At 32.9% G+C, this 72,089-nt stretch overlaps 3 protein-coding genes across 23 annotated transcripts; 1 reads left to right on the forward strand and 2 right to left on the reverse strand.

The window, feature by feature from the left end:
• The first annotated feature begins 8,303 nt into the window (after positions 1-8,303).
• LOC112757852 (uncharacterized) lies at positions 8,304-9,692 on the forward strand. The gene has a single exon (XM_025806403.1). The coding sequence runs from the start codon at positions 8,304-8,306 to the stop codon at positions 9,690-9,692; it is 1,389 nt and encodes a 462-aa protein (XP_025662188.1).
• A 12,377-nt stretch (positions 9,693-22,069) lies between these two features.
• On the reverse strand, positions 22,070-31,836 carry LOC112755881 (uncharacterized). Of its 21 annotated transcripts, none has more exons than XM_072197750.1 (10): positions 31,396-31,588; positions 28,088-28,203; positions 27,005-27,163; positions 26,849-26,881; positions 25,338-25,409; positions 24,790-24,977; positions 24,287-24,365; positions 23,418-23,808; positions 23,113-23,270; positions 22,070-22,549 (listed from the first exon to the last, which is right to left on the reverse strand). In XM_072197750.1, the coding sequence occupies exons 7-10, from the start codon at positions 24,356-24,358 to the stop codon at positions 22,253-22,255; spliced, it is 918 nt and encodes a 305-aa protein (XP_072053851.1). In that variant the 5' UTR covers positions 24,359-24,365; positions 24,790-24,977; positions 25,338-25,409; positions 26,849-26,881; positions 27,005-27,163; positions 28,088-28,203; positions 31,396-31,588; the 3' UTR covers positions 22,070-22,252. The 21 variants fall into 21 exon arrangements, with proteins under 21 accessions (XP_072053851.1, XP_072053842.1, XP_072053852.1 ...); XM_072197741.1 differs by lacking the exon at positions 31,396-31,588 and adding an exon at positions 30,270-30,985; XM_072197751.1 differs by lacking the exon at positions 31,396-31,588 and adding an exon at positions 30,270-30,807 and having other exon boundaries at positions 28,088-28,246.
• A 35,595-nt stretch (positions 31,837-67,431) lies between these two features.
• On the reverse strand, positions 67,432-68,891 carry LOC140173778 (uncharacterized). The gene is made up of 2 exons (XM_072198365.1): positions 68,275-68,891; positions 67,432-67,897 (listed from the first exon to the last, which is right to left on the reverse strand). The coding sequence occupies exons 1-2, from the start codon at positions 68,889-68,891 to the stop codon at positions 67,432-67,434; spliced, it is 1,083 nt and encodes a 360-aa protein (XP_072054466.1).
• Positions 68,892-72,089: the final 3,198 nt, after the last annotated feature.

The raw sequence follows: 72,089 nt of genomic DNA on the forward strand, positions 1-72,089 counted from the left end.
GAATGGTGCTGGTTGGTTTTCTCTTTTATGGTGGTGGCTACAAATATGCCATTGCCATTGGCAAAGCCTAGCTGGTAATCCATAATCATATTTATCCATTAACGTTAGACATTGATGTTGTTCTTGTTGTTATGCATGTGTGGACAAATTTAAACAACTTTTTGGGTGTCTGCTTGAACAATGAAGAAGTAGGAATCACCAATTAGCACGCGCGGAAAGTTGTTGGAGGTAGGAATATAATCAATGAAATTTAAAGGGGTTTTTGATCCAATTTTGGTGCATGCAATGGTGGTGCTGATTGTGGGTGGGACCCACAAAAGCATGCACACGAGGGCAACAAAAAGTGCCACGCGGATACACATGTTATTGTTTCATTGGATACAAAGGATAATTTGGTAGGCCCATCAACCATGTTGGATATTTTTATTTAATTATATGAGTGACCACCCATTCATTTTATATGGTGTGTTGTGGTCAAGCCAATCTTTGATAATACCACCCACAATGTGTTTCTGTGTATGTGTTACTAGTGGGGGTACTATTCATGTCAATCCTCCTCCCAATCTTAAATTCCCAATTTTTTTTATTTTATTTTTTCTCAGAGTCAATTATTATTTCAAAAATAACTTATATTAACCAACATCAACTAATTTTATTTTTAATATTTTTTATTTTTTAATATTTAAAAATTACTATAAAAAATAATGTAATTATCGACGCTAAAAATTGACGGTTAAATTTTTCGTCGATAAAATAAAATAAAAATATTAAAAATAAAATATTAAAATCGACAATCGTGTTGTCTATTATTTTAGTAATTTTCTAGCATTTTAATATTATCGTGATATTACTGACGAAATGTTGGGTGACATTTTTTTTGTAGTGAATGTTATTAGGATTTAATGTTTAAGGCTTTAAGTTGTAAAGTGACTATTGATAGTGAAGAATAAAGATATGACAATATTAAGAGTGGTGTTGAAAAGAAAATTAAAAAAATGTGAAAGAAGTTGTGAATATATATATATATATATATATATATATAAAAGATAATTTTAAAAAAGAATTGGCTAAATTTAGATGATGTTAGCTAATGCACTACAACAATTTTGGCAGATAGCGGCGGTTATGGGGCTATATTGTGGTGGTTTTTAACTGCCGCCAAACATATTGCGGCGGTTAAACCAAACGCTGGAAGATAAGTTGCGGGTAAACGGTTAGGGGCGGTTTTAGCTAACTACTGGAATAATCGCCGCTAAACGTCTATCAATTTTGTGGCGGTTTGCAACTGCCGCTAAATTTTAGTATTTTCGTTCATAGTTATTATAATCGAACCGGACCGTTCGGTGGTCCAACCGACTCAATCATTAAACCCGCGCTTCCACCAATAGACCTACAACGTGTGGATCACTGTAGAATATCAACTATGTAAAACCTTCCACAAACGAAGAAGGTAGGGCTCGAACCTTAGAATATCTACTATGTAAAACCTTCCACAAACGAAGAAGGTAGGGCTCGAATCTGGAACCTGGAAGAAGGAAAAGCTTTAATAATGTCATGTTACCACCAAGCAAAATATCTCTTCGATGTATATAGCGCTAATAATTATATATATCATATAAACACATTTGATTGCCACACAATTTTTTGTTGTATACTTTATATCTAATCATAGTTATTATATGCACCTTATATATTGGGTAAAATGAACAATTAAATCAAATGGAGGACCAAATTACATAATTCTACCAAATTGAAAAACATTACCAACATTACCTAAAAGCACATTCTTATGTAATTCGAATCAGTCTCATTCGAATTAGACAAACCAACACTAATTTGAATTAGTCCTATTCGAATTAGTAGTAATGCTTGTAATTTGAATTTGTCCAATTTGAATTATGCTTGCATGTAGTCTTAGGGTAGTTCGAATCAGGGTGATTCGAATTATGCACGCTAGGACGTCCTTAGTAATTCGAATGGGTCAGCTTCGAATTAATTTTTTACCATAGTAGATCGAATTAATTTACATCTATTTATATATGATCCAAGTGTATATAAAGAGTACAATAAAGAGTACATTTAATAATATCCATAATGAATTCAATAAAGAGGACATTCAATCATAAATAAAAAATAATAATTATAAATATTTTTTTATAAATTATTAAAAATCAAATATTTTCTAAAAATATTTATTAAGATTTAGAATTTAGTCTTTAATATTTAAAATTAGTGAAATATTTGCCAAAAACATTATATTTTGTTGGTCAGTTAGCATTATTGAATCTATTAACCACGATAATATGCAGATGATTGATTGATTTTCACATAAAAATATTTTTATTCTATTTAGTATTTAATTTTAATAAAATATTAATTAATTTTGAATTTAGTTATTATGAATTCTTATATCTAAGAATACAAGTTAAGATTGTTATTTAAAAAAATTTTAAATTTTTTATTTTAATAAATGATCAACAAACCATTAAAATAAAAAAATATAATTTAAAATTATAATTTTAGTAAAATTATAAAGTTTTGAATTTTTAATGACTTGTAGAAAATATTTTTAATTATTATTTTTAATATTTTATAGAAAATATTTATAATTATTATTTTTAGAAAATGTTTGATTTTTAATTAGTTCAGAGTATGATTTTATTTTCTTCTTTTACATCCATGTTTGAATGTAAATTTAATTGCCAATAAAGTAAACAAGAAAATCTTATTGGTAAATTTGTTCACATGAGTTAACATATATAGCTTATTTAACTTGTGAATTTTTTTTTACGTAAAACGAATGTAGAAAAAGTATTACGAGTTCAAGTAACAATGATTTAAACATATGCAGCTTAAAAAAGTAGTGTTTACTTAACTAGATTATACTCAGATGGTTATTACTAAAGAAACATTGCAATACGTGGTAATACGCATTTTGCGGCGGTTTAAACAAAAGCGCCGCAAAATGTAAAACAATAACTCACCCGACGGTACATATAGCGGCGGTTTTTGAAAAGACGCCGCAAAATGCAAGCCTGATTAAAATATAGCGACAGTTCAAGAAAAATCGCCGCTAAATGTAGTCCTGATTGCAACTCCAACCAATAACCGTCGCTATATGTGTTGCAGGTTGACGTTTTGCTTAAAACCGCTGCAAAATTTTCGTCGCTATCTGCCGAAATTGTTGTAGTGATGGTATATTGTTTCTCAGTGGAATTGCATTATTTATTGTCAATAGTAATGAGTTTCTATTTGCTAGCTAATATATAAGGGTTTTGAATTGTTAAATTAAATCTATTTTTTAACAAAATATTTTTATTACATAGTATCAAAAATCAAACACGTTATAATCAAATGCTTAATTAGACTCTACTAGTTGAATATGAAACAATAATTGAAAATATAGTATTATGGACTTCCAACTTAATCTAATGATAAAAAAATATACGAAAGTTTGAGAATTTAAATGAAAGTATACACAAAATGATAGAACTGATAAAAATAAATATTATTGTAACATCTCAACTTGTAAATATTATCCATTTTAATATTTTGGACCTTACGAATTTGTTTTTGATGGTAGAAATGATGGTAAGATTTTTCATACTCTTTTAAGACATATTTTATTCTCTCTTCAATTATGGTGGAATTTTACACTCCATTCCTTAGTTGAGTCCAATGTCCACGTTGATACATCGATTCGAATACTAATTTTAATACTATTTGAAATATTTCAGTTAACCCTCTTGTAGATATTATTTGTTTTGGCATTCTGAGTTTTACGATTTTATTCTTGATGGTAGAAATAATAACAAAATCCTCCTTATTCATCCATCAAAATGCGTCAAGAAGAGAGAGGTGTCCATAGCTTTTGAGAGGATGCTTCATTATTCTTTCCAATTTATATGGGACTTTACAAATACTATAAAATAGAATTTGATTGCAAAATAAATTTTTTTAGAAAAAAGAATGGCATTGGGCATTGGCATGAAAGTAGGGTGAAAAGGGTTGAAGATGGAAGTGTGTCATGTGTGGGACCCATGCAATTGTAGAAGTATTTGAAGAAGGGTGTTTTCTAGTTAAGTTGAGCGTGGCTTAATTCCACTAAGAATTTTGTGGAGAACCCACTCTTTTAGTTTTGCCATTGTCCTATGTATGAGTACCTCATTCACTATAGTGTCCTTATTCCTCATGATGTGCAACAATTCTTTCATGTGCCAAAAAGATAAAAGGCAAATTTTCCTTTTTCTACTTACCTCATTCTGTTAAATCATGATAAGTGACTCACTCCTTCTATTTTTTTTTTCATTTATTTTCTTAGTGGGTCTGAAATTTCAATTTAATTATACAAGGACTTCATTTCATGTTTGGAGAATCTTTCATGTACACGTTTTTGGGAAATTGGAAAAGCAATAGTGATGGAAATTAAAGGGTGTGTGTTGTGTGGAATCAATAGTGAACATTATATAGTAGCTATGAAAGCAACAACATATTTAGTTGCAATGGTGGTAGTGAAGGCTTTAATTATCAAAGAAAATAAGGATGATCACAATAGTGATAATGGTTGTGGAGAGTGGTAGGAATGGTGGTAATGGTAAGTTGGTAAATAGTGATGAGAATGACATTAGCTAGTAGCTTTTTTTTTTGTCCACGGTACTCGACAGGCCAATAATTAATTCGTCGCAGATTCAAACTTCATTTAAGGGTCTGCTGTTGGCCAATAAGTTACTGCATGCACAAGGCGGAATTCAAACCCCCAATACTTACTTAAGCGAATGAGGGAACTAACTATTTGACCAATCCAGTAACATAATAATGCAAATGAAAAAATTAGCTTAGTTTATTTAGATATTCATTATTTCTAGCAGGATCAAATAGTTTGTTATTAGTTACTAGGGTTTAGGATATATATACTATGAATGATGAAATTACATTGTATTGTACGCATGGTGATTGCATATATGATTCGTTACAAGGGTTCGTTTATGGTATGTTTTGTAATATAATCACAGTGAAATTTATCTCCTAATACTAAGTTTTTTTTTTTATTAGAGAATTTTCATGAGTCGGTGCTTATTATATGCATGCCAATTAAGTTTATGATATGTATCGGTGATCAACAAGGTTTGTTTGAACTCTAGTATAAAATATTTTAGGGATTAACGTTTTATATATGTTGGCAAAAAGTATTTCATGATATGTTTGAGATTTGCGATCGTTAAGTTACTTTGGATAAACATCAATTAAAACCTTAAAACTTTATGTATAATTCTCTTTTTTAGTAATAGTTATAATTCAACATTTAAATTTATAAATCAAAGAATTTAATTTTAATGTATTGGTTGTATAAAAAATTTTATCCGATTATCTAGTTAAATTTAAGCATTTAAATCACTTTTTGAGTAATAAATTCAAAAATTAATTATTCTTGCTAATGTAATAATACACGGTTGGTTATTTATATAAAATTTTTGTATACTAATTGTGTATTAAAATTAAAGAATCACAACCGCTTAAATTTATTATTTTAATCAATGCAAAAGAATAACTTAATTAGGTATGTGCCTATTATTTTTAGGTGGCTAAAAATGTGAGAATCATACAAATACAAATTAGTTGAGATGACAAGATAATGCAATGAAAAGAGAAAAGAAGTTAATTAATTTTGTCAAATATGTGAATGACAAGTGTCTACAGTACTTGTTGCTAGCTACATGCATGAAGAGCAATGAGTATTATCAACTTTCCCATGATAAATGTCGAGACAAAGGGTGAAAAATTAAAGCACCTTTATTTGAACACAATCCATCACAAGCATGAAGGTGCTATTTGGATTATTATTTGAAGCTTTGAACTTTGTATGATCATTTTCATGAACTTTATAGCAAAGTTCAATTCATGTGCAAAAACATACCTTTATGGAATGTCTCCATTATATTGGGTCAATGAGTTTAATCACTACAACAACAAAAACTAATTAAGGGCAGTGTTATCTCTCTAAATCTCTTCTCATTAAAGAAGTCAAACCTCCTATGTCTTTTTTGTTATGTACTTCATTTGTTTTAAAAATAATTATTTAAAAACACATATATTAAGAAAAGTAATAAATTTATTTTGACAAGGTTATAATTATATTAATAGACAAAATTATTCTTGAATAAAAATGAATATATAATTAATGATAATTCAATTATGGGTGATATTGAAAAAAATAATTAACTCCATCTTGATATTAAAGATATTTTAAAATAACAATTATTTTAATTTATAGATTTTTTTTTAAGAAAAAAGAGTAAATAATAATATTTATTACTTCAGAAATTGAAGATTAGTGCGGTCCTACTATGCACATGAATAATTTGCACGAAATGAGGAAATTCCATTTAAGCAGATAAGATCAATATTAACAAAGAGAGAAAAAAAAAAAATCATGGTTAGCTAATTTTGTGGGAAGAAATTCCATTTGAGCAGATAAGATCATTATCAACAAGAAAAAAATAATGGTTATCTAGTCTTGTGGGAAGATTTTATTTTTTGAATTCTTGTTAGTAATAGATCATGTTACATAGTATATATCTAGGATAATTAATTGAGCTATCACCATTAAAAAAAAAATCACTTTTAGGCTTTTAGCGGTTATTTATATTTTTATTAACAATAATAAAAATAACCACTAATATATTTATCGGGGCAAAAAACTAAAATAAGCCAAGGAAAATTGTAAATTACCTAAATAAGCCAAAGTGAAATTCGTTTCAGCAATGAGCCAAACCATATATTTATATAATTCGAACCAATGTGGTTCGAACTCGAATCATTAATAATTCGAACCAAGCCAGTTCGAATTATAGAAAGAGTAGTTGGTTCAAGTAATTCGAACCAAGCTGGTTCGAATTACTTAGGGAGAAGCTGCAACATATAATTCGAACCAGACTGGTTCGAATTATAGGGAGAGATGCTGCATCAAGTAATTCGAACCAAGCTGGTTCGAATTACACAACAACTAATTCGAACCAGTATGGTTCGATTTAGTGGTAGACAGAGCAGTATATATAGGGTTGTAAACGTGAGTTGCTCTCATTAGAGGGTGTAAGATGGCTAGTGAGGAGAGTTTTGTTGTTTTAATTCACCACAGAGGATCCATTAAGAGGAAAACTCGTTCCGGTGTGAAGTTCACAGATAAGGATCCTCTATGTATTGTCGTGAATCCAACGACGAGCTATGATGACCTTGTTAGATTTGTTCTGATAAAACTTGGTCTGGAAGGTGCGAAGCGGGTAAAGAAGTTTTTCTACCGCATTCCAATCACAGTCCTGCAGGATACCGTGAAGTATGATTGTTTCACCATTGGCAGTGATGAGGACCTGCAAGTCATGTTTCTTTGTCGGAGGCAGTTTCCGGAGGTGAGGACACCAAAATTGTTGGCAAAGCTGGTTGATGTGGTATCCAGCTCAGGGGGTTCGAACCGGAATACCACCACTGTAGCCACGGCGGCCGGTTCCAGTTCCAGGCCTGCCGTTGCTTCTTCCTCCGTCCCTGTGTATGAGCCAGCAGTCCAACCTGTCGCCTCCCCGTCTTTTGATGTTGATCTCAATGACGGCGTAGGCGACGAGGTAGGATCATTTGATATTCTGTCGAACGCTTTACAGGGCGTTCCACCGGTTGGCGTCGGAGACGGATTGTTGGGTGATGCAGAGGAGGACGACGTCGAGCAGGATATAATTGACGATGACAGCGGCGATGAGGTTGGAGCGACTGAGCCTGCATTGGCGGTCGGTGGTTCTAGTTCTGGCACACAGCAGTATCCACCACATTTTTCCTCTTTGGACCTGGATGCCATGAGGCAGGAGGGGGTTTCAGGGCACTCTGTTGGATTCGGAGCTAGAGATGCGGAAGGGACTGCTGGTCTGACAAAGTTCCAAGTTGGTCAGCAATTTCAGGATAAAGATGAGGCCCTGTTAAGTGTGAAGACTTACAGCATCTGGCGAGGGGTACAGTACAAGGTAGTGGAGTCTGATCATCGTCGGTATGTGGGCAAGTGTTCTGAGTTTGGGAATGTGTGCACATGGTTGATTCGACTGAGTCTCCGGCAGCGCAAGGGCATTTGGGAGGTCAAACGGTACAATGGACCTCACACTTGTCTGGCCACATCCATCTCGAGTGATCACGGGAGTTTGGATTATCATGTGATTTCGTCGTTCATTATGCCAATGGTTAGGGCTGATGCATCCGTCAGCATCAAGGTGCTCCTGAATGCCACGACAGCACACTTTGGGTTTAGGCCGACTTACAGGAGGGTCTGGATGGCGAAGCAGAAGGATGTTGCCCTCATCTACGGTGACTGGGATGAGTCATACAATGAGCTGCCTAGGTGGGTGTTGGGAGTCCAGCTGACGATGCCTGGTACTGTTGCAGTCCTAAGGACAAGCCCCGTTCGAGTTGGAGGACAGGTAGATGAGTCTCAAGCATATTTTCACAGAATTTTCTGGACTTTTCCACCGTGCATCGAGGCATTCCGTCATTGCAAGCCCCTAATCAGCATTGACGGCACACATCTGTATGGCAAGTACGGGGGAACGTTGCTGATCGCGATTGCACAGGATGGGAACTCCAACATTCTACCTGTTGCGTTCGCACTAGTCGAGGGTGAGAATGCGGAGTCGTGGACATTCTTTCTCTCCCACCTTCGACAGCACGTGACACCACAGCCGGGTCTGCTGGTAATATCGGACAGGCATAACGGCATCAAGGCTGCGCTTGAGGCTCCTGACGGAGGGTGGTTACCTCCATCTGCCTACCATGCATTCTGCATTCGACACGTAGCGGCTAACTTTGCCCTTACCTTCAAGGGGAAGGACGCACGGAGGCTTCTAGTGAATGCAGCGTATGCAAAGACCGAGGTTGAGTTTGATTACTGGTTTGATATTCTGCGGTCTGAGGACCCGACGATGTGTGAGTGGGCAAACCAGATTGATTATTCCTTGTGGACTCAGCATCGTGATGAGGGGCGGAGATTCGGTCACATGACGACGAATATCTCCGAGTGTGTGAACTCGATCCTCAAGGGTGTCAGAAATCTCCCTGTATCCTCCCTGGTGAAGGCAACATATGGTAGGCTTGTGGAACTCTTTGTTCGCAAGGGGAGAGAGGCAGAGGCCCAGATGGGAACCGGACAACAATTCAGTCAGCACTTGGTGAAGTCCATTGAGGCCAACTTGAAGATGGCCAGGTGCTTCACGATGACTTTGTATGACCGAGATAACTCCGAATTCACCGTAGCAGAGACCACTCCTACTGGTTCTTTCTCGTTGGGTAGCTACAGAGTATCGCTTGCCTCTCGGACCTGTGACTGCGGGTACTTCCAGGCGCTTCATTTCCCGTGCCAGCACGCACTTGCATGCTGCGCCTACTCACGGGTTACCTGGTCCTCTTATGTTCACAGCGTGTATCAGATTAGTTCAGTGTTCAGTGTGTACCGGATGGGATTCACACCATCGATACCGGAGGGCTTCTGGCCACCTTACGACGAGCCCACCGTGATTCCGGACCCTGCCAAGAGGCGTGCGAGAGAGGGTCGTCCGAGATCCACTAGGATACGGACGAATATGGACAAGGCAGATCCGAACCGGCCAAAGAGGTGTGGCCTCTGTCGCCAACCCGGACACACCCGTCGGAGGCCAATGGTCAGCTGAACGTCTCAAACCCTGCACCCTGCAGGCCTAAACCGAGGAAATCGCCAGAAAATCCATGACTGAAGTAACTGAAGTGGGCCCGCTAGCTTGATAACATTCCTGTTCGCCACTCGGCACATGCACCGGTACAACCATGCCAGTGCTGCAGAACCCCAGCTGTAGGTCCCCATATCCTCCAGCCTAGCTACAAACGGAAGCCATCTGATGTGAATGCGGTTGCCGGACTTGTCCGCAAACAGCTGCGTGCCCAACAACATCATGATGTACGCACGGGCATATCGGCGCACAGTCTCGTCATCGGCTCCCTCGGGGCACTCACCAAAAGTCTCCTGAAACCAGCTGCAGTTCGTTCACTGCGTACTTCTGAACCTGGCTAGGAGGAGGTATCACTCCAAGCAACTCTTGGAACCACTCCCAGGCTGGACGCCCACCCTGGATGTATATATGGAACTCTGATAGGCAGCCGCTAACGTAACGCCCGTCCACTGGCAAACCCAACTGGTATGCCACGTCCTGGAGTGTGATCGTGCACTCTCCGAAGGGCATATGAAACGTGTGCGTCTCTGGACGTCATCGCTCGACGAATGCACTGACAAGGGCCTCGTCTAACCGGAACCATCTATCGTTCAGCCTTGCAAGATGGTATAGACCGGCCATCTGCAAGTACGGAACGTATCTGTCATCCAGTCGCATGCCCTGCTGCCGGCGCATGCTCCTGATGCATCGCTGAGGCTGCGCATGAAATGCACGGCAATGTTAGAACCAGCTTAATAAACAACGCCAAAAACCATCAACACGATAAATCATCAACAAAACATTATACTAAGTAAAACCGCATCAAAATACATCAACAAGAACCACATGCAAAACAAACCAATAGACCGCACAACTAAACCGCTAACATAGAACAGCTTAAGTAGAACCACTGACATAAAACCACTAACATAAACCACTAACATAAACCACAAACATAAACCACTAACTTAAACCACTAACATAAACCACTAACATAAACCACTAACATAAACCACAAACATAAACCACTAACATAAACCACTAACCTAAATCTCCTACATAAACCACCATCTAACCCGCATGCAAAACCACTAAATCACATATAGCGCTAGCACGAAGTTAATTCTGTACTAACCTCCTCGTTGATGACCCCGGCTATATGAGCAACTCCGTCCAAGCGATATAACCGTGCCGGATCGTCCCCCATCAGCAGAGTATTCCGTTCAGGTCTTCGTTGGAGAGAATCTGGGTCGTTTTCTCTGGAATTTGGTGGGGTAGGGCAAAGGAAGAATGGTTCGAATGAGGCTGATTCGAACTCCTTATATACCCAAATCACGAGTAATTCGAACCAGGTTGGTTCGAATTACTAAGGAGCCACTTCAAGGGTAATTCGAACCAGGGTGGTTCGAATTACATGGGTTCATTTCGAATGCATAATTCGAACTACCCCAGTTCGAATTATATTGATTCTGAGTTCGAACCACCCTGGTTCGAATTACGTTCAACGTTTCTCTCACCCTAATTCGAACCACCCTGGTTCGATTTATTAAGGATTGTAGTTCGAACCACCCTGGTTCGAATTGCATTAAAATAGTGTTTGGCTCATTGCTGAAACGAATTTCACTTTGGCTTATTTAGGTAATTTGCAACTTCCCTTAGCTTATTCTAGTTTTTTGCCCTATTTATCGACAATTAAATATTAATTGTCTTATATTTTATTGTTAAAAAATTTTAGTAATAATTATATAATTGTTGACAAAGATCTTTTTATTAGTAGTAAAAAATATATAATTGTCATTATAACATATAATAATAACAACAAATATATAATTGACACAAAAATATAAATAAAATAAAACATTTAGTAATTATTATATTATCGCTATTAAAAGTGATTTTTATTGTAGTGCTGCTAAATTTGTTAATAATAGATTATGTTATATATATATATAATTGAATTACTCAATTTGTATGGTTAAGTACGATTTTGGTCCTTAAGGTATAGGCCAAAAAAATTTTTTGTCCCTAACCTTTTTTTGTAAATAAAATTGGCCATAAGATTTAACTTGGTTTTAAAATTGTCTTTTTACCAAAATTTTAAATTTTATTCTCAAATTACCCTTAACTAAAAATTATAAAATGAAAAAGAAAAAAAAAAAGAAAAAAGGACAAAGAAAGAACGCAGATGGGAAGAAGAACCGGGGGGGGGGGGAGAAGAAGAAGAAGAAGGGGCAGCTCCCACTCTGATGTGGTCTTCTCCCTCGGTTGCTCTCTCCCGAATTCATTGTCTTCGTCGTTCTTCTTTTTGCTGAACTCAACGGCGTTAGAAGCTCGGTGATGGCTTTCTTCCGAATTCGTTGTCTTCATCGTCCTTCTTGGTGAATTCAACGGCGGCAGTTTGGCAACGGCGTTAGAAGCTCAGCGATGGCACAGCAGCCCCCCTTCTCCTTCTCCGATCTGTTCTTCCTCTTTGCCCTTTCTCGCTCCGCTCTCTCATCGATGGTGACTGCTCCGCGCCGCTGCTTAGGGTTCCAATTCTGCTTTTATTTCTGATTTACATTGTTAATCACATTAATTCTAATTTTGTTAATCTATTGTTTCCAATTCTGATTATGTTAATCCATTGTTAATCACATTATTTCCAATTATGATTCTGTTTTTTATTTTGTTAATCCATTATTCTTCTATTTCTATTTTTTTTGCTTCTGTTTTTTATGCTTCAGATTCTGCTTATGTTTGTGTTGTTATTTCTGTTTTCAATTATGCTTCTGCTTCTATTTTCAATTCTGTTTCTGCTTGTATTTTTTCTGCTTCTAATGTTGCTTCTATTTTCTACTTCTTGTTAATGCTGTGAACTGTAAATTTTTTTCATTTCTGCTTATTGCTTTGTTGATTTTGTTGTTCTTTGAAATGCAAATTTTGTTGTTTATTTTTGCTTTATTTCTGCTTGTTGATTTAAAACTTCTATTGTTATTCGCTGTTTCCTTGTTTGCGGGTTCTGTTTTGAAACTCCCATTGTTGGAGAGTACGCAGTTTCAATGGAAGTGGCCAATGAATTGGTTGCTGGAGATGTTGAAGTTGAAGTTGAAATTTGTTGTTTGTCTTTGTTTTCTTTGTGATTCTTTGAAAAAGAGAGAAAGAAAGAAGGGAAGGGGCGAAGGAGAGGAGAAGCCGAGAAGCAGAGCAGAATCGAGAGGGACAGGTAAGTGAGATGGTGATAGGGTGAGGTGAGGGTATAATTGTCCAAAGGACGATTTTAAAATCAATTGGATCTTAGGGACGATTTTGTATACAAAAAAAAATTAAGAACGAAATAAATTTTCAGTCTATACCTTAAAAACCAAAATCTTATTTAACCCTAATTTATACGAATTCCAAAGATTATGATGCAAAATTTATATACTTCTTGTGAAGAATTTTATTTTAGTGGCACAAGCTAAGTGCGTTTGGTACGTGCATTATATATCGCTTTCTTGTAGATTATCACCATATATTTTATCATTGTTCATATAGAATGGAAAAGTAGAGGATATCCAAACTTAAAATGTCAATTTACATAATATATGTGATGTAATTTTCAATTGTTTGACTCTTTAACTTGCACTTACACCAGTATAGATTATTCTTCCTCGTGAGGAAATAATTCTTCCAACAATTTCAAAGTCCAAATGACTTAAATCGTATTAATTAATCTATTTAGACAAAAATTTCAATATGTTGAAAATTTCGAAGAAAAATAAATAAACTAATTATAGCAAGGAAATAATTGAGTTGACATATTAATTTTGATGTGACAAAGTAAGATTCACCGATTGTATATATACATATTTACTATTGAGCAAGTTGAATTAGTGATCCATCAATATTATTTCTCCTAACAAATAATTAAAGAGAGAAAATTAAACTAGAAAACAAGAGATCAAAAAGATATTCGAAGAATTTAGGCTGCGTCTGCTTCTAAGAATAGGACAGGACAAGACACCGAGAACATGACAGGACAAGACACTGATGGACAAAAACATAAAATTTTGTGTTCTTGTATTCTGTTTGGTGATAAACTATAACAAATTATGAAAATTTAATTTATTCTCATTTTTTTATTCAAAAAATTTGAAATGAAAAATATAACAATGAAAAATTAACAAGAATAATGAAAGAAAAAATAAAAAATAAGTTGTGTCCCTTGTTAGTGTCTCTATGTCCTTCCTGTCAGGATGGACACAAAATACACTAATTCAGTGTCTCTGGACACATTGTCTCTGCCCATGTCTCCTCTGTCAAACACAATTTTGTGTCTTAGTGTCCCTGTCTCGGTATCCTGTCTACTTTGTAAACAAACACAGCCTTATAGAGTATGCATGCATGATGATAAGATATAGTGCCTTCGATGGCTTAAAGAATATGCATGATGATTAGCTAGGGTTTTGCTAGTTGATTAAATATTTTTTTTTTCAATATTTTAAACTTTTACTGATTTACTCTATCAAAAATGTAATACACTTTTTTTATTTTATTTAGGCAAAATTATCATCATTTGAATTTTATTATCCGAATAATCGACTCAACTACAGAAATTAAATAGCATAAAAAAAGACAAATAGAAGTCTTTTTATCATTTTTTAATTTTAAAATTCAAGTTTAAAACCTATAATTAAAAGACTAATTTGCTGCAATATAAACTCAATTAAAAAAAATTTTGTTAGTCCATAAATTACTATATATACAAGATAATATCTAAAATGTAACATTACTTAAACAGACGAATAAACTAATAATTCCATCGACTAAAGTTAGTTATTTTTCGTTTAACTAATATTGTCCTTAGAATACTAGTTAAATAAACGTGTACTATTTTAAGAAATAAAAATCAATAAATAAATGGTGAGAGAAATTCATTTTCGATTTTGACACACTATTGATGACTTTTGTGGCAACTAAGAAGCAGGAAGCGTGCTTTGTGGTTACTGGTTACTACCTGCCTGTGTGCTCTGTGGCCACTATATATCCACTCCCATCCCAAAACTTAAAAAAAAAAAAAAAATCTTTCATTGTATACAAATATTTGATTACGCATTATTATTATTTTAACGAAAATATTTGACACTCATTGATTTAAATGTTTTTATTAATATATTATTATATATAATTAAAAAATAGTGTAAAATTATTTTTTTATACTTACACAGAAATTAAACTTTTAGAATAAAAAAAATCAAGAAAACACAAATTGCACACAACATAACAACCTATACGTGGTGCTTATTTATAGGTATGAAATACTAATAAAATTGTGTTTGACGGATAAAATATAGTCAAACATATTATGTCTAAAAATATTAATAAAAAATATAATTTATTTTTTATTTTTTTATTATTTTTGTTAATTTTTTATAATTATATTTATTATTATTATTTTTAAATTTTTTAAATAAAAAATAAATTTAATTTAATTTTTATAATTTATTTTAATTTATTACTAAATAAAATATAAAAATATTAATTTTTGTATATTTATTATTTATATTTTTTTATTTTTAATATTTTATTCTATTTTCAGAACCAAACATATTCATGGCGACAAACTTCTTGTTAAAATCTTCTTATTATTTATTTATTTATTTATTTTCCTGTTGTGCTAGTTGCTGTTGCATTTCTTAGTGCTGCTAGCTCGGTGCTCCAAAAGCAAAATTATTATTAATGATATTTTGTGGTTGAAAATGAATATATAATTAGTATATTAAGATTTTGAGGGACACGCCGTCAAATTGTCTTCCACACGTGCTGCTACCAAATCTTGGATGAATCTTCTTTCTCTTTTCCCTGTTGGCATCTTCCTGCTTATACAACTTTACTTCTCATGAAACACTAGCTGTTAATTTATATTTGTAATTTTTGCAACAAAATCATGCATACATACATGAATCAAATTGTTAAGTTTTCATTTACCTAAAATAAAAGAATGGTTAGGTTTTCAGTGATGTTGAGAAGGAAATTGGAATGCTATATATTTTAGTTAACTTTTGATGATCGCATAAATAATGAAGATATTTGGATTAATAAAAAAAATGTGGTAAAGTACTTTAATTTACAATGTATTTCGTTCTGATTTTTAACTAAAACGAGAACTTTAGTGAAGTTATAAAGTTTAATATCATTAATTTTTCAAACAATTTTTAGCATATTGTCAATTTTCATTATGAAGTTGTTCTAATTTAGAACAATCGCATAAGGTAGTGTTTGTTTTGAGGTACTGGGACAGAGATTGAGAGATTGATACTCAATATTATGTTTGTTGGCTTAAAGACTGCTACTAAAATTTCTGTCCAGTCCCTAAAATTTTAGTATTTCAGTACCTCCAAAAAGTAAGGACATAGGGGACTGAAATTTTTAGAGATAGAGATTGAAACTTTAATAATATTTTATACTTAAAATACTCTCATTTCAATTAATTAATTCTAATTTTACCTTTTGTACAAATTAAATTAAAATTTTATTTTTATTTTAATTTATGTCTCCCACTTTGCACCAAACAGAATACTGAGATTTATTTCTATCTCTGTCTCTTAGTTTCTGTTTCTCAGTCTCAATCTTTCAGTTTCTGTCTCTCCACCAAACGCTACCTAATAGAATTTCAAACCCCACTCCTTTTAAAAAAAAAAATGGCTAAAAAGAAGGGTTTAAAAATTAAAAGTGATTCACATCTTGTTTTGAACTTGTTTTAAATAATTTTATCGTTCTTAATTAGTACACCTAAAATCCTACTCTAGAACTCTAAGCATCGAGTATAAAGTGTTTTTAAATAATCAAATATGACTTTTAATAATGTAATGTCAAACTTGATAAGATTTTGCTATACCCAGCTTTCCTAGGACACCAAGTGTCATATTTGTCCTTCTATATGAATCCTTAATGCATGTTATATGCATATGTATGAGTAACATCACCATCACTTTATTTATTTATTTATTTCACTTTTTGTTGGGGTGTGTGGCATTTTATCCAAGAAATATTAAAATTAGCTTCGCATAAGGACTTGAATATGTCAATTCCATATATGGTCTAAGTAGTGTGCATAGCAAAAGTGATCACTAGGTTTGGTTTCCAATAAGCCACTATTAAAAATAATAAAATTAAAAAATATTATACATAAGGTGTCCAGAACCAAAGAATTTGGCCTTCCATGACATGGACCATCATTTTCATATGTTCTTTCCATTGGCTATATAGCCGAAAACTCAAATTAGTTAACCATTCCAAACTACTCATTATTATTACTTATTATGATTATTGTTAAGGCGTGCTTGCTTTCAACAGGCTGGGAAGATTGCTTGGATCTACAAAAGTACCACTAAGGAAAAAACGATATTTATAAATGTGAGAAAATTCCTGTGAATAGAACTTCTCAGAAATTTATTTTTTTCGAGAGACATTTATAAAGGTTCAAATCTTGAAAAGAATTCTTAAAATTTTCGAGAGACATTTATAAAGGTTCAAATCTTGAAAAGAATTCTTAAAAAAAGCACGCTACACATCCATGTAATCATGTAACTAAGTTGGCCCAATTCCGAATAGAGTCACGCGCATTAATGAAAGTGAAAACACGCGCCCGCTCATTACGCTTCTTCTTCTTCTTCTCACACTCGTTTACGCACGGAGCGTCTTCTTTTTCTTTGCCTTCTTCTTCGCGTTTCTCCTTCTCCTCCTTTTTTCGCGTTCCTTCTTTTTCACGTGTTTTCTCTTTATCGTCATTCTTTTGTTGTTGTTGCTGCTGTATTTTTTTTTTCTTTTCCTCCTTCTCTCTCTGGTGAAGAAGCAGTAGAAAGTGAGAAAGAAGAGTTTTGAATAGTGTAGAATGAACCAAACACAGTACTCATGGTGAAGCGAAAATAATACAATTGTATAGTATTGAGTGAACGAAATATAATCCATTATATAAAATCAAATTCAAATAACTCTGCCTATAATTTACATATTATCAATTCAATTCAATTCAATTCAGTACACCTCCCCCCATTTAATTCAATTCAAATTAGCAATTGCATTCCATTCAATTTGATTCAAAATTGAATAATCCAAACTTTGTTAGTTTGATTCGTTTCAGAAGAGTAATCCAAATCGCTCTCCTGTTTACCAAAAAATTATGAACCCCTACACACTGAACCCTAAACCCTAAACCCTAAACCCTAAACACTAAAACTAGAACCATGAACACTGAACCCTGAACCCCTAAACCCTAAATCCCTAAAACTCTAAAACCTAAACCCTAAATCCTACACCCTAAAACCTAAACCCTAAATCCTAAACCCTGAACCCAAATCCTGAACACTGAACTCTGAACCCTAAATGCTAAATCCTAAATCCTAAACCCTAAACCCCTAAAACCCTGAACCCTGAACCCTAAACCCTAAACCCTAAACCCTCAACTATGAACACGGTGAACCGAAATTAATACACAGGACAAACCAAAAGTTTGAAACAACTGAACCCCTGTACATTGAACCCTGAACCCATAAACCCTAAACCCTAAAACCCTAAACCCTGAAACCCTATCGTTATTCTTTTGTTGTTGTTGCTGCTGTATTTTTTTTGTCTTTTCCTCCTTCTCTCTCTGGTGAAGAAGCAGTAGAAGGTGAGGAAGAAGAGTTTTGAATAGTGCAGAATGAACCGAACATAGTACTCATGGTGAACCGAACACAATACTCATGGTGAATCGAAATCTTAGTTATGGTGAACCGAAATCTTAATTACGGTGAAACAATTATATAGTGCTTAGGAAAAAAAACAGAACATATTGGTCTAATTTTTGTTAGACTCCTTTCTGCGGTCTGGTGAAGAAGCAGTAGAAGGTGAGGAAGAAGAGTTTTGAATAGTGCAGAATGAACCGAACACAGTACTCATGGTGAACCAAAATCTTAGTTATGGTGAACCGAAATCTTAATTACGGTGAAACAATTATATAGTGTTTAGGGAAGAAAACAGAACATATTGGTCTAATTTTTGTTAGACTCCTTTCTGTGGACCGAACCGAAAAGTTACTCACATTTACTTAGAGTTACTCACAATTACTGACACTCACAATTACTCACAGTTACATATTATCAATTCAATTCAATTAAATTCAAATGTACACCTCAGTCCATTCAATTCACTTCAAATAAAATTAGAAATTTCATTCCATTAAATTCGATTCAGAATTCAATAATCCAAACCTCATCAAATTGATGCGTTTGAGAAGAATCATCAAAATCACACTCATTCAACTGATTTGAAGTTGATTCATTCATTGTTTCAATTCAAAAGTGCAGATCGAAGAAGAAAACGAAGAAGAAGATGAACGACGAAGATAATTGCATTGAATCAATCCAGATCCATAATGCAGAGAAGAAAAGCGCGAAAGAGGAGAACAACAAATTTAATTAAGTTGAAGAAGAAGAACATGAAAGAGGTTTATGTTGTATGAGAAGGTTTACGTTGAGAAACGTTGATAAAACAAAATAAAAAATTTATATAAATTATAAATGGCGCGTGTAAAACAAACAAGGTGTGGGGGCGTGGAGTGAAAGTTACATGGATAGCATCCATGTAACTTTTACATGGATAGCATCCATGTAACTTTTACATGGATGTAGAGCTTTTCTCTTAAAAAAATTGTATCCTTTACCACTTTTAAACTTCTCAATCTTAGGTTCTTTCGCCTATTATAATAATAATAATAATAATAATAATAATAATAATAATAAAAGCGAATATAACGCTCTTTAAATTATTGGTTGTATTAATTCCAATTTATTTATGCATTGTTTTTTGTGTGTTAGATTAGTATTATAACGCTGTGTTGTCCTCGCTGTCTAAATGCTTTGCACAGAATATTAAGTTCTTGTGAAAAGAAGAATGGACAAAAATACACATAAATTTTCACATTGTGAACTAGTATACACTCTATTTTAATGAGTCAAGTATAAATACCACTATCAAGTTCCGTCAGTCATTTTTACCTTTCTATCACCTAAGTAATTTTACCTTTCTATCACCTAAGTAATGTTTCAGATAGTAGTGACAATCAAGTGGCATGTTATTTGTCATGGTGGCTCCATCCATTGTGTAGTCCCATTTTATAATATTCCTCAATTCTTGATTAATTCCATAAATTATTTGCAACATCTTCTTCATCTCTTCTTCATCCTTCCATTTGCTTTCTTCTAAATACTTCCATTTACTTTTTTTACTATTCTCCTAAATTTTCCAATTTTTTTTAGCATCAACAACTTCATTAGCCAAAATAAAATAATTACACTTCAATTCAACCTTCAGTATTCATAGATTCGAGAACATTTCACATAAGATGCATAGTATTTATCATCATAAACAGAACAAGAAATCATCATAACAGACAATGAAGAAACAATCTCCCTAGGTTTCATTCTGTCGCAGACTCAAACACCACTGCATCAAGTCCATGCAAACACTTGCCGTTGTTGTAGTCGAACTTCTTCTTTCTATTCTTTAGAGCAAAAGAGGAGCCACCACAAGCACTTACACCAGTTTAGGATATGTTCTTTCTTCATTGATATTCTGACATTTTGATACGTTAGGATTTACAAATCTCCAATATGAACTAACGCGAAGAAGATTTTAAAAAATCTCATTTTAACGTTTAACCTCGTATTTATTTTTATTTATTAAATCCAAGTCACGCATTGTACAAAGCCACCATGACAAATAACATGCTATCTGATAGTCACTATTACCAGAAAAGTTACTCAGACGACAAAAGAGTAAAAATGATTAAAAGAGATTGATATCAGTGTGTACACATAACTGATTAAAATATTGAAATATACATTAGTTTACCGCGTGAAAATTCATATGTACTTTTGTTTATTCTTCCTCTCGTAAAATTTAGATTATATGAAATTCTATACACTTTTTTTTTTTGGTAAAATAACAACGTGCTTCAAGAATCGGAAAAGATTTGAGTATTCTTTTTCTTATAATTTATATTTTTTCAATACATAAATAGACCAAGCTAGTTTGGCTTTGCTATTGAAGATTTCAAAGGCATTTTTTAAAAGAAAGCACTTAGGATTTTCCTTCTTTTATTTAAAACATTTTCTCCAAAAGATGTACAACAGTAAAATTCTGCAAAATCTTAGAATGAAATTTGTTTCAACAAATTCATAGAATCATAATAAATGATGTGATAGGGGGTGAAATGTTTGTATAAGGCATAAGGCGATAATTAGATATAGGCTGAAAATGAGATTAATACCCAAAAAGCTCAGATAATAGTGTGACCTAATAGAAAGTGACAGTTTAAATTATGCATGAGAGAGTCATAATTGAGAGCATATATATAACTTCTTATAATAGATAACTAATTTCCTAATAATAACTACAAACGACTAATATAATTATTTTATTGAAACCAATCTTGATTCTCCCTCAACCTAAGAGGTCAAAGAAGAAAAGACCCTAGGTCTGCTACTTTCATGAAATATGGAAAATAATGCACTATTATTTTGCTTCTGAAGTACCTACTCCGTAACAGTGAATCATTCTATTATCTTAATTCTTCATTATCATACATGAGTTTCACGTGGTGCATTTTAAGACATTTTAGACGGGTGACACTCTAAGCTGACTTGAGTCCAATTTAATTCAACAGCTAATTGACAATCGATATTTCAATTCAGCCTTTTTAATTTGTTAGACTTCGTATTAGAGTTTGCTTCTTTGATGTGGATCTAGAAGTAACTAATAGAGTACCTATTATTAGACTTTGACCCCCCAAAATTGATCAGAATCAGAAATTGATTTGAGATCCAGAGAGATTGAAATTGACTTTTTGATAATGCAACAGGTCAAGGTGCCTAAACTATATCAAAATCTATTTGGTAACAACATTTGAGACTTCATGGGATTATTATACATGAACTTGCACACCTTCTTGATGCAATGTGACCTCTAGTTTTGTGATTGTCATATTACAGGACCCACCACTACTAACCTAATAAGATTCGGTTCATCCATTAGAATATTGCTGTAAGTTGAAGTTTTAGGCCTTGTTTGGAACCAGTAGCATAAGAAGACAGGCCATAGACAATTCATTATTGTACCTTTCAATGAAGAGTGAAGATTACTCATTTTATAATAGAAAAAAATCGTCTACAAATTTAGTTAGAATCTTCACTCTTCGCCGAAGAATTCCCAAAGAATTAACACGGATGAAGAGACAGAGAGAAATCCATCCTAGCCATTGTAAGGGTAGTAATAGCAATTTTCACCCAAATCATGCCTGGGGGGTTATTATAGACGAGATATACTGTCAAGGAGAGTCAGCAAAGAAGTCAATGTTCAGAACATATCTCAAAAGAATGTGGATTCGAGTCCTTTCCATTGCTATGAACACTCTTTTCATAAGCACAGACATATACTCTGACCTTGGTTGACTGACCAATATTAAAGCCACCTAAACTTTGTCAATACCCATAAAAGAAGGGACAAGACACTATAGTCAATACCCAGAATTCTTGGCGGAAGAACTTCTAAGATTGCTTGGAATCTTTTCTCACTCTGCTCTTAGAATATTCTAATGACGAGAGAACAATTACAAGAGTTGATAACAAGGCTGCACTAAATGTAATGACAAAGACTAGGTTAGAATGTGCCTTTTTCCCAGAAGGAATTCTCCAAAGAACATCAGCTTCATACATAACATCAGCATCATTGTTGGTCAATTTGAAGAAATAATTTTGATTTTCTGACCTTTCCTTTGTGCTGCAGCGCACCAGAATATCAGGCATACCAAGTTCAACTGTGGAGTAGCCACTTTCATTTAGAGGCTGCAATAGAAGGAGAAGGAACGAAAGAAAATTAGGCAACACAAGAATAGTCTAATATTCAAAGAAAACTAATTTTTGTTCTTTTCCATGTTACAACTACGAAGATGTTAGAAGTTTTAAGACTACTAGTAAAATTAAATTATCCTGATGAATAGATATGATATTTGATTATTAATGACTAAGTAGATACTGTCACCTCATTTCATCCAATAACTCATGATTTCTATTGAAGGTTTCCACAAATATTTTCTGACTCAATAGCATTTCTCATTTTCAGATGGGGTTAAATTCCACGAGGACAATAAATATTTTGAAATTTTATTGGTGCTTCCAGAACTTTCAAAACAAGAAAGGATGCCATTGCCACTCGACACTACTAGAACCGATAACAGTAGAGTCTTACCGCAAATAGAAGACAATGAGTTTCCCATCTTTATATCATAGCAAATGCAAGACTATAAGCTTTTATTTTTTAAACATTAGATTAAAAAATATATAACTACACAGAGCTAATTGAAAATGGAACTAAAAAAGAAGGGTAATTGAACTTAATAGCCTCTTACTTGATATCGCGCATGCAATGGAAGCTCAATCTTGATATCAGTTGGCTCTAGAAATTTATTTGGGTCAACAACCAAATGTATTTCAACAGCAGAACGATTAGACAAGAAGGAAGGAAGTTCCAGATTTGTATCACCAAAGACATCAACATCATTGAAGACTGCAAGGAAAGAAAAAAGTTTATTGGCATGAAAAAATGATAGTCCTTTTTTTTGTGTCTAAAAATTAGGGTTTTTTTAAAAAAAGTGATAGTCTTGAAACTATGAATTTCTTTTCCTTTTTATTCTGAAGCATGTAAAGTACATACCACCACGCTGAACAAGTCGCTGTAGTTCAAATGGATCAGCAAAAACACCGGTAGGTAGTCTTTCAATAATTATGAAGTCACACGAGGAGCTTAGAAGTTGGGACGAAGACTCTGATCGCCGAGCTTGAAATTTTAGTAATGTAGACACATGACGATGAGAACCTTCGCCAATAAGCTCTCGCTTCAGAACTGACAATCTTGGCACAAAATCATGGTTTTTTGGAAGCACTTGACACAAACCAACATTGTCTTCTTGAGACATAAAATTATCAAAAACTGAATCATGTAATTCTATGTGCCTGTCAAAATAAGATTGCATCACAAATTTCTTGATGGGATGAAAGGTTCTGTCATTTCCACTGTTGAAGTTTGAATTTGCAGAATCCACAATCTAGAATTGCAAAACACAATTTGCCAAAATTAAAAGAAAACAAGGGCATGATGTGGGTGTCCATATGAGCACGAGCATGATTGCATTGAATTCTTTCTTGTGTGTATCAAAGATAATAATCATAAAATTCGATTATTGCTTTTGTCTATCAGAAGTGACTTGGACTAGAATTCTCCAAAATGAGAAATCTTACACTGAAAAAATTAAAAAAAATTGTTTCCATTTGTATAAATATATTGCATTGAGTGTAGATCCCATTCCTTGATTTACAAGATTCTCACTTTAAAGGGTACAAAAGTACAAAACCAAGAAGGTAATAGACCAAGCACAACTGACAAATCTGTATAGGTATGATCTAAAATTCTAAATTGCACTAAACAAACATGTAATGTATTTTTATTTTGATAGGAAAATAAATACTATTGGAGAGTGAAGAGAGTAAGAGACAAATTAACTAAGAGGATATGAGATAGCTTACAGGAGATGATATAAATGAACTCCACACCAACAAATATATACACAGTCCAATAAATTGCCTCCAAGTCTTCATGGAGATACTGAGTAACACCACAAATTTGAAACAGGTGAAAGATTAGAGAATCACTAACTAAATGATCAATGAATCACATATGCCATTTGTTTTCAGCTCCTGCATCATAGTTCATAGATGACAACTTGGCCAATTGAGAAGACATACTAATGTTCCTTCTTTTTCACCCCAAAAGAAAAGGCAATAATCATGCTAATAATCATCATTTTTTTGGGGCAAAATTACTGGGATATCTATTCAAGGCTAGTTAACTATGAAATATAGGCAGTGTTTGTTCAGTCAAAGCACACCACCATTTGCATTTTCTAAAATAAATCATTAAAATTCTGATTGTTTAACGAGTGCTTAAAAGTTGTATCAGACATTTACTGGATATAATAAAAGGGGTGCGCATACACACAGAGAAGAGCTCACATGGAAAAAGACCTTACCTGTACACGTAAGTAAACCACCAAAAAGTTTCACTTAAGATCTTTGGAGTTACTACAGCACCAGCTAATTGAATTAAGATGAGACACAATCCTCTACAAAAGAATTGTATGTCTTTGGCCACATCAACACTGAAGAAGCAGTAGGTTTATTTTCTGTTCAACTTTTCCAATCAAGACCTTGAACAGAACTGCAATAAATAAATAAATAAAATTATAAACACAAACAAAAGGATAAAGAGCATGAAGGATAAGAAACCCTCAGCCTTGATATCAAGAACAGTAACTTACAAGCCTAAATCAAGTGTTGACAAAGAAAAAGGTTCAAATTAAGTTGAAAAATGATTCAGAACATAAAGGATGACTTATTGTGGTAAAAGGATTCACTTATGTAGTTTGACAAGATGACATACATTTTCCAAAGAACAGAGCACAACATGCATAACATGCTCTGTGGGTACATAGTTTAAATTCCCACAAACGCTTAACTCTACTTGAAGTGCAGACTCACTTTGAAAATTACAATGGTTGGAGTTGTCAAACTTTCCTACCTTTGGGGAGTAAATTCTTATATGAACTCTTAATTGTTGCGTGGAAAGGGGAGAGAAAAGATATGTGCTTTCCTACAATAAAAAAAAAAATAAAAAAAAAAAGCAAAAATGCAAATCAATTTGTGTACAAATTGTCTTTATATCAAACTCAATTATACACAAGTTTGGGAGTCTATTTTACCTATAGTTTTTCTTTAGGAATGTACTGGTTAATTTTGTTCAACATGTATCGGGATTATTAGACTTTTATATGTTTTAATGTTTTTCAGTTGTATTCTGTTCAGTTTTGAAGAAGGCATCCATAGGAGCTTAAAATTTAAGATATTTTATTTTGGTAGGCAGCAATTAAGATGCTAGTAAGTTATGTCTTCTGTTCTCTTCATTATAAAGTTAAAATGTTAAATCATGAAAATTTTATGTACTATAATTATGTTTATTTACAAATGCTTTTGTCAATGTATATTCTATCCGGCATAAGGACTGAGTCCACAATTCAAGTCTGCAGTAGCTCAACAAATATATGTTAACTCTCAAGCTTGATAACCATGTTGCAGATTGTCAAACAATCCAACAACAATCAGCTTTCAAAAAACTGTTATATATGTGACAAAAATGTGTAATATAATTTCCATTTTGGTGAACATAGGTGGAATAAGCATTATGCCATTATATCTTCATCTAGCATCATAAAACAACAGGAAAATCCAAACTTCACATGAAACATGTATGCTGAAGCCTATTGACATCCATATAAAAATCAACCAATCTCCCTAAGCACTTTAGCAAATTCCAAGACACCAATTCAATTCATACAAAAATTGGCTCGTGCACTTATGCTAGAGAGCTAACATATCAGTGTTTCTTAAGTCTTGAAATATATGGCTTGCTAATTTAAAAAAATAAAATAAAAAAAAAAAAAAAAAACTTGTTCATCAAAAGAGACTGACAAATGAGATGTGGGAATGTATTCCAAACTCCAAGCACATTCATAACAGCACAAGAAGCCTGACTAATTCCAAAAGAACTTCAATTTGAGCATTATTATTATAAAGAACCCCTCAATGCACAATGAATACAACCACAAGGGTATATTAATGCTCACATGTAAATAGCAATATCATCTGTTTAAAAACAAAAACAAAAACTTGTCCATCAAAAGAGACTGACAAATGAGATGTGGGAATGTATTCCAAACTCCAAGCACATTCATAACAGCACAAGAAGCCTGACTAATTCCAAAAGAACTTCAATTTGAGCATTATTATTATAAAGAACCCCTCAATGGCCAATGAATACAACCACAAGGGTATATTAATGCTCACATGTAAATAGCAATATCATGTGTTTAAAATGAGTCTTTGACTTTTTTCTCTCAGCCAAATCACTACTGCATTGGAAATTAAGAACTTCATAGAAATGCTTTGCACCACTTAATGTCACACATATCAAGCATATCCACATTCTTTTGCACTTAGATTGGGTATAGAAACAATATCAAATAAATCTCCCACCTCATCTGATAGTGAAAAATGTGCATCAGCTTGCTGTATGAGACAAAAAGTGCATACAAATAACATAACTCAGCATCCAAGAGTAAAAAATGGATTGTATCAAAAAGCAATGAATTGAACAAACTACAGGAAAGACAGTGAAACTGTGAAATGTACCATTGGCAATAAAAGCACAAGGAATGTGACATTCCATTATCATTCCTTGGCCAATGAAAAATAACATCAACGGATCTGAAACAATTTCGTCATCCTCAGACACGAGAAAGGTATCAATGAACAACCAACTCGCTGTAAAGATGACTCCAAAATTTCCAGCTTGCAAAAAATTAGGAACAAAAATTATAAAATTATAAAAGAAAAAAAAAACTGAAGATATAAATGAGTCGAGAACAACATTTAGCAGCACGAAACGAATATGAAATAGCATTGTACTGTGATCATTTGGATTCCAAGGACTAAGCACTTTGCTTCAAGAGAGTGATCTGCGGCTATTCCAAACTCGATATATGAAGGTTAAGCGCGATCTAAACCCTAGGAGAAAAGGGTGTAAATTTATTTGTCTAGCTGGTTCAATTTTCCACAAACTGGATTCAATTTTTGAACCAGTTAAAACAAACCGAACCAATTCAAACCGGTTGGATTCGGCATAGTTCAGTTTCAGTTTCTCAACATCACTATCCACAGGATCGGGGTCTGGGTTCCTGGGTTTCCTTGGCAGGGCTCGTTGGCCCTGCAGAGCATGGGCAATAATTCAAGATATCCAAATGCTTTTGGTCTAACGGGGACTCCTTGGGATGGAGTGAGGGGTGTACATGGGCCCGGTGAAACTGAGTTTGCCCTAACACAAACCCGGCCCTAAATATGTACCGGACGTATTTTATAGACCCTACCCCGGCCCTAAACCCGATGAAACCTAAACACTTTCGGGCCACAATTATACCGAGTAAAAACCGGGCTTTTACTAATAATTGGTTACAAAGAAGTTGCTAGCCAAAGTTGAACTTGAATCTCTCCATGAATCACAATTCCAGATGCTAGGAGACACAAAATGTAAATGCTAATGCTAGTCATATCAATCCCAAAACTTATTGAATTCTCTATGCCTTTCTTTCTCTCACTCATCTCAACCTTTTCCTAACCTTTATGTGAACAAACTTGAGGATGAACGAGGAAGGAACAAAGAATCTATAATATGTGTACATGTATCTCTGAATTAGTTGTGTAACTGTGTCAACTTACAAGACCAGCCGAATCAATTTATCAGCACAGAAAGTGAACCTTCTCTTTTTCTTTTCCATCATTGCATTTAACATCTTTGAGACTTTCTGTCTCTAACTTCATTCTCCCATGCTGCCCTTGAATTCATCAATAGCAATGCACAAACATTAGAACACAGTGCTGGTAAAAAAGAAAATCCAAGAAGATGGTATTCAGCAACAAATCACCAATAATTATTATTCAAGGTTCTGAAAATCAGACCGGTCATCAAACTGCTTTAGTTACTGATTTACTAGTTTATTGGTCCAACCGGTCCAACCAGTGGTTCAACCAGAAAAATCGTTTTAGAATAAAATAATAAATAAATTATAAAGGACCAAAGATGAGGGTACTCCAAGAACTCCTATTAGATGCAACAGCATTCAACATTATCACATATTCTCACACACACACACACACACAAAGCCTTAACTCAGAGAACAACCACAGCAAGTGACTTGGAAAGAAAATGTAAACACCGAAACAATCACAAGCATACAGAACATGTGAATATTATTATAGCAAAAATAATAATAAAATAGCTCTTTTAATGCGTCTCCGAAAATATCCCAAATCAAGAAAACTACATAATCTGATCCATTTGATTGAGAAAGCTACATATATTAGAAAAATTAAGAATCAACTAAAAGAAAAAGAAAAGGAAGGCCTGGTTGATTCGATTCAATTGCCTGAGATGAAGAATCAAACAGGGCTGAGAAGCTGAGAGTTTAAATGTTAAACCTCAATATTCAAGTAACATGACTCCATTATTGTTATTATTACACCCTTCTAATGTCACAAATTCAATATATATTATAGTCAGTTGACACTTGTGTATTCACAACTTGGCCTCATCATTCTGATTCATACCTTAAGTAGAAGAAAAAGTCCCAATAAGCTTTCATTACAATTTTATCCAGAGAATTGGGGCTTTGGTTCGGAGTTCATGCCAATGATAATGACGAGATGGATGAATCCGTGAATCAGTAACATAGGCAGTGCAAATTTTAACAAAGTTCACCACAATGATTAACAACAACAAAAAGCACTGAAGGAACACTCAGTAATATAGGCAGTGCAAATTTTAACAAAGCTCATCACAATGATTAACAACAACAAAAAGCACTGAAAGAACAGTGAATCAGTAACATGGGCAGTGCAAATTTAAAATTTAAAAGTTATCAATTTAAAATTTATCATCAAATACAATCAGTGAGCAAAGCCAATCAATCAAGCACTGACTGAGCATTCTGTTCTGATTCTGTGACTGGGAAGCAACAAATTCAGCAACAAATGCAAGTTACAGCAACAAATTTAACAAATCCTAGTAAAGTCCCGATTTACAGCAAAAAGGCAAATTTATTGATTACCAATTCAGCAACATGCAGAAATACAGGGAGAAGGGAAATCTGGAAAAGAGAGAACACTAAACCAAAACATTAACCAATAATCACACTAAACCTGCAACCAGCAATTACAAAACAGCAACAAACATTAGTACATTATAAAACATTCCAAAACAATGATGACACTAAACCTGCATAGTAAATAATCTCAAAGACAATGATCACCAATATCCAGCAAATAAACAATAAATACACAACAACAATTTAGCAAATAAACAAGAACAAGACCTAAATAGAAAATCCAACAAATTAAGTTGCAGCAACCTAACAATTTGACAAATTAAAACAACAGCAGCCCAACAATTTAGCAAATCAACTTAACAAATTCAAGAACAGAAAATCACAAAAAAAATAAAATAAAATAACAGAAAAACACAAGAACAATTAGCAAATTTACAAGTTCACAATAACAGTTAAAAAATTTACCAGAAGAACACTAATGCAAGTGGAATCATCATGCTAACATGTTTTCTGCAAAGATGCTATTTGTACAGCCAAAAATTTCCTAATTACTATGATCCAATTATTCTAATTTCACATGCAATCAACTTACCAAGTTTCTAAAAGCTAGAAATTATAAAACCAACTAGAAATATGGTTAAAGCATTTCATCAAACATGTTGAGTGCGGTAAAATTAAAACGAAATAAGAGAATTCAAAGCTTAATTTCAATGTGATAGAGAAGAGAACATAACTATTGTAACTTTAATTTGTTTATGAAAAAATCCAAACCACTACCAAATCAAATAATTACTTACTGTAATAGAAATCAGAAGTTGCAGAGTTTGAAGAAGAGTATTGGTGTTGTCTGAGTGTATTGTCTGGTGGCGGGTTTAGGGAACTCACGGCGGGGACAAAAGCGAGCAGTCCGATGGCTGAGTGGAGCGCACGGGTTGGTCGCAGAGTTTGAAGCAGAGCAACGTGGCTTCCAGACGAACGCGAACTCGAACGGTGAACAGCGAGCGAACGCGAACGGTGAACGCCGAGCGAACGCGAACGGCGAAGAACGCGAACGAAGACGCGAGCGTGAACGGCAAACAAACGGCGACGGACGCGCGGCTGAGCAGACAAAGACGACGGACGCCGAGCTCGAGGAAGCAACCGCGATCGGTGACAGCGAACAGGGGTTGAAGATTTGGAGCACGAGGGAAGCTAGATGACGGATGGCGAACTTTGAGTGCGACGGACGGCGGCAGTATGCCACTCCTCGTGGCGGTGGTGCAGGATTACAGTGCAAGGGTTTTGTGGTTGGGTTTGAGTGATTTCTCTGACGGAAAGAAAGAAAAGGGGAAAGGGAGAAAGAAACGAATGAGCATCCCTTTTTGTGTAAACCGGCCGGGTTCCGGTTCGGTCCGACCGGCCGGTTTTCGTCCGGTTCAACGGTTTTTTGCCGATTTTCTGATTACTGGTTTTACATGCCTGACTGGATCATTAGTGTTGCTAGTTTGCGGTTAAACTGGTTCAACCGATCGGTCTCCGTTCGATTTTCAAAACATAAGCATTGACATATTTTAATTAAAATCAGAACAAATCAACAATAATCAAAACAAATCAGAACCAAATAAGAATAACAAATCAACAATAATCAGAACATGTTTCAATTAAAATCAGAATATATAAAAAACAAACAAGGAGAACAAAACAACAATAATCAGAACATATTTTAATAAATTCAGAACAAATCACCATTATATGTAATTAAAATCAAAACAGATCAGAACCAAACAAAGAACAAATCAACAATAATCAGAAGTTTAGAACAACAAATCAACCTTAGAAATTATAATAATAAGTTCTGAACAAATCTAGCATTATAGATTATAATAACAAAGCTCAGCCCTTAATCCTAGTTTAGAAAAAAAAAAAAAAGTTCAGAAGCATTACCAGAACCAGCGCCGAGAAGAAGAGCGGCTGAGCAGGGCTTGTGACCTTCCTCACCAAAAGAGCACCAGCGCCGAGAAGAAAAGGAGCAGGGGAAGAAGAGGCGGAGCAGCGCCGAGGAGAAGAGGAGCAGGAGCAGAGCAGTGACCTTCACACTTCTGAACCAGTTCAAGATCTGCAAAAGCATTTCCAGCCCAAACCGAATCTTTGGACCGGACCGTATACATCCCTCAGTCTCATTCACAGCAACGTCGGCCAGGGGGCTCGTGACTGAGGCAACATCATTTTGGAAACTGGGTCGGGTAGTTTTGGATGTCGGATTTGGGTTCTTGGGCATGGCCCAAGTCCAACAAAAAAAACTGCTTAAACTCTCGTTTTTATCATTAAAAGGTTAGCAATTATTCTCTTTTACATGTTGTGCAGCCATATGTGAATGATAAGAATGTGTCCAATTATCCATCACTTTGTGCATCACAACAACATGGCCGCAAAAATTGGTGTCTCCGGTCTTCCTGAAGTTTTTTTTTTTAAAAAAAAAAAATTAATTGAAATTAGATCTTCTAATTTCACTTTTACAAAATAAAAAATTTAAAAGTTTATAATATTAAAATCAGATTTCTAATTTCACCTTTTACAACATAGCAAAAATAAAAAATTATAATATTAAAGACTCACATGTAATTGTTTTCATGTGAAGTTATTAATAAAAAATTGTTAGATAATAAATGAGTTAAACATATCAAATTAACTAATAATTTTTAACTATTAACTCTATATAATAACAACTGTATTGCGTTTTCACCGTATTAAAATGACTAACTTGAAACTTAAATAATTTGAAATACACATCATACTAAAATTGGCTCATTAAGCAATGATAAAATGATGATAGAGAACTAACACATTTGAATTTCTGAAGTTCAACATTTGAAAACTGAAATTTGATACAATTCATCCAGTGTATTCTACTCTATGTCTAAATGGATGGGTACACATATTTCTAAAGAAGGTCGATGTAATTTTTTTTATATTTCTTTTTAGGCTCACTTTCCTATATCATATATTTCTTAATAGAAAATAGGATTCGTGTGAGTTCCTTATCAACAAAATTTAATAAAACAGGTGTTAAAAACAAGAGACTAAATTAGAGGAATGATTTGTATATTATTAAGTGTCATTAAGTTGTCTATTCAAGTTGTTTGGAATGATATAATATAAAAGGGTATTTATAAATACTAAGAGAATCGTAATAATAAAGACGTAATCTCCTATAATAAATATTCAGATATGCTAAATAATGCTAATTGATTCTAATTGATCCTAATTATATTCTAACATCCCCAAAAACTCAAGTGACAACTTGAGTTTGAAACTCATTTAAAACAAGGAAAAAAGGAGAAAAAAAACTGCATAAACTGATAAAACTGGTGCAGACGGAACTGCTGCAAAGAAGCGCAGACGGAACTGCCGCTTGTCGGAAGGAAAGCGCAGACGGAACTGCCGCTTGTTGGAAGGAAGCGCAAACGGAACTGCCACTTGTCGGAAGGAAGCGCAGATGGAACTGCCACAAAGAAATGCAGACGTAATTGCCACAAGGAAACATAGACGAAACGCAGATGGAACTGCTACGAGAGAATGCAGATGGAACTGCCACAAGAGAACGCAGACGGAACTGCCACGAGAGAAACACAGACGGAACTGCCGAAAGAGAGCAAAAACTATATGATATCTTCATGAGAATAGAAAAACAGCGGATGACATTGGTGTTTGATCACTATTCGACTCGAAAAGGCACAAGGCGGAGAGAATAAGCTAGTCGGTGCGGTGAAAAAGCATCAAAGGAGTGACAAAAGATAAAGAAAGATGGCATAGAAAAAAAAGTACAAAAACTACGGTGATTTCACCGCAAGGAAAACAACCTATCATCTTCAAGGAGGATACCATGGCTCTGATACCATGTTAGAAACAAGAGACTAAAGTTGAGGAAGGATTTGTATATTATTGAGTGTAATCAAGTTGTCTATTCGAGTTGTCTGGAATGATACAATATAAAATAGTATTTATAGATACTAAGAGAATTGTAATAATAAAGACGTAATCTCCTATAATAAATATTCAGATATGCTAAATAATGCTAATTAATCCTAATTGATCCTAATTATAGTCTAACAACAGGATCCACAAAAGTTACAGGCATTATAATCACACTAACCAAATGGTACATATTTAATTCATTTTGATTTGAGTTATATTGGAGGAATTTGAATCTATGTCATTGAAAGTGATTAAACTTGTTAATCGTGAGTTACATGAATGTCATTTAGGAGTGTTTATAGATCGGATCGTATCCGTAAATATGCGATAAATATCTGCATCCGATTTAAAAATTACGAATATGATCCGATCCGCAATCTGATCGGATCGGATAGGATTTGATTCGCACCCGAGACACTTGGACAAATAGGGTTATATTTCGAAACTCCTAATTCGAAAACCAAAATATCTCTATAAAGTAACCATTACAACACACCTCCATGGCTTCAACGCATAACTCGGCATGAACAGAATCAGCCGAGAAAATGCTCGTATCAAATCATCAATAGTTCGAAAAAACCGGTTCAGCACAAGTGCTCCCAAAAGATAATAAATAGGGATCATCACAAACATAGAGGCATAATAAAGATTAAAAAAAAAACAGTATACAGCAAGACATAGTTCTTGAGATTAAGGTTTTATATTATTGCATCTGTGAACTAACTTGAGTGTCGGAGTCCTTTTTGCATGTACTCCATACTGCTCGGATTGAGAAGGATCTTAAGGTGTAGCGCACAGAAGAAAGGCATCACAGACACCGTTCCAGCTGCATCCAACCTATATCTCGGAGCAAGGTTCCTTGCAAGAACAGGATTCGATCCGCACTCTTTACGGATCGGATCGCGGATATCTGCTCAGCATCCGCGTATTCGATTCGCGGATCTGCAGATCCGCACAATAATAATTAAAAAAATAATATATATATATATATTTGGTATTATATTTACCTGTTTGTATGTTTTAGTTAGTAGTTATTATTCATATATTGGTTTATTTTATTTTTGTTATTTAAAAAAAGTTTGATAAAAAATATTTTAGGAATAAATAGGTTTAAAAATGTGAAAGAAATATTTTTATTGAATTTCTTTTACATAAAAATATGATTAAAAAGAAAAGATTCAATTATGCGGATATATCCGATATCCGATCCGATCTGCAAATGTGCGGATCGAATCGGATCTGACACTAAAAACGCGGATATCATATCCTATGAAGCACGTACACTTCGCTGAGTTATCGTATCCGCGTGTCGGACACATTTCGGACACGACACTCACCGACACTCGTCCGACACGCGTGTCTGCTGTGTCCAACCGTGTCTTAATAAAAAATAAAAAATTTTTCTCCGGACACACCTAAATACCATCACGTGTCCGCGTATCTAGTCTTATTCTTAACATATATTCTTAAAATAAATTTAGATATAATATATATTATTATTTATTAAAACAAAAAATATTTTAAATACTTGATATAATTAAAATAAGACATTAAAAATAATTAAAAATTTTAATTTATATTTTAATATCAATAAAATATCTAAATATCATTACAATTTATCTAAAAAATACTTTATATTTTATATATATGCGTGTCCCCGTGTCATGTAAAATTTTAAAATTCGCGTGTCGGTGTGTTCTGTGTCGTGTCGTGTCCGTGTCTGTGTCAGTGTCCGTGTATCATAGATCATATCCGATCAAATCCAATCAAAATTGTGCAGATCGAATCGAATTTTCGCCCATATCCAATTTGATCCGCGTACATCCCTAAAATTGCCATCTATACAGAATTTATTAAATGTTCACTATAGGTGCCAAGCGAGTTACTAGCATCTTGGGATGTCAACCCTAGTTGATATTGCAAGGCTATACTAGATTCAGTAGATTGGTCATCATTTTGTTTTTCTGTTTCCTTTAAATGCAAGAATAATCACATTTTTTTATTTTATATATAACTTTTTTTGTATATATATTTTAAAAGTATATATCTTTTACTGTATTAAACTATTCAGCACAATAAAAATTAGTTACTAAATAATTATAATATATTTGTATATAAATATATCTATAATATAATTTATTTTTAATATATATTTTATACTAATGACTGATTTTAATGATTGATTTTAATATATATTTAGGATGATTGTAAATTATATTCTTGTACTCCAATGGGCTTCACAAAAGAATAATAATAAAAGAAAGAGATTGAATCTTCGGACTCTATTGGAGATTGGGCCTTGGCTTCTCGTTTCATGCTTCGTGTAGTGCTTTGTATCTTCTGGAATGTATGGTGCTAGACGTCCACAACACTACTGCACACGGTGAGGCTACCATAGGACCTGTACGACCGGCGGTGGGTGGACAACAGAAAAGAAGATGCATGGGGTTGCTGCAGCGCGATGTCACATCACAACGGAGGGCAAACGGAAAGATGAGAGGCTGAGCGGCGTCGAACTAGACAGCTGAGAAGTGCAACGACGACGTCGAGTGTTGGGAGTAATTTAGTAAAGTGTGATTTGATTTAATTGTAAATTCTTATTTTCTAAAATTTAAAATCTAAAATTAAAAATAATTAATTAATAATCTAATTTATAATTTTAATTTTAATTTTTTTATTTTACTATTCATGTTGATTAATTTTTTTATTATCTTTTTATATTTTTTTCTTTTTTTTTTTGGCTATACTTGATTTGATTTAAGTTTTTTACGATTGAACCAAAAATCAAACCTAAACAAAGAAACAAGAAAAATTCAATTTTTCAGGTTTGGTTATTGGATTTTCCAATCTTTTATATGATTTTGAATACCTGTAATAATTATAAGAGATTTGAAGGTCAATATAATTTTAAAAAATGCTAATTTTAAATTCTCTTGAGGCATTATTATTTAAGTAAAACTCTAAATTAATTTATTTTTTTTTGATTGACCATTTTAGTCTATATCATCCTTATTTGTTAGATATTAATCCTTAAAATTCCAAATTGTCATATATTGATGTTTTTTATTTTAGTTTGGGTGGTTTAGAACTAATTGGTTTGTAATTTTTTTTTGTTTTTATTTTCTAAAAATAACTCTCGTTTATAATTTTCTAAAATTAGAAAACAATTGGTTAGTTAAACTAGATTCTATCTCTATAAAAGGAAATAATGAATATATTTTTTTGTTGGTTTTATTTTTAAAATGTAGTATCAATTTAAAATTAAAATATATTTTAGTTGATATTTAGTTGAACCATTAAATTAAAATTTTTTTAAAACACACTATAATAAAGTTTAAAAAAATTAAAATATCATTTCTTTGATAAAATTTATCCTTTAACAACATAGGTTACGTCTATATAGAGCAAACCTATAATATGTTTGCAGGACTTGAAATTTTTTCATATAAAAAAAATTCAAATTGTATTTAACTATAATAGAACTATAGAAGTAAAAATAGCCTTTTCATATATTTTCAATCAATAACACTAAAACAAAGTAAAAATATTATTTCATATTTTTAATGCCTTATTTTGTGGCTCGAGATTTTAAAATGAGACATTTTTTAAGATTTTAACAATCTTCAAATCTTTTACAAATGCACTCTTATTTTAGACATGGTTTCATGTTAATCTTATTGAATATGTAAACTACTCCGTCTCATGTATTCTATGTGTCTATACTCTATACATGTTGTTGTCCCTTTTTTTTTCTAAAAAAAAAAAGAAAAAAAGAAAGAGAAATCTTAAAATAAAGGCATTATATTAATATCTGTTGAACATTATATATAAACAAAAAATTAATAATAAAAAGGAAATACCTCTGTATTTTATAGTTTGTTGTCTTTTAGTCCAATACAAGATTCGTTTTTGAAAAAAAAATATTTTTTTTTAAAGATTTTTTTAACAAACAAAAATTATTTTATATTTAAATATACCTTTTAAAAAAATTTAAGTATTAAAAACATATTTTGTTTTTACTTTTTTAAAAATAAGGTATTGCTAGTTTTTTTAAAAAAAAAATAATTTATTTTTTTAATAAAAATATTTTTTAAATATATATCCAACTAAATTTTAAATCAAATAAAAATATTTTTTTTAACTAAAAAAAGTCAATCCAAACTAGCACATAATAGTTGGATTTCATGTACTGACATAGTTGCAAACCTGAAAATTATTCCTGGTGTTTAGACACTATAAAAAAAAAAAGTGATACAAAGGGGACACAGATCCAACTTTTTGTGTTATTTAATGGGCTTTTTTTTTTCATTATAGTGTACAACTTTTACATGGGCGAGGCAAATGAACAAAAAGTGCAAACCAACCCAAAATTTTATAAACAAAAATAAAATTTTTACCTTACTCTCAATTATTAGGTGTATGACACCAGTTATGAATACAACTCCTTATGTTTGGTGTAATGTTAAGAATATTAAGATAATAAAAGTAGAATTTATTGTTGAGACAATAACATTAAATTTTTTCTATGCATTTATGTATTATTATTATATATTATACAATCATACTATTTATACAGTAAAAATCAGTTACATATATATATATATATATATATATATATATATATATATATATATATATATATATATATATATATATATATATATATATATATATATATCGAGTTATTAAAAAGAACAAATAATAATATATAATTAGAATAATTAAAAATATTGTATAAACTAAATTATTAACATACAATAACTCAATTAGAAGCTTTTGTTATTATTCTTAATATTTAACGTGAAATTTCTAATTTAGCAACTATGACATCCAAAATATTCATGCAATAATCTCAACATTCTCACAAAATGTTAAACCTAAAATCTAGACAAAGTATCAATCTCCAAAATAGATACTAATTTTATTTCATTATGAACAATCAATAAAAAAAATATGAGAATTATCATTTTAAATTTGTGTTATTAATTTTAACAATTTATTTCATTTTTAACAATGAGCAATAGCTCAAATGGCATAATCTCCCCATACTCAATTAAGAGGTTGCGGGTTCGAGTCTCCTTTCTTTGATAAAAAAAAAAATTATGTATGATAAAGCATATGTTTACTTGTTTAGAATACAAATTTTACTATTATATTTATATGTTCATGATTTTAATTATATTTTAAGTACTCTGAATAGATTTATTTTATTATATTATATTTTACATATAAATATATGTTCCATTATGTAATTAAATAAAGATATATTTTTTTAAAAAAATTAATAACCAAACTAACTATTAATTATGTTGGTAAGGAGTGATCCACGGTAAAAAAAGGGATCGAGTAAGAAGACAGGAGATAGCAATGACATCGGCACTGGCTATACTAGGAAGGACGGGAATTCAACGACGTCAGCGCTTCTTATCACGACGGCAATGGCCATCGATACTTGAAATGACCGAAGCTACGCGATGAAGAAAGAATGAAGGAGTGGAAATGTGCTTCAATTAACGGGAGTGGAGTTTTGATATTTTAAGAAATTATACCATTACCCATCTCAAATAATAAATTACAAAATAACCCAACTATGGTTAAGATAATAATCAATTAAATTTAACACATCATGAAAGGTAGTAACTTACATGTTATTTTAGAGGAGTTAGATAGTATTCACCAATTCAATTACATGCGTAATACCATTTAAGCGATACATATCTTCTCCTTTATTGCTAGTTATCATTTTAATTTCATTCTTGAAAAAGTCTAGGGGTTAGCAACTTTTTAAAAAGTTAGCCAGTATTTAACCATAAAAAAAAATTGAATGATCTCACACCATTAAATTTAATTTCACACCATTAAAAATATTATTGATGGCCAATTGATAGTTACAAAATACAAAAATTGGTATTGTAGTTCTCTTCTTTTCATAAGTTGTCTCAGTTTTTTGTGGTTACTCTCTTCGAATTGTCGCACGCTTTGTGGTTTACTAAAAGTCTGAACAAATAAATCGTTTCAGCCAATTATTTTTTTTTCTTTCAAACATTAATTGTCTTGCTCTAGGACAATTTATATTTATTTTCTGAAGTTTATTATCTTAGAATGATTTATGTATTTTTTTTTTAAATGAATTTTAATTTATAAATCCTCTAAAAATGCTACCTTTTACGAAATAACCTAAAGTACAAATAAATGACTAGAACGATTTATATAAATATTGGAAGAAAACTTTTGCATAACCAAATTTTATTTAGATAAAAATCCTAAATTTTGAGCTCAAATATTAAAAATAACAAAATTATGGCAATAGACTTGTACAGTGTCAAGATTTTCAGCATTAAGTTAGGTAAAGAAACAAACAAAATATCTCATCATTGCAGCATAAGGGGAAATCAAAGTGACCACACTATGTTGCATGGTGCATCCAGAAAATCAACCAATAAGAGACCCACAACAGATAACGTTGTACTTGAAGAATCATAGCAATATGAACAGAAAACAAATACGATAAATGTACTACTATTCTTACTACTATTAATGACTAAGGTGGCAAGCAATCACTTCAAACTTTATATATAATCATTCAGCAACACATATATAGAAGAATTAATAGTAATGCTTCATAGTGATGTGAATGGAAATTATTGGCGAACATTATCTACGTTGCATGCACTCAACTCAATAGTTAGTTAGTCCAACACTAATAGGAAAAGGAGGAACTTTTAGACGTTCACACATGCAAGAAAAAAGATATGACGTATTTTTATATATTCATACATATACATCCTCACTTTCTATGGTTCAAATTTGATGTAAGATATTTACATTAGTGGACCGTATCTCAATAAATATTATTATTAAATTTCCAATAAAAAATATCATTATAAAAATTTAATATAAGACTTTTAAGTAATAAATTGTTTTTTCTATTCTTTGGATATTGAAATTTTAAGGGTTTTTTGATAAAGATAATTTTCCTCTATATATCATGTCAAGTTTTATACATCTAACCAACAAATTCTTTTCTTTTTAAGTTTTTATTACTTCCCTCCTCTTAGAAAACAATGCACAAAAATTTCATTTATAATTAGTTTGCTACAGATATAATCATTCACATGTATTACTACAATAAAACAGTATTTTTGTGATAGTTTTTTTTAATGTTTGGCGAAAATTTTAACCGTCACTAAATATTTTCGAGACGGTTAAAAGAAGTGTTACGAATTTGAGCATCACCAACTAACATAGTGATGGTTTTGGACCACTAGTTAGTAAGGAGTGTTACTAAATTATTTGTGACGATTTTTGAGCTATAAAACTGTCACTAATTTATAACACTTGTCTACATGTTTTTGTGTTGTATTTCACGACGGTTTAAAATCATCGTTAAATTATTAAATTCTGTGACAATTTTTTTATATTTCTGACTATTTTAAATTGTTACAAAATTTTTAGCGACAATCTAAAACTGTCACTAAATTACTAGTTTCTGTGACAATTTTTTATATTTAGTGACTATTTTAAACCGTCACTGAGTTACTAATTTATGTGACTACTTTTTTTTTTATATTTAGTGAATGTTATAAACTGTCATAATTTCTTCAACATCAAATTTTTTTTTATTAATTATTATAAAACTTATTTCTATTCTAAATAACAATTTTTATGTATATAAACACTATAATATCAATAAAAAATTTCCTTTTCAATAAAACTTTTTGCATAAAAATATATTTATACAATCATAGATCTAATTCATTGTTCATCTAATTCATAATTCATATATCTGTATATAAAGAGTAAATATTACCATGCACAACACAAATATAGCCCCTATAACATAATTCATATATCTAAGTGCTAAATAAATATATGATATTCAACTCTTAATAATCTACTAGTAATAACAGATTGTATAAACTCTCTTGTGCAAAATAAGAATCACTTCAGAAATACGAATACCAAAATTCATGTCTCGAACATAGTCTAAATGTTTTTTACATATGTTAAAGCACCCTCATCACCCGACCATTTGCTTTTACAAGTCTTCCAAATGATATTAAATAGAATCAAAATTAGATAAGCATCAATAGATTAACTTTAACAAATATATATTAGAATTTTAATCCCAAGTAAAATGCTGCATGATATGGGTTTTGTTTTTCTAGGACATGGGATGTCCATAGAATACAGAAAATACTAAGAAAGGGTTCTAACAGTATATATTTATATCTTCTAGAATTTTTTTTTAAATTAATAGAGCTCCAATAGCAAAAAATAACCCATCTTTGTTCAGAAGGTTTTTAAAAATGTCTTTTTTTTATCAATTTAAATTTTTAATAAAAATAATTTTATGACATAACATTAGAAAGTAAAAATATATTAGAGATATATTAATTTATATACTTTTTTTATTAGCTTATTTTTATTAGAGCGTTTTCTACTTCTATAAACCATGAACTAAGACAAAATTATTCTCAACTTAGTCCATAAAAAGTGATTCTATTTTTTTTTTATCATGTAGGAAAAAAAATTCGTGAGGTAATTAAATGAACTAACAAAGCTTTTTTTGTCATGGAAGCAGCTGGCCCTTTTCACTATTTTAGGCCAATGACATTTGAAAAGAATTCTGCTAGGGAATCAAGAGTGGGATCAGCCAACTTCTAACAATATTTTTTGGATTGGACCCCAAAGTCCAATTTACCAAAAATCATCCCCTAAATTACTCAGCTGTAACCCTAATTTTTCAAATTTTACCGTTGCACCCCAACACCTTCTACTCCCACCGATTCTCACCCTCTACCTCAAAGCCATCGTATACCTTGTCTCACGGCGGCGCATCAGCAAGCACGAACACCATCCCACACGGTGGCGTAGCACCCACCGCGAGCACCATCCCCAACGACGGCACATCCCCAGCGACGGCACACCCTCCCAACGACGACGGTGCATCATCAACGGCTCTCTTCCAGAGGTTTCAATTGCGTCTCCGCCACGCATGCAACAACAACCATTTGCGTCAACCAGTTGTATTGTCTGATACACTCAACGCCGCCACGTGAAGGCCATCCCTGTTTGCTAGAGGCATGGACAGGTCTCCTTCAGTTCAGACGCCGACTTCAGTTCTACAAGCATTCTCAAACGACTGTAACAGGTAAGTGGATGGTTCTTAATTGATTTTGTGAATGTACATGTTCAATTAGGGTATGTTCTATGGTAGATTAAATTTTGATAAATTGTTGGATGTTGTTCTCTAAATTGCTTAATTTTGGTGAGTTGATACAGTTGGAACTTGGACGTTGCTGAAAGTAGGGATTGGAAGTTGCAATTGTTAGAGATTGGAAGTCGCTTTATCTTTAGGAGTTGGATTTTGCTGAGTTGCATGTGTGTGGAGATTCGATTGTGCAGTTTTTTAAATTGGACTTTTTTTGCTACAAAATCCCATTTGTTTTCCATTAAAAAGGTTGGATGTTGTTTATTTTAAGTGTTGGTGTCTTCGATGGTGTTCAAATTTTGGCGATTAATTACTACTTAGTTTACTCTACATGTACATGCTCAAATGTGTTGTATCGATATCGTGGTTTGCAATTTAAATAGAAAAACACAAAGGGTTCAGTTATCTACACATGGTGAAACAGAGCCATTTTATCTACAAATTTTCTGTTTATATATTGTTGATCATATTAAACATAATTTCGTTCTAGCATGTATGTGGATGGTTCTTAATTGATTTTGTAAATGTACATCTTCAATTAGGGTGTGTTATACGGAGGATTAAATTTTGATAAATTGCTGGATGTTGTTCTCTAAATTGCTTTATTTTGGTGAGTTGATGCAATTGAAACTTGGATGTTGCTGAAATTAGGGAAAAGGAAGTTGCAATTGTTAGAGTTTCGATGTTGCTGTTTGCTATTGGTAGGAATTGAAAGCTGCTTTACTTTCGGCGTTAGACGACCATCCTGTATGCCGCAACCAGCCCAGCAACAATCTTAAGGAAGTGAGAACCCCCTTTACAGCACCAAGCACGAAGACCATGCTGCAACATACGTAGTTACATACGAAAAAGCCAAGCAAGGGGGAAGACAACAGAAGATGAAAGATACCTAGAAAAATCATGATTTTGTATCCGTTTGAGACACTTGTGATACTGTTTAAAGTATTTACTTTTTTAGGCTATACACAACATGTTTTTGTGCAAATAGTTGCTTGTTTTTGGCAACATCCACGTGGATATTGCTCCTATTATGCAGCAGGATGTTCCTTTACCCGGCTAAATGGATGTTTCTGAATATATGTTCCTTTACCCTTCTAAATGAATGTTTCTGAATATATGTTTCGAGTTTATATGTGTTAATTAGTAGAGGATGCCTCTATTTCTTTAGGTAGTGAATGTCTTTTCTGTTTTAATTCTTCGGCAGGTTTCTTAGTGTTTGTACATTATTTTTTTGCCAAGATATAAATGGATTTTCGTTCTGTTAATCAGGAGCATCTTTCATCTTCAGGCTAAATGGAAGTTTCTTTATATATTTTACTAGTTTTCTTATGTTACAGTTGTGGATGTATCTAGTTCTTTAAGCATTGTATGGCTTATTTATGTAATCAACCTACTTGACAGGTTTATTTGTGTAGATACCAGTTTGTTAATACCAATATCTACATGGATGTTGCTTTTGTTAGGAATCAGGATGTTCCTTTACCTTACTAAATGGATGTTTCTACATATATGTTTCCGAGTTTATCTGTGTTAAATAGTAGGGATGCCTCTATTTTCTTTAGGAAGTGAATGTCTTTTCTATTCTCCAATATTCCTAGGTTTTTTGGTGTTTGTACCTTGTTTTTTTAGCTAAGATATAAGTAGTTTTTTGTTCTGTTAAGGAGCAGCATCTTTCATCTTCAGACTAAATGGACGTTTCTTCATAAATTATCCTAGTTTTCCTGTGTTGCAGTTGTTGATGACTGTATTTGTTTAAGAATTGCATGGACTTTTTTTTTAAAATCCTACTCAGCATGTTTCTCCGTGTAGATACCTGATTATTATTGCAAAGATCTAAGTGGATGTTATTTCTGTCAAGAATCCGGATGTTTTTTTTTTCATACTAAATGGATGTTACTTTAATAGAATCCATGTAAATGACAAATCAAAAAAGCTTATCCTACATAAGTAACGATAAATTTGTCATCATGCTAAGATGAGATGAAAGGAATCATAATATTCATTCAACTTATTCATATAATTTGCAACACTGTAGAATCAGAAATTCATCATGACAAAAAATAATGCAAAAACCCTATATTTTGTTAGAGGGGTGAGGCTACATCGTTTAGAAAATTGTTATATCATTACTATACAACTAGCTAAACAAAGAACAAGTTTCTATCTGCTATACTTGGATCACGTCTTTTTCACTTCATCCGGTTCATCAACTACTTCAAATTTCTCGTCTATCAGTTCAAATTCATCAATCATCTTAAAGTAGACTTTTTGTTTTTCAATGTAATCTTGCAGCTTGGAATCCTTGAGTGTATCTTTTGATGATATGATACATTGCTTCTACAAAAAGTAAAAATAAAGAATAAATGGAGCTGTTGTGATTTCTTAACAACTCAGCTTCTTTAATTTGTTGATCTTCCTCTTATTAAATTAAAAAACATAACCATAGTTTGGATGTAATTAACCAAGTTGCCTACTTACTATAACACATGCAAGGCACCATACCTCAGGGGAATCAGGAGCAATACCAATTAAGATCAACCATTTTTCTACAGGGACATATCGATAATGAATGAGTTGATTGTTTGTCAAATTTGTTCTTTCAAACATCTTCATAGTTTCAGAATCCCCTGCATGATACATATATCACATACCAACAAACTATTTAATAATTTTCATACAAGCTACAAGCACCTCAACCAAAATGCATAAGATGGAGAACATAATTGAATTAGCAGAAAAATCTATATAAAATAAAAAGAAATATCCAACTAAAAAAAATTAAACATCCACTAAAACAAAAATAACCCACAAATTAAAACACATAACAACTAGAACAAATCTTTAGAAACTTGGTTTTGTTTTGGTGCTTATGTCACAATGTAAGAGCTAGCAGAGTATAATTCGTATGCTCTGCATATGTCCTTAACCAGTGAAAAGCTATGGTACTCTCAAATTCTAACTCTTCGGATTCTCATAAAGAAAAATATATAATGATAACTAGACACCAACTAGAAACTAATAAAAAAAGGTAAATATATAAGTAGCCAAAATATAAATAAGTAAATCTTCATAATTTTATTTCATAGAGGCAATTTAAATGAATTTAAGGAGTATATGAACCATAACAAGAATAAGAAGCCACATAAGTTTTTCTTCCTTTTCTTTTCTTACACCTTTAATTTCTTTTAATGGAATAGAACAAGATCATAGTATGCAAAAAAATTTAAAAGCAGTAGCTTAATAATTTTTCATCCACATGTACATATAAAAAGAACATAAAAAAATACACAAAAAAAAATAGCATGAACAAATAACTCAATTAACACACCGCTAACATTAGATTTTAAAGAAAATAAGGTTTTCGATGTTTTAATTATAATCATCTAAATGCTTAAGAATTTGCTATGCAAAAATTTTCTTTAAACAAAGAACTATCTTATTACATTATATAGTAAATTGATAATTAATTTAAACCAGAAAAGACTGATACCATCGTATAACTTCTAACCAAAACATTACTTCCCTTATTATCCTACTTAATTCAAGTATCAAAGCCCAACAATGCATCTAGCATTGATCAATACAATAGAAGTTTCCAACAATATCCAAGGAAGAACTTACCATCCCTTCTAAGATGACAAAATCTGCACCACTGGCAAGGTAAGCAAGATCTTGTGACACTCTTGTAAGATCAATGACCTGCAATCTGTTGATCGAAGGAAGAGACAACAACAAAATCATTACAAAAGTTTGATGATCTGATATCATACATCCAATCAAAGTACTATAATTTTCAAAACTAAACAGCATTTTTATTTTTTTACAAGTAAATCATTATCGGAGTTAGCATTTAAAAGATTTGGAATTTTAGGTACTACATGGTGTTGTTGTATAAAATTTTCAAAGATGATGGCATGCCTAAATCTTCATCAGCAACAACAGAACACAAAAATATCAAAATTAATAATAAAAACAATTGAATTTTAAATTAAACTGCAGGAGAAAAAAGGAAATTAGAAAAAAAAAAACTAAAAGAATATGAATTGGCATCACTTCGAATCGCGGGGGAAGAGGGGCTGCGGTGGTCGGGCGACGCTACTGCGACTCGTGAGAGAGAGGTCGATTCGGTGGTCGGCGGCGCTACTGCCAATGCGAGAGAGAGAGAGGTTGCGGTGGTTGTCTTTGTTTCTGCGAATCGTGGAGTGAAGGGGCTACGGCGTTCACGCGAGAGCTCCCTCCAGCGGCGACGTGCGTGGTGCAATTTGGTAGTGGCGAGGCAATGTTTTGGGTGACGGAAGGTCCAGACAAAAAGAAGAGTGATTACTGAAAATGTGTTTAGACTTCTCAAGAGATTATTTTTTCTAATTCTAATTATCCAAAACTTAACTAATGCTAATTATTTAAATTTTGATTTTTTAAAGTTTAAAAATTAATTATTAAATAATGTTGTTTAAGTTGATTGGTTCAAAGTCTTGGTTTCGTATACTTTTCCATTTAAAAATTGTATCATTATAAGAGTGAAGAGTAGAGAACGAAGAACAATAAATAAGAGAATATGATGAGAATTGATTTTGTGATAAAATCTCTTTAACGCCGAGAGGAAAGTGACGCCGCAATATACTACTTGCTTCACATTTCACTAATCTAACTAATTATTTGATTCATGCTAACTAATTAATTAAAAAGCCTAATCATTTTTAACAGACTCTAGCTTTTTCTTTCAACTCATAATAATAACTAATTTTATTTTAATTTTGTCTAGTTATATTAATTGTCTCTTTTTAATAGAGATATAATTATTTATATTATTTTTTTATTAGTTTAAATTTTTGAAAAACATAATATCATTACAGAGTTCTCTATATTAAAAAAGTTTAAAATTTAATTTTTGATAAATCTAAAAAAAAAAACATTTACATGCATTTATATGATGAACTTGTCAATTATTGTTATTTCCCATTTGATAAACATTGAATTAAAAATTGAGGATTTATATATAGGACCGACCAATATAGTTTTCTAAAGAGATGCTTGTAATATTTTTTGTTTTTCTGTAAAAAAATTAGAGAGGAGAAGAGACAAGTTTTGTGTGTTCCACTTTGATCAAATCAAACAGTATACAATATATATATAGAAACGTGAGTAAACAGGAAGAATCAGAACGAGAACCACTATCATTATCTTCTTGTACTAATCTATCTTCGATTGAGGCAAAGACTTTAAAAAAGAACAAATGATCACGCATTTGAAAAAAATAGAAAGCCCTTTATGATCAATGTTTCACTCAACAAAAAATATACACTTATAGAAAATACAATAATACCGAAAAGATAAACATCATAACGAGCTCTTAAAGTGATGAATGTATGTTAATGTGTTCCACTGTTCCAGATAAAATAAAAAATATAACGCAATGTGAAAAATAATTTTATTATATCTACATTTTTTATAATAAATATTAGGTTTAATTACTCTGTTGGTCCCTATAGTTTCGTGAAATTTTCAATTAGGTCCCTATATTTTTTTTTCTTTTTAATTGAGTCCCTACACTAAATTTTTTTTCAATTAAGTTATTCTTAGTAGTAATTGGCTTAATTTTATAAAGACCCAACTAAGAAAAAAAAGAATTGATATAAGGACCTAAATAAAATGAAAAAAAGTGTAGGGACCCAATTAAAAAAAAAAAATTGGTGCAAGGACTTAATTAAAAGGAAAAAAAGTATAGGGACCTAATTGAAAATTTCGCGAAACTATAGGGAGCAACAGAATAATTAAACCTAAATATTATTTTAATATAAGTATTTTTTTAACAATTATTATAAATGCACGTTGATATAAGTATTTTTATTAATGAGAAATTAATCTATTTTAAAGATAAATATATTTTTTTTTTACGGATTTCTTAACTCGACAAGTCGAGAACCAATCCACCACATATTGATGCTCTATTTATTAAGAGTCTGCTGTTAACTAATAGATTGTTATACAGACAAAACGATATTCGAACTCCAAATATTTGTTTAAACGGACAAATGAGATGACTATTCAACCAATCCAAATTGATTGAAACAAATACTAATTATTTTTAATAATAACTACTATATATAATTTTTATTTAATTTTTTAATAATTTTTTTTATATAATTTTATGTATCATCTCATGTAAGATACGAAAGCATATACTAGTTAATTAGGAAAAGTCTAGGGAGCCAGCAACTTTATTAAATTCTGGCCAACATTTAACCAGCAAAAAAAAGTGAGTCATTAGATAAAATTTCAAACTAATCTCACACCATTAAAACCATCATTGATAACTATTTAATGGCTACAAATCACAAAAATTACTGGCCCTAACATTCCTCAAACCAATAATGTCAAACACAAGATGAACATAATATTATTACTTCTTAGCAATGAAATTCAACCGCATGTAAGATAAATGCTCCATATAATATGTAGGGTTGTTTAATTTCAACCTCAGTCACATCAAACATCATATTTTTCCATGCGTATCATAACGAAACCAAACAATATCTAAAGAGATCTATATTCTATAATAATGCTCATAATATATATGAATCAAAATTGTATAGCCACAATATCGATACGACTCAACTTTGACATGCATGCACTCTAATAAGAAGATTTCTGACCCCCAAAAAAAAAAAAAAATTGTAAAGCCGTCACCTCGTTTAGAAGCAATCTTTTATGTCATCATGGCCAATCTTTGAAGTATGTCATCATAACCATGCATGTATGCAACTACACTCATGTATTTGTGATTGATATATATAGTGGATGTTAACAAATTTGTTAATAACTTAATATAGAACTATCTTTATTATTCAATATTTTATTTTCTTATATTTTTATAGAAGAGAGAGTTTATTATAATGTATATATCAAAGAATTTATGATTAAAAGTTCAGATCTAGAGTTTGATTTTGTTTCTCTTATTTCTCTAAAATAAAAGTATAATTCAACACAAGGCAAACAATTGGCATGCGTATATATATAATTATTTATATTCCTCTATTTAACCATTTAAATCTTTCAAATTAGTGATGATTCTATAACATGGTATTTAAAATTGTATGAACTAAAATTTGTATAAACTAAGTCAACAATTGATTTAGACAAACTATTGGCTTAATGGTTCAATCAGGGCAGTGAGTCATTAGTCAAACCGTTTAACTTGATAATAATTAATTAATAAATATAAAAAATAATAAAAATAGATAAATACATAATTTATTATTGAATATTTGAATAATGATAAAATAATATTTTATATCACTCAAATTTAATATATTTAATCTTTTTTATAAATTAATAATAATAATAATAATAATAATAATAATAATAATAATAATAATAATAATAATAATAGGTTTAAAATTAGTGAAAATAGTTAGTTTCTTATACTAAAATAAAAAACTCATGAGTTAAATATTTGGAGTCAACAAAATATTTTTTATAAATTATATATTGATAAAGGTTTTATTTTAGAAAAGAGATTATATAAAGTCCCTTCCACATTCATGTGACATATAAATAAAAACAGATAATATATAAACCAAAATTTAATTAGAGCTCTTAATGAAAATATCAATAAAGATTTGATTTATACTTCATTCATTGCATGATCATAATACTTCATTCAAAAGTATTTATACCTTTTTATTTGAAAAGGTATTTGTGTATTCTCTTGGTCTTATAGATGATGTCTTATCTTTCATGAGTCTAAAAGGGTGGTGGTATAAATTCCCTATTAAATTGAAGCATTTACGACTCCATAATAATAATGTTGAGATTATGGTTTAAAAATAACTAAAATATCAAATTTCTTAAAAACAGAGTACAACAATGTTAGTTTCCCCTTTATTTGATGACATAGAGTATCTAATCTCTTTAAAAACATTAACATTCACCGGCCAAAATTATTTGGTATTTTTTATTTTTATTTATTTATTTTTGTAATAAGGATATTAGCAAAAAATAGTGCCATGTGTCATTGTCATAATTTTAGTATATTTTGCCCTCATTTTCTCTTTTATTTTCTTGCTGACACGCATATATGTTAGTAACATATAAATCAATGAAACTTATTGTGTATATGTCAAGAATTTCCAATTGAAATGTTCCCTTAGTCTGGTACAGCTAAAGTTTTAGATAAAGAGGGAGAAAAATGGAAAGTGAAGTGGAGAATATTATCTAAAGTACTACCTATGATTCTATAAAGATATATATCAATCCTAGCATTATATATATATATTCGGTTATGTTAAAAAGACAAAAAAAATAGTGGAAATTTATTTTATTTAATATTTATTAATTATTATAATAATTAATAAATATTAAATAAAATAATTTTTTAATTATTTTTAATTAATTTATTTTAATTATTAAATATTTTTGTATATATTGGTGTAAAGAAACCCATTAAACCACATTTTGAATGTGATGAGTAAACAAATAATAATATAAGAGTTTATGTTTTGTTTAATTTTTATTTTTATTTTTAGTAATTTTTTTTAGGTTTTTTAAAAACAAAACAGAATGTTAAAAAATGGATTTTAATTAATATTTCCTATAATTTAAAATTAAAAAAAAAAGACCAAATGATATATAATTTTTCAATATAAACAAAATAACAAAGAATTGTCTCTAAGGTGACGTGTTTAAGATCTTTTCAGAATCTGAAATGTGAGTCACGAATACATCATAAGCCAATAATAATAATCTAAATCATATGAAATATGAAAAAATATATATATTCCAACAATGCCTAACTGTCGTAGTTGAGCGTGCAAAAGTGACCACACTATGCTAGTGACGAAGATAAAGTTTTTTTTTTTTTTTTTAAATCAATTTACCTTCTTCCAATCACATAAAGATTAAGGGTCACATTTATATTATTGTATTCTAACTAATTGATTTTTAAAAATGTTTATCGACATATGTAATTAGATCTCGAGATTTTGTCGTATAAAAAGAGTCACTTATCATATATTTATTTCACACAATTTCAATAAAACGATCAATCGTCAAAATAATTAAAATTTTTACAATAAAATAATCAAACTTTTTTAACGAACACCAAAATTCATCCACCATTATATTTTTCTATTTTTTTGGTATTTTGATTATACATATAACTTTAGTTTATTGATAGTATTATTCATAAAATTTGATTTTAAGTGCGAGTCAAATTTGATTACGTCACTTATAACGTAACGTTCTCATCTCTTAGTATTCTATAGTCTTTTTCGATCCGTTTGGTTGGTGTTCATGTTCTTAAGAAATATGAACATAATGACACAAGTATATTGTTTGTTTAATGAGATACAAAATTATCATAGATATATACATATTTTTTGTGTCTCGTCTTTAACATGTGAAATAGATTTGAGACACAGACACAGTTTTTTATTTCTACTTTTATTCCTGTTATCTTTTTTTATTTTCATTTATACCCTTCTCCTTTTAACCATAATCCACTTCTTTTTCTCTTCTTTCTCACCTTCTTCCTAATTGTCTCCTTTCTTCCTCCATGCCTCCCACTTCAACCACCGCCTCATCTTCTCTGTCTCTCTCCACCACCTCCATTCCTGTCTTTTTTATCGTCTCTTCTCCTCCTATTCTTCCTCTTCCTCCTCCTCTCCACTACCTCAACTCTTCTCTCCCTCCCTGGCTCCCTCATCTTTGAGCCTCCTTCTGCTTAGATTTGTCGCTGCCTCTGTCGTGCCTCCCTCTCCCTCTCTCAATCTGCCTCATAGATCTACCTTAGTCTATCTGGCTCTTCCAATTTCGCCTCCACTTCTCTTCTACAATTCTTTGCTACCTCTCTTCTTCGTTGCCAGATTTATTTAGTTCTCTGTTTTTTTAATTATATTATTAATTTATTTTTTATTTAAATATTGATTGAAAATTGTGTTTATATATTAAATTAGATTGGATCTGAATTTTTAATTTATTCTGTGTTTGTTATTATTAATAGTTGTAATTTGTATTGAAATGGTGATAGAGAGGTGATTATGGTAGACTGAAATAATGGTAAAGAGGTGGTGTTGATGGTTTGTGATAGGGATAATATTGTCATTTTGTTATAATGATAAATTGCAAAAAATGTTATGTCCTTGAGTACCAAACAAGTTCTCAAATTTCATGTCTCATTGTGTCTATGTCATTTTGTGTATTTCTGTCTGTATCTTCACTCACTAACTAAACGAAGCCTTTGTGATTATAATGCTTAAAATATTTGATTACAATATGAATATGTATCCAAATTAATTCTATTGAAATTTCGGTAAATAGTAGCGGTTAAAATTTCGGATTGCGGCAGTATTATGACCTTTGTTAAACAATAATAACGGTTGATTGACCGCTAAAACTAATGGTGCTGATAAATTTTTAGTGGTTGTTTTATTTGACCGTCAGAATAATTGCTGTTAAATTATTTTTAGCAGCGAAAACGTTCTACGACGGTTAACGACCACTGTTATTTATCATAACTAATTTGAAACACTTTTCATGGCGGTTAGATGACCGCCACTATTTGCTTTAGTAAAAAATAAGAAATTTTGCAGAGTTTAATAGTAACAGCCGTTAAATTTTGTTTTTATTATTTCCATTTAAATAGTTTATTTGAATTTTCATTTCGTATCACAATCAACATTTAAAAAATCTTTTAGTTTGAAGATGCTACGTATTAATTTAACTGATTATGTTTGCAATTATAGTAAAAAAACATAATTGATATAAACCACAATGCTAGAATAATCCAAATTATACATATAATCACCAAATAAAATAGTTAATAACATTTTGTAAATTAAATTGTTAAAAAATTTCTATTTTGTATTTTTATTGCACTTCCCAAAGACTTTAACTGTGCATTAACTTCATATGGCAAAACCTCTTCTTGCTATTAGATTATGTATCTTAACAGATTCTCCATAGTCTGTCTCTTTGTCTTCTCTTCTGCTGCCTTTGCCTTTAATTTTGTTGTCGCTGCCTTTAATTCTGTAATCTCCCTCTGATACTCCTCAATTTACACTCTAGAGTTCAATTGTTGTGTAGTATTACGAATAATTTCGGTTGGACATGGTTCAAAACCTAACCTCCGAACTCGTCCTGAATGCTCTTTTCCAAGGACTCGCGCAAGCGAATCATTAAGTGAAATCTCATTCGAAGAACCATTTTGACTCTTGATATTCGCAATCGCTTCCTACAAACATACTAGAGTTGGGTTATTGTGATTTAGAAATTAGCAACATGAATAGAGCAAGAGATGTAAATAATTATTAACTAATATATACTCCAATAATATGCGCATCATCATTTATATACGAGCCATTATTTTTTTTATGAATCATAGTACATGTCTCTCCTCTACTAATGCCCTTTTGCTGTCGTTTCTCCTGCTATAACTACAAAATAAATATTTTTATACGAGTAATTAATTATTTATTATTTTTTATATGTTTGTATAACATGATTGAATTAAAGTTTGTAAAACTATTGAAATAAAGGATATGATTATAAAAGATATAGGTAATATGCATGAGGTTCTAGCTTCCACGTCCAAATTAAAGTTCGTTATCATGATAAATTAAATAAATAAAATTAAAGTATGTGGAATTGAACTACTAATAAAGTATGGAATAAGTGTGAAATGGACAATGGACAATGCTGATATTTTTGTTCAAGATTGTGTATATATGCATCTTTTTGTAGCCTAGCTAGATAGTGTGTTCTTTTATTTTAAACTTGACATTTTAATAATTAATTAATTAACACCACAAACCACTTATTAGGGCTACCTTTGGTGGATCTAATTCAGAATATAGATAGAGATCTGATCTTCTTTGGTGGATTCATATAGCAAATCGAGGTTTCTCCATTCACTTTAATTTCCTAACAGAAAAGCACATTATATTGAGGCACTAAGACATGCGTGTATTATATAATATTATATTATTATAGCCAATAGCCAACCAACTTAAGTTGGTCGAGTGATCAGCTCACTCGTCCGTTTAAGTAAGTATTAAAGGTTCGAATTCCACCTTGTGCATACAATAATTCATTGGCCAATAATAAACTCTTGAATGAAACTCAAATCTACGACGAATTAGTCCTTAGTTTACTGATCCTAAAACATACCGTGGACAAAAAAAATATTATATTATAGCCGCCAAATCTAATTAGCAACTACACATTGTATGTCTTGTCTCTAATTCTGATTTGTTTTAAATAATAGAAGTTGGAAGAAATTAAACAAAAATGCTAAAGAAAAATGAAAGCAACTTAATGCTAAAGAAATTAAACCTTATAGATTGCTATGTTTCTTTGGTTTCAATTTAATTTGGTTTTTTCTTTTAACATTTTTATCACTTATTTTTTAAATAATATATTTAATTTAACTTATAACTACAGAGGTTCACTTTGATTTTACATTGTTTATTTTTGTCATTTGGTTAAACATAAAAGAATTTGTTTTGTTTTCATATCATCTCAATTTCTTTAGCTTTAGCTAATAAAAACAAGTAAGAAATCATTTTTCTAAAAAAAATGTGTACTTTAATTTTTATATTTACAATCAAAACAAAATAGAAGAAATAAAAGGATAAATCCAACAAATTAAATGGGTACTTGAATCTTTTGAATTGCCTCTTCAACTCCAACTCATAATGGCTCTACCATGTTTACCATAGAAGACCTCATTTCTTTGTCATTAGCTATATGTAGGGTCAAAAGGCCACTCTTTTTTGTTTTATGCGTTGGAACTTTGTGTTTTCAATTTTAAGCAATCCTATAATAATAATAAATATAATAATTGGAATTGAAACTCATTCACTAAGTTCTAACAAACATTTTAGATATCTTTTTCTCTAAGTTAATGGAGAAATATTTTCCTTTTATTTCTTAAGCTGTGAGCAACCATACTTTTATGGCTAAAATATTTTATTATTGACGAAGAGTGTGTGCAATTTAATTCTATTAATTTTGTATGTATTTTTTTTAATATCAAATCGAAAAGTTTGTTTTGCTTGTTGTTGTGATTTTTAATTTTTGAAGTTCACAAATTGAAGGATCCAATTTTTACTTTTCAAAAATTAGAGAGTCCGATTTCTATATTTGAGATTAACACATTTACAACCCATAATTAATTAATAATAAAAAACATTATTCCCACCCCCAATGTAAAAATAATTTGCGTACTTTAATATCTTTTGATTTAGTTAATGTTGTCCAAATCCTTGATGTTTTTCTCTCCTAATTTTTTTTACCCTCTTCTTTTAAGGTATGATATTGGCCTCGGATTCTCATCATATATATGAATATACATACATGTCTTTATTTTATTGAGACATTCTTTATACATAAAAAAAATGGAGAGTGTGGAGAGAATATATTTGGGGAAAGAAAATATTTACTAGGCAACTTTGTTGCACGTAGATGAGTTTTTCGATGATTCGTAGTACAATAAGAATAACGATGTACACTTTTTTTTGTCTTGTCTTTATGTATATAACCATCCCCATTTATACATTGAAAATCTGTACCAAAATAGATTGTTATTAATTATATATATATAAATTCTGCCTATGTTACACTGTATATAGCTGGTTTCAAACTCGGATAAAAGATGAGAGTTGTGTTAGGTTTTCGGCAGTCAACATAAAAATTTAGTCGAATCTTCATGATATGGATTAAAGACGTTATTGCGTTAAAGTTAGATTGTTACCCGGAAGCAACTTGCTGTATGACTCGCGTACAATATCAAATGAGCAACAGCTGCTGCATCGGTTTGAGGGTGTAGTATTAAATGAGGAAGGATTCCCGCGTTTTCGTGAACGGACGAGGGTAAATAAGCTAGTCCACAAAGGAAAAGGTAAAGGTAAAGGTCAGAGCGACAGAAGGTTGAGATTTGGGACATGGAACATAGGCACTCTAACAGAAAAAATCATAGAGGTGGTGGATACCATGACAAGTAGGAAGATTAACATAATGTGCCTACAAGAAACAAAATGGGTCGGCGTGAAGGCTAGGGAGTTAGATACTTCCGGATTCAAACTTTGGTACACAGGAAAGGTGAAGAATAGGAATTGGGTAGGTATTATCATGGATAAGCAGTGAAAGAATGATGTAGTGGATGTCAAGAGGATGGGTGATCGGATCATCTCTATCAAACTTGTGGTGGAAAGAGAATTTTTATGTGATTAGCACCTATGCACCGCAAGTAGGTTCAGACGAGTAACATAAGATAAGGTTTTGGGAGGATCTAGAGAGTTTGGTCCAAGACATACCTTCGGGAGATAAGATTTTCTTAGGAGAAGATTTAAATGGCCAGGTTGAAAGAGAAGTGATTGGGTATGAAAGTATTCACGGAGGCCATGATTTCGGGGTGGTCAATACCGAGGGTAAAACTATTTTGGATTCTTCCTCAAACTTTGTCCTTCTCATCGCAAATACATGTTTTAAAAAGAGAGACGAACATCTTAAAACCTATAGGAGTGGTATGATAAACTCTCAAATCGACTTCTTCTTAGTGAGGAGAGTCGACTGAAAATTTTGCATTAATTGTAAAATTATTTCGAGAGAGAGTTTAACAATACAACATAGGATGCTCGTCGTAGATTTTCATGTTGAGAAAAAGTTGAGAAAAATACATCATGGGAAGAACCCAAGGACGAGGTGGTGGAAGATGAAAGGTGAATAACAAAGAAGTTTCCTAAGACGGGTAGAAAAAGAGGCAAAGTGAGAAGGAGATGGAAGAGCGGAGGAGATGTGGAGGCAAATGGCAGAAGTTACTAGAAGAACAGTAAAAGAAATTTTTGGTGAATCTAGAGGGATAGGATCAAGAGAAAAAGAGTCCTGGTGGTAGAATGCAAGTGTATAAGAAAAGATAAAGGTAAAAAGGGAGTGCTTTAAAAAAGTGGTCTTTGTGCCGCAATGCAGATAATTGGAAAAAATATAAGGCGGCTAAGAAAGAGACAAAAGTGGCTGTAAGTGAAGCAAGAACAAGAGCATATGAGGGTTCTACCAATCTTTAGGCATGGAAGAAGAAGAAAAAGGTATATATAGAATCACAAAGAGCCGTGAAAAAAAGAATGAGAGACTTGGATCAAGTTAAGTGCATAAAGGATAAACACGGATAGGTTTTGGCTCAAGAGGAGAAGATCAATGAAAGGTGAAAAAACTACTTCTACGAGTTATTTAATGAAGAACAGAAGACTCTTCCAAGCCTTGGTCGGTTATGCACGAGAGAAGAAGATTAAAACTTCGACTACTATCAAAGGATTCGAGACTTCGAAGTAAAAGAGGCTCTAAAGCGGGTGAAAAATGGCAGGACAGTAGGACCCGATAATATTCCGATAATATTCAATTGGTTAACCAAGTTTTTTAATGCGATTTTAAGGTCAAAGAAGATGCCAAATGAGTAGAGAAAGAGTACCTTGGTAGTTGGTACCTATTTACAAGATTAAAGGGGATATACAGAGTTACAAAAACTATAGTGGGATCAAGCTCATGAGCCATACCATGAAGTTATGGGAAAGGGTGATAGAACGGAGGTTGAGACAAGAGACACAAGTAACAGAGAACTAATTTGATTTTATACCAGGCAGATCCACCACTGAAGCTATATACCTGTTAAGAAGGATAATGGAAAGGTATCGTAGTAATAAAAGGGATCTACATATGGTATTTATTGATTTGAAAAAAGCGTACGATAAGGTGCCAAGGAAAATCTTATGGAAGGTTTTGGAAAGGAAGAGGGTAAGGATTGCATATATTCGTGCAATTAAAAACATGTATGATGGCGTTACAACTAGTGTAAAGACTCAAGGTGGTGTGACAAAGGAATTTTCTATTGGTATAGGATTACACCAAGAATCATCCTTAAGTCCACACCTTTTCACATTAGTCTTAGAAGTACTCACAGAGCATATCCAATGGCCTGTGCCATGGTGCATGCTTTTTGCTGGTGATATCATCCTTATAAGAGAGTCAAGGGAAGACCTAAATAAGAAGTTGGATTTATGGAGAGAAGCTCTAGAAGTGTGTGGTCTGTGCATAAGCCATAGCAATACGGAATATATAAAATGTAAGTTCGGCCGTCGAAGGAAAAATCCTAATATAGAGGTGAAGATTGGTGAAAACATCCTACGAAAAGTTAAAAATTTTAAGTATCTTGGATGCATCATACAGGATAATGGAGAGATTGAACATGATGTAAATCATAGAATCCAAACAGGTTGGTCAAAATAGCAAAGTGCGTCTGGTTTTATATGTGACAAAAAAGTGCCTTTAAAACTTAAAATTAAATTCTATCGCACTGCTATCAGGCCGGCTATGCTTTATGATACAGAGTGTTAAACGGTCAAAGGGGAGCACGAACATAAATTAAGTGTGGCAGAGATAAAGATGTTGAGATGAATGAGTAGTCATACACGATTAGATAGAATAAGGAACGAAGATATAAGAGAGAGAGTTGGAGTAGCACCTATTGTGGAAAAGATGGTAGAATTGCATCTCAAGTGGTTTAGACATGTGAGAAGAAAACTGACAGAGCACCCAATCAGGAGGGTAGACGAGATGGAAGATGGACAAGGGGTAAAAGGCAGAGAAAGACTTAGGAAAACCATCCATAAGATGGTCAAACAAGATTTACATGTAAATGGTCTCTCTGTAAACATGATACATGATAGAGTTTAATGGCGTCGTTTGATTTATATAGCCGACCTCACCTAGTGAACAAGGCTTTGTTGTTTTTATATATATATATATATATATATATATATATATATATATATATATATATATATATATATATATATATATATATATATATATATATATATATATATCGATTAATTTTTAATTAATAAAATAAAAATATATATTTAATTGGCAAGAAAATATTAATATCAAAACAGTATTTATGATAAGAATTTAATTATAATGTACTGTTAATGTAAATAATTTTACCCATGTATTTAATTACGTAATAATGTTATCATATCAATAAAAATAATTATTTTTTATATTGACTGCGTGAATGATTATCCAAAAAAACAGATATACTTGCACGATTTTATAAAACATTTTATACTGTCAGTATATCAAAATTAAATTCTTACGATAAAAGATATAGATACAGTGATATTGTTTTTTTTTCTTCAATATAATGTTACGTATTTCTTTCTCTGTTCCTCCCTCAACCAAACATCACCTTAGGTCCTGTTTGAAAATGATCCAAATTAAGACATACCAAAAAAAAATAAAAAAAAATAATAAAGATGAGATGCGCGCTATTGAAAATATCCACTCTATATAGCTTATTTAAAGGCTTTTTTATATATTTAAATATGTAAAAAACTTTAATTCCAGGAATACTCACCAAATGAAATCGTTTCTGAAATACGCAGGGCCAAGTCATGGGCGTCGTCCGTGAAATGGAGTTGCCCATCAACTCACCCCCGGCGTCCGCGAATTGGAGCCGACAGCAGCAGGTTCCATCTCTGGTGCGGCACAGACGAAATGGTGGAGAAGCCATTTAGTGGATGACATTCACGAATTGGCGAACTCTGGAGCGGTGGGCACGAGTTGGGTCCATGTCAGCATCAGTACGCACAAATTGGTGCACATCATGTGTACTGCCCACGAATTGGGATCTTAATATGCCTATATAAACGCTGCTTCATCCACGGAAGGAACCATTATCTCCACTCTCCTCCTACTCTCTAAAATTGCTGTCACCCTCATAACCTTCTTCATCTCTAAAAATTTTTTGGGTGTTAAGATTGGAAAGCTTTGTGTATGGCTTCGGAGAACGTTTATGTCATTATATACCCTAATGGAGAAATTTCTCATACAGCAGAAGGTATTACATTCGTATGCGACGATCCACTATGGATAATGATTCCGCCACAGACATCGTTGCAAGATCTGAAGAATCTGATTCTGATGCATACCAGCATGGTTGGGAAAAAAGAAATCACGAAGCTGACTTACAGGATGCCTGTTGCAGTGGCCAACTCGTTTGCATATCAAAAAATGCAGATAAAATCTTATCAGCATGTGTCGATGATGTTTTCTTATCATCGCAGCATATGAAGCATCTATTCGTTGGAGTTTTGTCTGAATCTTCAGGATATTGGTGGAAGCTCGTCCAGTTCCAATAATGTAGACGGTGTGAGAAATCTGGGAGCGGCTGATTTTGTTCCGGGTCGGGATATCAGTAGGGCCAGTAGTCCCACCTTCAACGTGTTTGTAAGGCGGGAACAGAATGCAGATATTCGTGAAGCACGCCCCTCCCCTTCCGCACTTGTTGGGTTGGATAGGTATTCTGATGCTGGCATTGCAGAAACGTCTGACGATGATGAGATTGAAGATTTCAGCGGCGATGAGGTAGAAGCCGTCCCGGAAACACAGCCTCTACATAGCGACTCTGTTCCTCCAACATGTGTCGAACCGGGAGGTGGTGGTGTATCCTCCAGCACACCAGCACACTACTTGTCCTTAAATCTTGGAGCAATGCATTCGAGCAACGCAGAGGACAGACCGAGCAGCTACGCTTTGTCAGGCGAGATAGAGCTCGAGATTGGGTTGAAGTTTCTCAACCGGGAAACAGCGATGCTGGCAGTCAAAAACTACAACATCCATAGGAGTACAGAATATAAGGTGGTAGAGTCAGACCAAAGTAGGTATGTTTGTCGATGCAAATAGTTCGGGGATCAATGTCGTTGGATGATACGGGTTGCGAAGACAAGGACTTCTAGATTTTGGAAAATTCGAAAATACGAAGGGCATCATAGTTGCTTGGCAAGTTCAATATTAAGCAGAGGTTTCGGAGGTCCTTGCTTTCCCCCAAATTGACGCAACACCCGGTCAACATTTAGGATCTCTATCCATCTGAAAAATATTAGAGGCACAACGGAGGTATAAAAATCTCCATATGGGTGGCCGAGGAATTCAGCTGGAACTCTGGACAAAATTCGGGGGTCCATATACGGTTGCCAAACAAACTACACGAAAAAAAAAACCCGTCACTACAAGCATATACGCAGTTATTGGAAAGATATTAATAACAGCCAGCACCAACCTCATCCACCTGCAGGTCTCAAACGGTGCCTCAGTAGGCGCTGCTCAGCATAGTCATTTTGTTCTTTTTTCTCTGCCCACCTGTTGCACAACGAAAAACTTAAAAAAAATCTTTATCCAACCTCAAAGGATAAGTGAAAAAAGTCACAAAGGAAAGAAGACTGATAACATACCTCGTGGCTAAAGAAAAACTGTATGGTGTCGTGACATTTGGTGCCCAGAAAGGTAATCTGTAGTATATCCACGACATGAGCAATGTATGACACCCGGTCATACCCTCAACATTGTAATCTGTTGCTAGGCACATAGCACGATATAACTAGCAGAGGACGGTGCTACCCCAACTGTAGGTACCAATGGCATCATAGTCAGCCAATAACGGCAGATATCGAACATGCACCGTGTTGTTGGCCTTGTCCAGAAGAAGCACGCCTCCCAACAAGTAAAGTATGTAACAACGTACATATTGCATGAGGCCATTATCTTCTAAGTCAAGCAGCATCTGCTGAAGATGAGTTCTAAGCCACTTCAACTTGATGTTGAATTTCGTTGTCCCTACGTGGCCGGCGGGAACCTCACCTAGTAGTTCATGACGCCATTCCCAAATATCTCTTTGGTGAAACTTGCTCCATGACCTCAAAGTACCACTCACAGGCTGACCATCAACAGGTAGACCTAACTGCATTGCAACATCCTCCAAGGTTATCGTATACTCACCCCAAGGGAGGTGAAATGTGTGTGTCTCCGGTCGCCATCATTCGACAAAAGCACTAATAAGTGGATTGTCGTACTCAAAGCGCTTGATCAAAGAGGCATGGTAAAATCCGGTGCGTCTAAGATATGGCTCAAGCCTTTGCCGCCTAATTTTCATGCTTGGATCCGCAGGATCTAACATGAAAACATCGACGAGTGTGCCATGAGGAGTAAAAACACGTGTGGGCTATAACATAAAGTTGCAAGAAAGACAATAGTTAAAAATACTATAACAAATTTTTAATATCAAAAAAATCAATTCTAAAAATCACTAACATCACTGAGCTTAACAACATAAACTAACCTTATGGAATAAATGTGCCGCTATATGAAGTTCGTCCAACCGGTTCAAGTTCTTTTCCGCGTTAATCCCACCCCCACTCATGTTAAGTAATTATTTTTTTTTCAAACTCACCACCACAAACCCACCTCCTCCCAGCTTTCTTTTACCACTCTAACAATTTTTTTTTACCCCCACTACCTTTGAACCGTGCATGAGGTCCCCTCCTCACACCCTTTTCTAATTGTCTTGGCTCCCTTCCCAAGTGTCTCCTACCACCCACACACCCAATGCATGTGAGGTACAGCTTCTGCTGCTGCCGCTTTGACCACCCAATTTGTGGGCGCCACATACGAAGCCTTCCATTTTGTGCACGCCGCCAGCAGATTGGCCCATTTCACTGCCGCTGGTCTTGAGATGCTCCATGTCGTGTGCGCCGGGCATGGAATGATGCATTTTGTTGATGCCAAGCACGAAATGGTAAAGCTGCCCGTGTCAGCTCCAATTCGCGGCCGCCGGGATTGAGTTGATGGGCAACTCCATTTCGCGGACGACGCCCAAGAGTTGGCTCTGCGTATTTCAGAAACGATTTCATTAAGTGTGTATTCCAGGAATTAAAGTTTTTTACATATTTAAATATATAAAAAAGCCTTATTTAAAACTGATGTATAAATGTATAAAAATACATCTTTATTTTAATTTAGATTGATGGTAACAAGAAAAGTACATGAAGACATTTTTTATGTCATTTCAAAAATACATATTCACATAATTGAACAAGACAAGAAGATCAAATGGCACAATCCAAATTAACCAACTGATAATTAAAGTGTGTTGGACCCTTTTGGAATTGGAAGAATTAATTTGATTTGTGAATCAATTCTTGTGTTTGGAATTATTGGTGCCACAAAAAAAAGGATTTTGCTTGGTAAAAAGACGTTTCGACTACCAAAAAGGTTTTGACTACGAAAACAGAAATGTAAAAGTCGGAATCGAAGAAAGATAGTACAAAGAGCGTCGAAATCGAAAAGTAGTTATTATCTTTTCTTCAACGTCAAGATTTGCTACTCGACCCTTAAGACTGTAGAGAACATGGGATCAAAATTTGAGGAGCAAACTGGAGAAACGTGAGACTTGAAGACTAAAGAAGACAAGGGTGTCAAAACCTGAAAATTAGAATTTTTCATGGTTAAGGCAAGATCATGGCTAAGAAAAAGGAGGAGGTAAGAGAGTGGATAACTCAAAAAAATTCGGAGACTTCAATCAAGAATACTAGATCATCACATAAACTCATAAAATTTCTAGTCTCCACAACGCAACGAAAAACATGGAGTGCAAGTGCATATGAGTGTTAGAAGTCAATTTTTAACTTATTTTGCTTTTGTTCATTTGATTTATTTTCGTTTATTTTCTTTGAAGTTTGTTATTATTTTTCTTTGATCAATATTTTACATATAGTCTTCTTTATTTAGTTATTTATATTTTTCTGTTTTCAATTATTCTACCACTAGTAATTTTAAAATAAAATTGCTTTGACTCTATGATTAAGTAATTTCTCTCGAATTCACTCTTTTTTTAAAAGAGTCATATCTGCTCTTCGATATTTGAGATTCTGATATAAATTCATTTTGACATTATTTATCGGAATTGACAAAAAAATTGAGTGAAATAAACAGTAACATATACGAAGTAGGAATTGATTTTATTTGTAAGCTTATGAATTCATTTTATAACTAATCTCAAATCCTCTTATATATTAGAGAATTTTATTGGAATTAAAATTATTTATAATTTAAAAATATAAAAGTAAATTTTACCCTTTATATAATTAATAATGTATTTAAAGAGAAAAGTTTTGAAAAGAAGTTTGAAATTGGACCGACTGACAGACTAAGGATAAATAGCGAACTAATTGCCAGTCATCCAACGACAATTCGACAATGGTGAAGGAACTTGTAATTTAATTTACTGAAAGTAAAATGGAAAAAACATAAAATACTAACGTTAAGTCAATTTAATTCGCATGTTACTATATAATTTATTTTGAGTATAATAATTGATTCACAGTTCAATTCAAATTCAAAACAATGTATTTTATAGCCAATTAGAAGCCTCATAAAACAATTTATCCTAAAAGATTATTAAACTGATTGGTAAAAACATATGAATAAACATAGGAATAGAATAAAAGGCTTTTAAAGAATAGAAGCAGAAGAATCATTACCTAATAATAGAGGTAAATTTTAAAGTGGTCTTTAAAGTTATCTTCGAGTCTCATAGTGATTCCTGAACTTAAAAATTTGTCGTAATCGTCTTTGAAGTTGCACTTCGGTAGTCAGAGTCGTCCTTCCGGCCAATTTCTTCCAGCTAGCGCAACCAAAAAGCTGACGTGGCGTCGTAAACTGTTTTGACTCAATTTGGTCCCTAATTTTAGGTTAAAAATCCTAACCCCAATTGACTCTCTTCTCCTCTCTTCTCCATCGCACACTCTGTTCTCCTCTATTCTCCGTCACACCAGAGGTGAGTCTTCAGTGTCTTATCCATCTTCGAAAACCACATGTTATGGCTAGCGCGAGCAACGCAGCTGGGAGCTCCAACAACCCACGATCATTTGGAAGCATCATGAGGAGAATGAATAGAAACAGAGATACGCGTCTGCCAGAATGGTGTGCGTGCGGGTCGAGACTAGTGTTGCGATGGTCAATGACGGATTCTAATCCACGGAGACCGTTTGTGGGTTGCCCAAACTACAATGTAAGTGTTTGATGTTGTTGTTTGTTGTAAATCTGGATGTAAACTTGGTTGATTCACTTTCCTGGGTTTAGACTGCAGGTAAGAGGTAGTGTGGGTTGTTTCTGTGGGTGGACAAAATTCTGGAAGAAGATGTGGTAACATGTGACGGTAGAACAAGCTCTTCAAATGACAACGAAGAATGGAAGATGAAGATTGCTTGGAAGCTTGGAAGATTAGAGTCTGAAGTTAGAGTTCTCAAAATGGGGGGGGGGTTTCGTGTTTGCATGTATGCTGCTGCTGCTGATTACAGTTGTTGTGCTTGTCTTAAGGCTGGATAGGCAACAGAGTCAATTGTATTTAGCCAAAAAATAAGTGACATGGGATATTCATATGTTGTTCTGTTCATGTACTTGTACCTGTCCTTTTGGTTGAAAGAAATGCAGATTAAACTGTTTCACATGACTGGGCAAGAATGATTTGGAATTTGAATAAACAAGAGGTTATATGTAAATAATTGTTCCTACACTACTAATGGAATCCTCTAATGGAATTAATCTTAATTGCGTATTAGATAACAACAAAAGAAAAATCTGGCACAGCTCAAGTTCAATGAAATCATAATCCATATTCATATATTCATAATGCAGAAAACATATTCAAAATAGGCATTACAGAGCCAGGACAATATTTAACAAGTATATCAAAAGTTCTCAACATATTGAGAACACAATTTTTAAACACTAAAATTCCCAACAGTTGGGTTCAAAATTCAGAAAGCACACTGCTTTATCAAATTAGTTAAACAAAATAATCTTCTCCTAAACATAATAATCCTAGTATTCATTTTTTGTTTCTGGGTGGTCTGAATCCAGGATTGGGAACAAACTTTATGAAGTTAGCAAGCCTTGTAAGTTGTAACGGTCCCCTGTGATGCACCTTGCATAGGATGAGACAGATGATTTGTTGCAGGTTGACTGGTTGCTGGTGGGGTAGCAGCAGGTGGGGTTGTTACTACTTGATTGCTGCTTCCTGGAGTTGCCTTTTCTTGTTTGAAGGACTTCCTTTTAGAAGGGAGTTTTGGTTGTCTCACAGGAGAAGGCAAAACCTATTAGTGAAGACATGTATAATAGTTAGTAAAAGTGCATAAGAACATGCACATAATAAGCCTGAATGTCATTTAACTTTGTGAACCTGTTGAGAGTCATCGGTTTGTGACAATGGTGATTGACTGAGTTCAAGCTGAATTTCGGTGGGGGTTGTGGGACAAGGGTGGCTTCACCACCATTAGTAGCAGGGGATTGGATAGCAGCAGCCTCTGCAGTAGTAGCCTCAGTAGCAGCAGCAGCATCCTCATCAGCAACTCTCTTTAAACAGTTTCTCTTGGTGTGTCCTGATTCACCGCAATAGCGACATTGACCTTTTTGATAAATTCTTTTCATCTTGGTTCTCTGCTTTTTACTCCCACTTGCCTCTTCATCTACATCCTTTCTTCTTTTTTTCGTAAGTGGACTTGGCTTCTTTCTAAACTTTGGTGCTTGTGGTCTGTTATGAGGTGACTTTTCCCATAGGGCTTGACCTGGAATTGGATTGATATGGAAGGCATATGTGTTATTATATGATTCCATTGTCAATCACTAATGACAAAACTCATCTGGTCTTCTACCAACCCTTGCCAATGCAGCACCAGCATGCACACACGGCATCCCTAAATAACATTAACACAACACCAAAGATTACCAATAATAAGCCAACAGTAACACCAGATACAAAAAAAAAATAACAAAGCAATTCATTGTAAAAGTATATCACCACTCAATTGCCAAAAACCACATGTGCAGAGCCTCTTTCCCAGATCAACAACCATGTTAGTTGGCCACCCATGAACCTCGAATTTCTCATATTCAGAGTCACCAGACTACATCGGGACCCAACTCTTTGACTCCTTCCTTATCTTTTCTAACCTGCTGCGCTGTATAGGTGGTAGAATCCCAGTGTTCGAACTAAGCTTGACTTTGTTCCTAGCGATGGCCCTCATTGCATACATTCTGACTTCTTCTAAGAGTGTAATGATAGGCTTGGCTCTAGCTTCCTTGATCCTTGAGTTGAAGACTTCACAAGCATTGTTGCAGATATTGTCTATTTTAGGTGCATTGCTGAAGAAAGCCCGGCTCCAAGAGTCTCTAGGCCACTTGTTCAAATACTCCCAAGCATCTTTGTTAACCCTCTCAATCTTTTTGATAATCTCAAGGAATCCATCTTGACTGGTGCACCTTGCACAATCCCATAGCAACCCTCTAAGCTGGAGATATTTCCACTGCTTATTGAAGTTCTTCCATAAATGCCACACACAGAATCTGTGTGTGGACACCTGGAAAAACCTCCTTAAAAAAGAAAACAGTGGTGAAATACTTGTTATCGAGCATCATAATAGTATCTATAGTTACATAAGTGACGTCATATTGGTCCCTTAAGTTTTATAAGTGACATCAAAATGGTCCCTGTTCTTTACATACATATCAGTTCATTATATGTATAGCAGTTCATCAAGCAGTAGTCGATCTACTAAGTAAAGCAGTAGTTCATTATATACACAGCAGTTCAGAATATATAAGCAGTTCATTCTATTCTCACAGCAGCCAATACAAATTATACAATAACAAATGGATTTCTAAAACGTACTTTCTTCATATCTGATATGAAACAGAGCTTGTTTTACTTATAATCTCCCAAGTCTTGATGAAGTAATTCCAAGAACCACCTCCAGTTTTCAGTATTTTCAACATGGACAATTGCATATGCAATCACATATATGTGATTGTGTGCATCTTGTCCAATGGCAGACAAGATCTGATCACCATGCTGGGTCTTCAGAAAAGCTTCATCCAAGCCTATGAGGGGTTTGCAGCCAGCCAGAAATCCCTTCTTACACAGATCCAAGCAAATGTACATATTCTCAAATATTGGTTCATCATCAGGGTTGGGCTGAGGGATAACTCCAACTGTGACAGTGGAGCCTGTGTTACTCTTAAGCAGTGTGAGCCCATAATCCCTCACCATCCCATACTGGGCAGCAGCATCACCATACACGACATCCCTGGCATCTCCTAAGGCCCTAGTCAGTGAACACTTGCTTAGATCCAAGTCACATTTTGTCTTAAAATACTGAGCAGCCTCACAATGTCTTAGATTAGGATATTTTCGTAGTTTCTTCACCAATTTTCCGGCTAGCCACTTCCTATTAGCCAGTCTGTTTTTAGTTTTCCTTGCACAAGTGTGATAATCCATGAACGTCTTGATCTGCCAGCAATTGTTCTCAGTGATGTTAGCAGCATACACAAGCCAGCCACAGTTCTCATCCTTATACACTACTCTCATTCTTCTTAAACCAAATCCTCCAACCTTCCTATATACAATATTCACGTACAGCCTCTTTGAAATCCATCTTTGTAGTGAATGTCATTCCAACCGCAAGCCTAAGCTCCCTAAACCTACCTCCATCTCTAAATACAGGGAAGACCTCATCTGAATCAATCTCCTCCAACTCATCCTCAGAGTTTGGAGGAGTCTTCATTTCTTCTAAGTGCCATGAGTCTCCACCGTCAGATTCCTCATAACCTTCATCTTGGGCAGCATGATACGCTCCCATTGAGCAGAACTTAGGAATTGGTCCAAAAAAAAGTGCATCATCCTCTGAGTCTGAGTCAGCACACACGGGACCATCATCCTCAACCATTACAACCCTCTTTTGTTTAGTAGGTTTCTTATCTATCCTGGTTCTGAATTTCACATTTGTCTTTTTCTTTCCTGCTGATCTCTCCACAGCCACATCTTTCTCACTAGAAACCTCATCACCACTAGGCCGATATGGTTCATCCTCCTCGCTATCATTACTGGCTTGACTATCTGAGGAATCCTTTGAGCTAGACAATGACACACATTCTGTTTGGGGCTATTTTCCCTTACCATTACGTCTTGCAGTAGTTCCACCAACAGTTGCTCTTGTCAGTGGCCTCCTTTCATATTGTGCTAGTGCTGCAGATTTTACATTCTTAGACCCTCTCTTTGGTACACTAGACTTCTTGGTCTCTTTCAATTTCGACCATGATTTAGGAATTGCAGTGGGTTGAGACATTTTTTTGGTGGATTTTTGGGCTTGGTTTTATTGGGTTGAGCCACTGTTTTTCGGGGTGGATTGGGCTTAGACATAGGAGTTGCAGTGGGGTGGGGGTGTATTTTTTTTTGCTGGTTTACTAACAGAAATTGAAATAGGTGGGAGCTTTGTAGTGGAGACTGTTTTTTGGGTGGGAATAGTGGTGTCATTTGGTGCAGAGGTTGGAGTAGAGGTTGTTGTGGTAGGAATTGGTTCGGCATCATCATTGGTGGTGGGGTTTGAGGGTGGGAATCAAGTCCTGTATCACCATCAGCTCCTTGCCTTTAGATGAGACTGGCTCTGCTTCTTCAATGTACAGAGGTTTTGAGACTCCATGTTCGTAGTACACATGAATAACCCCCTTATTTTGCTAAGCAAGGTAACACATTTCCAAGAGCTCCTTGTCATCTGTTATAGCCCTTAGACCATTTTGCAAAGGCCTATTAGGCACCAGCCACCATGTTTGAGACATCTTGTCATATCCAAGATTCTTGTGGTAGTCTCGGATAAAGAAGACATCTAGTTTGTCTATATCAACTCAGAAACCTCTCCACCATTGTAAGTCATACCTCCATCAATATCTGTGATGAATGATCCTCCATGGTGAAATATGATGGTAATTAAATCATCACCTATCTGCAATTTTAAAATTTTTTTTGTTATATTAGCTTCAATAACTTCAACCACATTACTAACTTACTAACTCCATAACTAAAACTGTAACTGCAGCAAACCCTTGGACATAAAAAACAAATTCTCGTCTTAACAAAAACTCCCTAATCAGTATATAATCTTGTTGGCCTAACCACTAAAAAACCTACTTCTGATCAAATCCTAGCAAGTATCCCAAAACACAAGCATACATTCCGACACAAAACACTCGAAGAAAACGTTTTTGCCCCTTGTAAATATTAAAATAGAATTTCTAAATGCACTTTCTAAATCTGATTCTTGATAGCATTGTGAATATATTCAATCACATAAAATAATTTATTTTAAAATTTAAATTAATAAATAAATAATTATATATCATACCAGTTCAACAGCCAAAATACTAATTAAATTTCTCCACCTAACCTTTATATACCATTTTGTTAAAAGAAGGTCAGAAGTCAATGTTATTAGTATTATTATTAATTATTTGTTACTAATAAGAAAAATATAAATTGAGCATTGCATGCTTTTCAACAGAAACACTAAATATGATGCATCTGGCTAAATCAGATCGATATCAAAGAGCAACCAGCTTATTATATATTATTTTTGTGTGTTGTTATAGGAATTTCGCAAGCTCTGACCCTTCTTATAACAATATTATATATAATTAATATAATGTCAAAATTATTAATGGCAAAGTCAAGAATCAAAACATATATATGCACACTACAATATTATTTTGAATATTTTATAAACTGACACGTTTATAAAAAGTAATTGAAGCAAGAAATGTCTGCACACAATATACGTATTATAGACTTAGTCAAGTAATTAATAACAAATCCTCTAATAATATAATATATAATTAGTCCAATTCAATTTTGTCATTGTTTCACTTTTTTTTTAAATAATAAACATCATTTTTAAAGTTATTCATATCAAATATTTAATTATATTAATCTTACTTAAAATTAATTCTTCTTATAAAAATGGCATTTTTATACTATTTAAATAGGAAACATGGTGTTTTATGCTTAATATAAATCAACAACAGAAACACTAATGGCATTTTTTTTTTCATTCATCCGATGCATTTTGATTGGCTTTTCTTATATAAAATGTAACATGTGATGAGACTAATTCCAAAATAGTTTATAAGATTTTTATTTTATTTAAATATGCCAAAGGCACTCTCCTATTCTAATATTTTTAGTGACTTATTTGATGAAAAAAAAAAAAACACACACTTAAAAAATAATCAGAACATTTGAATTTGTCAAATAATTAAGGAGTAATTTTAATATAAAGTTCTGGTGATATAAATACTTAGTTTAGTGTTGGGTACTTATGTTGAGTTGCAAACACATATAATGCACGTCTATAACCAATTTAGTTCTAGAACATGTATGTGCAAAACTTAGAAGCTATAGTTGACTTTTGACTTTTTAATAATTTGTTTAAATGTTGACTAAGATAGTGAGATTTATTTTGTTTTCAGAATATTACACATAACTAATGTTTATACATTAATCAAATATATCTTACATAACTAATTAAAGTCTTTCTAACGCCAATGATTTGCATCGTCTTTTTCTTTGACATTGACGATAATAAAGTTTAAACTTCATATATATATAATTTTAAATCGTCCCAATTAATATTATTATTAGTGAATTTATGGATTATGTCTCTTAGCTTTCCTCAATAAATTTTTAAAAGATAACATCAATAATAAATTTAATTTTTAAAAGATAACATCAATAATA

This window comes from Arachis hypogaea, chromosome 6, assembly GCF_003086295.3.
Source record: "Arachis hypogaea cultivar Tifrunner chromosome 6, arahy.Tifrunner.gnm2.J5K5, whole genome shotgun sequence".
NCBI classification, from domain to species: domain Eukaryota; kingdom Viridiplantae; phylum Streptophyta; class Magnoliopsida; order Fabales; family Fabaceae; genus Arachis; species Arachis hypogaea.

Bases quoted from the DNA above. Each gene is read 5' to 3' on its own strand.
- LOC140173778 (XM_072198365.1), bottom strand. From the start codon at position 68,891: ATGAGAGTAGTGTATAAGGATGAGAACTGTGGCTGGCTTGTGTATGCT. The intron at 67,898-68,274 runs GTGGTTCTTGGA...TTCTTTTTTAAG, and splicing joins GAAAATACTGAAAACTGGAG to GAGGTTTTTCCAGGTGTCCA.
- LOC112757852 (XM_025806403.1), top strand. From the start codon at position 8,304: ATGGCGAAGCAGAAGGATGTTGCCCTCATCTACGGTGACTGGGATGAG.
- LOC112755881 (XM_025804202.3), bottom strand. From the start codon at position 24,358: ATGAAGACTTGGAGGCAATTTATTGGACTGTGTATATATTTGTTGGTG. The intron at 23,809-24,286 runs GTAAGCTATCTC...TTGCAATTCTAG, and splicing joins GTTCATTTATATCATCTCCT to ATTGTGGATTCTGCAAATTC. The intron at 22,550-23,112 runs GTAAGAGGCTAT...CTTCTATTGCAG, and splicing joins CATTGCATGCGCGATATCAA to CCTCTAAATGAAAGTGGCTA.